Here is a 72,089-nt window from a genome sequence, read left to right on the forward strand (position 1 = left end):
AGGTATGGTCTCAATAGCGATTACTCTGCAACTGCAAAGCTATTTATGATGAAAAAAAACAAACAAAACGAAACATGAAGGAATAGCACTTAATTGATAAAACTTAGAGAAATTGCTTAAATTCTGTTCACTTGTTTTGATTGAGTTTTGAGTGTAAATAATGGTTTACATTTTGATTTGGTTAAACTTTGATTCGGTTTGATTTTGGTTAAAATAGTACTGTCAGGATTTAAAGATGCACAGTAAAGAATTAGCGCTGAAAAGGCATGGACACTGTTATTTTTGCACCTGGCCTTATTGAATATGCATTTGTAAGAGTTAGCCTTTCAGACACACAATTTATTCACAATGTGATTTAATAAGGTTTGAGCTCGTCAAAATTATTAATCGTTAATTAAATTAATTGTCAAATTACTGGTATTTGTGCCATTATTTAACACTCAAAAGCAGGTGGTAATTTGCGCTGGTCATTATGGAAATTATCCGGCTGAACCTGTGTTACCTGTGCTATAACGCTTATTTGCCCTTTTTAGTAAATCTGGTCCCTAGTGTGCTGCGTGGATTATTGCTTATTTTGCAGATGTATTTTCTACTATTTAGCCTTTTTTGCCCTCCTTGTAGGCCAGATTTAAACCTCACTCTTGTCAAAAGCATGTTATTTTCAAAGGTTCACTTTTTTGTTTGTTTTACCAGATTATGGACTTTATACTGACATCTTTTGGTTTGGATGCATTATGTTTGCTCATCTGTGAAGTTCTTTTTTGTCTTTGTTGTCATTCATTATGATAAAAAAATAACCTTTCTCATCATATTAGTTGCAATAATAAATATCACATTTGGGCACTGTAGTAGTAGATACTTTTAATTTTCTAAACCATAGATTCTAATGCTAACATCTTTTTTCGGCTGAAGTGCTAAAGTTTTAACCATTTTCTTTTTTCTATTTTCTTTTTGAGCTTCACAGTTTTGAGTTTCATTGACTTTTATAGTTAAAAAAACAACAATAACTTGACATTCTTTGAAATATTTTCGTTTGTGCTCTGTAGAAGAAAGTAAGTCATGCAAGTTTGAAATGCCCTGAGGGTGAGTTAATGATGACCTAGTATCATTAATAATACTTTAATAATGACTTTGACAATAACAAGAGATGCTTTTGACTGAATAAACTGAAGGAATACAGGGAATAACATATAGTAAAACTTAAGTTCATGAAGGCCTACAAGATTTGTTGCCAAGAATGCTGGTAAAAGTAGACTCTATCCACAGCAGCTGTATCAATGGTTTTAGCACCTCTGTTTTGAGTATTGTTAGAATATGTCATTTTAGCTTGTGTTAATCTTACATGTACATGTGGTGCATGGGGAAAAAGTTACCTACTTGGTCGCAAATCATTTCCAATGAGGATGGCAGTGGAATGGCAAAAGAGAAGGAGGAGGAGAAGTGTTGGAGAGCCGTGAGTTAGAGAACGCTGCTGCTGCTGCTGCTGCTGTAGGCAATAACAAGGGTCGTGTTCCTGTAGCCCAACTGGTAGAGCATGGTGCTAAACAATGCCAAGGTCATGGGTTCAGAATAGCATATGTCTTGAATATATTAAGCTGCTTTGAATAAAATCAAATACTAGCTGCATGAATATGTTACTTATGTATTTCCACATTATGAAATACATGGTGCTAGAAGTTCCTTTTTTTATGTGTACTGTTAAAATGTTCGTAGTGAGTAAATTTTTTTTGTTTAGTTGTCCTTTGATGCAAAGCTGATTTTTCAGCATAATGTCTCTCATTCTAATATGCTGATTTGCTACTTAAGAAACATGCATTATTATGATTAATATTGATTAAAGTTGCGCAATCTTTTTCTGGAAACCATGATACAGGATTCTTTGAATAGAAACTTCTATAGGACAGCATTTATATGATAAATAAATATTTTGTAACATTTTAAATATCTTTGTTGTCACTTTTGATCAATTTCATGCATCCTTGCTGAATGGAAGTATACATTTTTTTTTTTTTAAAACCACCAAAAATCTATGATATTCTGTATTGAATTCAATAATTCTGTTTCATACTACACTCATATTAATGATATGTATGTAGTGTAAAAATAAAATAAAAAGAAAATATTATAATAAAAGATGAATTGGCAAAATAGTTAAATATATATATATATATATATATATATATATATATATATATATGTGTGTGTGTGTGTGTGTGTGTGTGTATATATATATATATATATATATATGAAAAATACAATAGCAATAGCAATAGCAATAATATCATAGAACAAGCAATTTCAATCATTTATTTTCAATCACGTTAGATTCTTGGTTTTGCTAAACTTACTGTAAAGATAAAATGAGCGCTGTAAAGATAACGTGTTCTCATCTGGTGTAAAGGAACTGGGCCAAGTGATCAGAAGCCAAATGCCTGGAGTATTCTTCCTCCTGTACGGGTTTACACCCTTCCTAATTTAGCATCACTGATCCACACCTCATCCCTCTATAGCTGCAAAGAGAGTTTTACTTCAGCTGCAGATAGCTAGAGATAGAAAGACAGAAATGTATGCATGCTTGCACTGATGCATTCATTCATGCACAGATGCATTCATGTGTGCATTCACTCCTTTTTTTATTTATAAAAGACAAATCGAATATGAAGTCTGCAATTATGAAAGAGAGATTGTGTTTGGATCGTAAACTGGCATACCACCTCTATATACTGCATACAACTATTATTAAAAATTATTATGTGAAATCATTTAAACAGAACGTTTTAAACAGTAGTACTGTTTAAACATGGCTATAGTGCACATGAATAACAATAAATAAATAAGTCTTTAATAATGAAATATTTACCACATATTCAACATACATAATTACTTTTAATTGGCTGTCTATGAAAACAAAATTCTTATCTCAAATGGTGTAGTTACAGCATCTACCAAAAGTGGTTGGTATTACTTCCAGTTCACACAAACTCCCTACATTGTGGAATATCTGTTGTTCGCAGCATACCCACTTGTGTCGTAAATGTAGTGAGTCATCCAGGTATTCAATGCTTACAGAAAATTGCTACTATATATTTTATAAATAGTAAAGACCATGGCATTCTGAACATAGCTGTATAGTTTCTGGCTTGATAATAATAATAATTGAATGCTTCTATAGTTTCACAAAACATTGTTATGTCCCAGAATGACCAATTACACAATAACCAAGCCAAAGCTCATTCTAATTTATTCACCAGATGCTCACATTATAACTGTAGTCTAACAATCTGATTTAAGCTTGTTTAAGTTGTGCAACACTGTCAAACTGCATTGTGAACCTGCTGCAATCACTGACGATACACAAACACACTACTTATTGATAGACTACTGCATAAAACAGTGCTGTCAGGGATTTAAGTACAAGCTCATACAGAGTACAAACCAATATCCTGTGTGTGTACTGAGCTCACAGAGACTCACCTTTGACCTGAAAAGCATAGTCGCCTGATGCTTTTAGCATATCCACTTAACAAATCCTGGGATACCACTCAGTTTAAAAGGTTCTTGTTGTTTTCAAAGCCTTCCCTTAGTGCATATCTGACAGGTCAGATGTTATCTTCCCATTTTCTCCGATAATACTTTTTCCTCAAACAAAAACTTTTCCTATATATTATTTGCATTATATTGACAGACATCAAAGCTGTGGAGATTCTATTTCATATAAATGCTGTTTGAACTTTTGCTTCTCTTTTGAGCTTTATATTCATCAACAAAACCCCAAGGAGAAAAAAAAAGAGATCAGTTTTCACAAAAATATTAAACAGTTTTCAACATTGACAATAATAATAAAAGTTTCCTGAGCAGCATATCAGAATATTTCCAAAGGATCATGTGACGCTGCAGACTGGAGTAATGATGATGAAAAAAAAAAAAAACAGCTTTGCATCACATGAACATATAAATACATATACTATAAAATATATTCAAAAATAAATCAGTTATTTGAAAACAGTGGTGGTCAGTAACAGAGTAGAGTAAATTTTAAGTATCTGTACTTTACTGGAGTAGTTTTATTTTGAGTAACTTTTACTTCACTACATTGCAAAGCATAATATCATAATTTTAGGAGCGGTTTCTGATTCATGAACAAACTGAGTCTTATGAACTGTTCTAGAGTCGACAACTCACTGATTCAAATGAACCGTGTAGTGTGAGTCTCCAGTGAACTGAATTCACAAGTAAGAACCGGGAGTTCTTGTAAACGTGTGCGCATGTTTGATGCTGTTAAAAGTAAGTTATTAATGTCAAGTAAGTTATTAATGTCAAAATTTACGATTAATTATTGTAACTGAAAATCATATTTAGGTCAAAACTGTCATTTGTTGCATACAATGCAGGTCAAAACTGTCATTTGATGCAGACAATGCAGACACATAAGTCAGTGTCTCTATGTTTTAGGGAAAAAACAACAACAACAACAACAAAAAAACTTCAATTAACTCATGCACTCATTCTGGGCCATAGTGCAAATTAAATAAATAACTATATATATATATATATATATATATATATATATATATATATATATATATATATATATATATATATATATATACGGTACAGACCAAAAGTTTGGACACACATTCTCATTCAAAGAGTTTTCTTTATTTTCATGACTATGAAAATTGTAGATTCACACTGAAGGCATCAAAACTATTAATTAACACATGTGGAATTATATATGGAATTATATACATAACAAAAAAGTGTGAAACAACTGAAAATATGTCATATTCTAGGTTCTTCAAAGAAGCCACCTTTTGCTTTGATTACTGCTTTGCACACTCTTGGCATTCTCTTGATGAGCTTCAAGAGGTAGTCACCTGAAATGGTCTTCCAACAGTCTTGAAGGAGTTCCCCGAGAGATGCATAGCACTTCTTGGCCCTTTTGCCTTTTGTCTGCGGTCCAGCTCACCCCTAAACCATCTCGATTGGGTTCAGGTCCGGTGACTGTGGAGGCCAGGTCATCTGGCGCAGCACCCCATCACTTTCCTTCTTGGTCAAATAAGGGGAAAGTTTTTTTCATGGAATTAGAAAAGAGAGTGCTAGAGGGTCAATTAAAGGTGGAAGAGATGCGTTTTAGCCAATTCTTCAAGATGGCTAAGGACTCGGATTGAATTGGGCAGGTCATTTCACCAGGAGTGAACATTTAATGTAAAAATCCATGAAAGTGACTTTGTGCCTCTTTTTTTGTGAACTTTATCTGAGCAGCTATTGGTAGCCAGTGTAAATCGATAAACAAAGGTGTGACGTGCATTCTTTTCAGCTCATTAAAACCAATCTTGAACAATGAATCCGCATTCTGGATTCATTGTAAAGGTTTGATAAAACTGGCTGGCAGACCTGCCAAGAGAGCATTGCAATAGTCCAGCCTCGACAGAACAATAACTTGTACAAGGTGGTTGTGAATCATGCTCCGAAAGAAAGGGACTGATCTTCTTGATTTTGAAAAAAAGCAAATTAGCTGGACTGGGTAGTTTAAGCGATGTGGTGTGAGAAAGTCAGCTTATCACCAATCGTAACTCAGAGGTTTCTGGCTGTTTTTGAAGGAGTTATGGTTGATGTGATTAATTGAATGGTGAAATTGTGTTGAATTGATGGGTTTGATGGAACCACAAGCAGTTCTGTCTTGGCAAGGTTAAGTTGAAGTTGATGGACCTTCATCCATCAAGAAATATCCGTTAGATGAGATGAGATTTGAGCAGCTATTGTCAGATCATCAGGATGGAATGAGAGGGAGAGTTGCGTGTCATCAGCATAGCAGTGATATGAAAAGCCATGTTTCTGAATGAAATAACCTACTGATACCATGTAGATAGAAAATAAAAGAGGTCCAAGAACTGAGCCCTGAGGCACCACAGTAGAAACATGATGCGATTTGGACACCTCACCTCTCAAAAGTTACCTCGAAGGACTTATCTGAGAGGTAAGACTCAAACCACTGGAGTGTGGTTCCTGACATGTCCTTTGCCAAAAGGGTTGACAGGAGGATCTGGAGCTTAACCATGTCAAAAGTAGTAGGCAGATCCAACAAGAAAAGTATTGAAGATTTGAATCCACTCTTGCCAGTTGTAGGGCTTCAACAATTGAGAGCAAGACAGTCTTGGTTGAATGTCCACGTCTGAAATCAGCTGGTTGCTATCCAGGAGGTTGTTCTGTGTGAGAAAGGTGGAGACTTGGTTGAACACAGCTCGTTCAAGTGTTTTTGCAATGAAAGGAAAAATTGTACAAAGAAAACAAAAACAAATTGTAACAACAGAACTCCATAATCATCGGGAAGAAGGAGGCGGGAATTTTAATATTCAAAATAAATAAATACAATAAATACAAACAGGTCCTCCAGGGGGGACCGCTCATGGGGACCTGCGGGAACCTGTCCAGCTCGAGGGCACCGCGGATTCACCACAGCGGTGAGGGATCTTCAGCAGCGCGTTCCTCCCTCTCCTGGGCTTCGACACCACTGTAACAATATTAACTCCATAATCACCGGGAAGAAGGAGGCGGGAACCGGCGCACAATCAAAACATCATTTTAATATTCAAAATAAACACAAAACAGCGCACCAGCCCCTCGTGGACGACTGGTGCGCACAAAATAAAAAGCAAAACATAAAATAATGGCCCAGGCCTGGTCCTCTCTCGTCCTTCACGGTCTTCGCTCCAGTTTTATATCCTTCCATCTCCTACGTGGGACTCGAGACCGGCGGTGGGTCGCAGGTGTAGCTCATCTCCAATCACTACACCTGGCCTCACTCCTTGTTCCCTCGTCTCTCAGCCCCGCCCCACTCGTCACACAAATAAACAACATGAAAAATAAACATTATTAGATCATTGTACATTTTGATCTCTAGTAGGCCATTCCAGACACTTTTTCATTCCACATTCCATTGTATTTTTTTGTCCCTGTAATACATTCTGAAATATATTAATACATTTTCCATTTCAAAAATAGAATTAATTGATATTTACTGTTTACACATGTATTTAAAAAAAAATTATTGCCATAGGGGGTACATTTGCCTACTGATGTATGCAAAACTTTCCATATACAGTTTTTCACCTCTCCACATTATTCCCCAACATGCATTTTTACTAGAACAATGCTTTTCATTTACATTAGATTTGTTACATTACATAATGCAATTTACATATATTTTGTGTTTCTAGTCAAATTAATGTATTTTCTGAGCTGATAATACAGTATAATGTGAAACCTATGTATATGGTTTAAAAAGCACATGGTGCCATAGTTCATTAACAGTATAGCAATAGCCATCTTTTTGCAGTAACTCACCTGTAATAGTTTAATGAATGGGTAGATGACATGAAGCGGTCAGAGGCTGCATTGAAAAAACAAGACCGCAAATATCCTATGTAAATCTCCTGATTTGTAAATACCGCCAAATGATTAGCACACATTATAATACCACATTATATTATTTGTTTACAGTAACAGTATTTTAAGGTGCTGCAAGCCAGGATCATTGGAATCAAATGCATAAACTTCCGGACACTGCATGCACAGTAGGGAAGTATGCTATTTCAGAAGTTTTTAGCACTAATGGATCATTCATAATAAAATGGGAATATTCCTTTCCTCTGCCATTGGTTCAAAAATGTATAATCCTGCCCCAGAATCCATCCCATGTTTCCAGAATCATATTCACTTTACTTACAGTTGTCTCTCCATGTTCAGCAAGTGTGAGAAAAATACAACACCTCAGCTTTAAGATGAAATCTCTTTTTTGCTAAGAGCATAAATCTGAAAATATTTTCAAAGGCAAGGGTAATGTCCTTCACTTTCAGAGCTACTGCCATCCACCGCCACATGCTGTGCAGCCCTCAGCGGACTGCGAGAAATGTTTTGAACAATATGGTGTCAAAAAGAATTCTGTTTCCCTCTACTATCGGAACGAACATGAAATATGTGGGAAAAATAAATAACGTCTGCACAATGCCAACCCAGGGCAGCATGAGAAAGTGATTGTGCTTCAAAGCCACAGGAATATACAGTATTTACAACAGTGATATTGCAACACCTCCATTACAGGCCCTGTTACATGAATCATTACTGCCGGTGACTTTTGATATTCGATAACATCCATCATGGAAGATTCAGAGAATAAAAATGCATTGCATGAACATTCATAGTCAGGGGGCCGTTGCTTTACCCCTGAATTTGCTTCCCGCTCCTTTAATCAAACCTGACTTTTTTACACCGCCAAAGGGATCCAGGGGAATCAAAATGTCATTATTCTGCAGGGATATGCTCGATGAACCTCGCTGACCTAAGTTGGAGGCTACGCGGTGCTGTGAAAGTAGACGCTATACAAACAAGCTTTTAAAATAGAAAAGTTACCAGACAGCAGACAACTTTGAGTTTGTGAATGCAATCAATAGGTATTTTCAGTCATGTCTGTCTTCGAGACAAAACAACTGAATTTAAGTCATTGTCTCATCACATCTTATTTATCAGAATACCTGTTTGAATTAATTCGCTACCCTGTGTCATTATTATAAAAACACCAGACATTTCTTATAATCGCTCAAATGTGAACTCAGTACAAAAGGCTGTACCAGAAATAGGGCTTATAACTCGATTAAGGAGTTTCGAAACTGAAGAATCCGAGGTCAGATCGCTACCTTCAGACGTCTGCCAAGATTCTGCTTCTGGGTTGTTAAGGCTACTTGTCTCCGCTAAGGGCTTGTAAGCACAGGCTGTCTGCTGCAGAAATGCTTGTCTGGAAAAGTGAATGAATGACACTATCCTCTGCTTTGTATTTCAAAGTCTGTCTGTGCTGTTTAGAAACATCTGATGACAAAAATGAGGTCTGCTGAAATGCATGTCTGGAATGGAAAAGATGTGAGAGGAAGGGAACATGTCAGGTTTTATGATATCATTCTTAATGATAAAGTTTGAGGGTGCCAAATCTGTGCTGGCGAGTCTTTTTTCAGGGTAATTAAATGTCATAAACATTTTGCACGCTTTATTGCACCCTCCAAGGCCCAGCAGATCTAAACAGAGCTGTAATGTTACAAAGTTCTTCTGAGGTCTGTGACAATGAAGAATTAGTACTTTTTTTGCTTTCAAAGGGGTCATGAAATGGAGTATCAAAGTGATCTTGTTACACATAGCCTACAGTATAAGATGTTGCTCTACAAAACAACCTTCTAAGTGTCAGAACTCAAAACTTATTCCCAGTTTAAATTATGATTTTTCCATTTCTACCCTTCTGAAATGCCCAGATTTGAAATCGATGACCCAATTTCCACTTGATACACCCCTTAACATGTCATTATTTACGTAATAAACGAGACAAATCAACATTTATTTAGTAGCATTTTAGAGCATTAAAGTACAAGTAAGAATTGAAACTAGCTAATGCGTTAGTTTTGCTGCCGGGGGCTAACTAGTAGCTACGGTAACACTCAGCATAGTAAGCTAACACAATACCTTGTCTGGGAAGTAAAAACTGCAGTTAAATTTTCATGCCCTCTTGGAATCTATTATAGCATTTTTTTGTCCTTATTGACACTTTTTATTGACAGGGCAGTGGGGAAAGTGCAGGAAATACAAAGGGGAGAACAGAATCAGGAAAATGACAAGCCATACTTGCGTGAACTTGCGTCACCCACACAAGCAGCACAGCTCATGCTGGACCTCTACTGCTAACTAAGAGCATTCTTACTTTATTCCATCCACACCATTATCTATACCCTTACGAAAAAGAAATACAATTTAGTACACCATTGATAAGAGTTTAAATGTTTATTTTCAAGAATATATTTAAATATGCGAATATACTGAATATACTGTTTTTAGACACTTAATTGCAAGTTATTTTCAATTACATAAAAATTAATCATACTTCTACTGAAGAAACAAAGTCACTTTTATCTTGGATGCCCTGGGGGTAAGCAGATAAACTCTAATCAAATTTTCATATTTAGGTGAACTATCCCTTTAAGTGTGTTAGTCAATTCATCAAAATAAGCGTTATTATTTAAGGCACAACACAAGATTATCAAATTATTATTAAAAATGATTTAAAGTGTACTTTAAAGTATGAATGTATGTATATATATCTATATCTATCTATCTATCTATCTATCTATATATATATATATATATATATATATATATATATATATTTTTTTTTACATTATTACAAATTGATTCTTTTAAGTGTGTTAAGAAACAGACATGAAAGTCTCTCTTTCACACACACAATAAAATACATTTTTGTCACTATATACCCTTATGTTGTTCCAAACCTGTATGAATTTCTTTCTTGCTGGTTGCCATTGACTTCCATAATATGGAAAAATACAATGGCATCTGGCATCTATTTGGTTACCAACAATCTTAAAAATATCTTCTTTTATGTTCAGCAGAAACAACATGAGGGTGAAAAAAATGATGACAAAACATCCCTTGTTTTTTACTTCATTAATATTTTATTAACTGCAAATACAGTTTTAAAAAATACTTTGCTACAGTTTGCTAGTGTACTCCCCTATAAAAATGACAAAACAAACAGAAACACATTGACTTAAAGTAATGCATGATACCTCCATACTCAGAGCTCTATAGAAATTGTCCAGTAAAAGGATCTCAAATAAGTACAATCCTCATTTGATTACCAACAGCATTACTTTATACTTATTCCTTTAGCGGATACTTTTATCCAGCACAACTTACAAATGAGGAACATAACAAGCAACACTATTTATATTACACACCATCTACTATAAACTACATTCCACAATTGTTTTTTGCCTTGTTACTCGATTACTAGCCTATTGGCTACTTAAAAAAAAAATGTCAAGCTCTTCAATATATCCCCACTAAACTAAATTTCAATAAGATAAATAATAGATTTTACACCAGTAGGCACTAAAATACAATATTACTGTACACAATGCTCCAAACAAAATTAACAAATAAATAGGAAGCCTGGGGTACAAACAATCTCTAAATCTTTTGGACCTACTTCTGTTTATACCGGATGAATACCTGAATGATGGTAATAGGCCATATTGTAGCAATGGCCAAGGTAGATGCCTTCATTGGAAAATATCTCTGACCCAGTTATTTTAACTGAAGTCACTACTGTTGGCATTTCAATGGTGTGGCCGCATTACTAACAGCCGCCAGCCAGGACGCAGCACAATGATAGTGAGAATAGGTATTTACGCAACATTATCCCTCATTCTAGCTACCTGCTTCTCTAGGAATCTAAAACACAGGCTAATATTGCTGTCCGAAAGAGCCGAAGAAGAAGCCACCAAAGAGCTGCAGGTCAGCACAGGTTTGATTTTGTGTGTACAGCAGTCCGGCATTTATTTTATATCATACAACTCCCAGAGTAGATTAAAAGTCGACTCAGCAAGATGAATGTCTCAACATTTATTTATGGTACTAGATAAAGTAAGACTAACAATATTTGTAGGTTAAAATTCCACTCAAGGGGATCCGGACTGCAGTTCAATATTAATGTATGCAGAAGCAGACTGGGCCGTTAAAGTCCTGTGGGTTGAATGGAATCCAAAAGTGAAAAAAAACACGCAATTGAAAGCAATACTTATGCAGTCACAGGCACCCAATTGCGCGAAATAAAGGGTTTTTGTGTTTACTCTGGAAAGAGCCTATTCTGCAGCTATCTACAAAAATATAGAGATTGTTAATGATTATTTGTCATGATTATGACTTCATTTCATCGTCATTATGACTTCACTGAGCCTTTTTAAAGTGGTCTAGGAGGGGGACAGTGAATTATTAATTATAATTGAAAATTCTGTCCTGCAGTGGGTATTAAACTAAATATTTTAGAAAATTAGCACTTAATGGCATGTCTGACAGTTACGCCTCAAATTGTGAACATTCACGTCAAGATTTAACACATTAGAGTGTTTTATTAAATTATTATTATAATAATTTTAAAAGAATGAACAAAATGTAAGTTTTTCCATAGCTTTGTCATGGTGTGATTTGGGAGAGAAGCACATAAACGAGGCAGATGATGAAGCAAAGTCTTTAATAATCTACATGGGGTAGTCCACCTGATGAAGGCAGAAACACATGTACACGTTGATAATTCAGATGTATTCCATAGACGAGACTGCAAACAGCCTGAACCTTATAAGGGGAACGTGAGGATAATTGACACAAAACACCTGAACATGATGACACAATCAAGGGGAGACAGAAACTAGGTCAAAGAATATGAGGGATGGAAATGAAAACAAAAACAAAAGTCTATAAGGTGTGACAAACTTTATGTCACAATTCAGGACATGTTCATTATCTTGTGTCAACTAATTAATTATTTTATGTCAACTTCCTGGCTCTAATGTTCATATTAAGTGTGGCCATAAGTATAAGCAAAAAAATAACAAAAGGCACAATAAGTGGCCATAATTATAACCATAAAAAATCTCTCATGCTTACCAAGCATGCATTAATTTGATTTTATATATATATATATATATATATATATATATATATATATATATATATATATATATATATATATATTATGGCAAGCCGTTCAGGAAATAATTATATTTATAATATGAAGTCGGAATATGTAGAATGAAAGTCTGAATATATAGAATGAAAGTCTGACTATATGGAATGAAAGTCTGAATATATAGAATGAAAGTCTGACTATATGGAATGAAAGTCTGAATATATAGAATGAAAGTCTGAATATATGAAATGAAAGTCTGACTATATGGAATGAAAGTCTGAATATATAGAATGAAAGTCTGAATATATGGAATGAAAGTCTGAATATATGAAATGAAAGTCTGAATATATGGAATGAAAGTCTGAATATATGAAATGAAAGTCTGAATATATAGAATGAAAGTCTGACTATATGGAATGAAAGTCTGACTATATAGAATGAAAGTCTGAATATATTAAATGAAAGTCTGACTATATGGAATGCAAGTCTGAATATATAGAATGAAAGTCTGACTATATGGAATGCAAGTCTGAATATATGGAATGAAAGTCTGAATATATGGAATGAAAGTCTGAATATATGAAATGAAAGTCTGAATATATAGAATGAAAGTCTGACTATATGGAATGAAAGTATGACTATATAGGATGAAAGTCTGAATATATGAAATGAAAGTCTGAATATATGGAATGAAAATATTGTGGCGGGGTGAAGAAGGACATGACTCAAGGATGAAGGTAAGTTCCCCGAAAGGTGGATTTTATTAAAGGAGGGGTGGTGAAAATAGTGTTTCTGTGAGGCGGCTTGTTGCTCATTGTTCGGCTTCCTTGTTACTCGTGCACTGCTGCAGTGTGGGTCCGTGCTCTCCCATGTGTGGTGGGGCTGGCGGTCATACGCTGCTTTCTGTAGGCACAGTGAAGGAAAGGGTTAGCCGAGTCTTGTGGAGACATCTCTCGCCTCTGTGTTCGCTTGCTGGGTTTAAGTAACCAGACCTTGATGGGGCACAGGTGTGGCCGCTCAGCCCGTGATGAGCAGGTGCAGGTGTGCCTGCTCGGTTTCCAGGGCGACGCTGACGAGAGCTAGGGACACGTGTCACAATCCCCCCCAAAATCGTCCTGTTCCTATGGAGAAGCGGGGAGATTGGGGGAGGGCGGGGAGTGGGTAGCAGTCGAATTCGGATACCCCTAACCTCAGCATCTCCTGTACCTCTTCCTTGATGGTATGTCGTCGAGCCTCCGGGACATGGTAGGGTCGCTGCCGGACGATGGTGCCCGGTGGTGTGTGGTTGTCATGCTCCAAGATGTGGGTCCACCCAGGCTGGGGGGAGAACACATCTGGAAACTGTCTGACCAGATGTTGCAGCTCCGACTTTTGGGCGGCTGAGAGTTGGGGATCCATATCAACAACCATGGGAGTCGAGCTGGTGTTGGCCGAGAGCGGTACCGACCCAGCGCTTCAGAAGATTGACGTGGTAGAGCTGATCCTCCTTCCTTCTGCCTGGTTGCCGCACACGATACGTAAGGGGGCCGACCTTTTTGGTGATGGTGTACGGCCCCTGCCAGGTGGATAGGAACTTGCAGGTGGCTGTGGGTACCAGGCACTTCTCGGGTGTCTCCGTGCACACAGGTGATGGGCAGCTTTGTTTTGGCTTTGGCTGGCGGGGCAATGCCAGAGTCCAGAAGGGCCAGGAACAGGCGGCCGTTTACTTTCACCTCTGCCCACAGCACATTCTCTGTGCAGCCTGCCAGCCAAGGTTGTCCCAGAGAGCGGGGTGCTTCAGTGGGCATGGGTTCATCTTGAGGGCCGGGAACCACCGGCCTGCTCACCGGTCGCTGGGTGCCCTCCGGCATGCGTTGCTCCTGGACCACCTTTCGGGGAAATGGCGGCACTCTCTGCCCTACCTCCCGGTGTTGGGTGGCCTCCGCCAGCTCTATGGCCTCCACCAGTTTGTCCATGTTGGTCAGGTTTTGCATACCGGCTGCCTGACGAAGCGGGCGGGGAAGGCCAGCAGGAGGTGATCGACCACAATGCGGTCTGCTACCTGGTGTATGGTGGGATCCCCAGCCAGCAACCAGTGTTGGGCCAAACGGGAGAGGCTAGCGGCTTGAGCCGACGATTCATGCCCATTCCTCCTTGGGCCACACCTCCTGCGTGACCAGGGTCTCAGAGATCTGGAGATACATCATTACGTCATCATGCACTGTCATCCTGGGTAATACTGTGTGGCCAGCTCACGTTTGGTTTCCCCTTGCCGGGAGGCCACATGCTCCATTATTTGCTGCTGGCGGATGCTTACCTCGGTGAGGTTCTTCAACAGCTCTTCCATCGTCGGGGGAGGAGCGCCACCTGGGGAACCAGAGAAGATGCGTGAGGCAAGGAGCGTGGAGAAAAAAACAAAAACAAAAAACAAACCAGTCCAACAGTAGAAATACCATGTGGGGAGGGGTCATCGGTGTCCTCTTCACTGTCCTGCCCGCATTCTCCAACAGTGTGGCAGGGTGAAGAAGGACACGACTCGAGGATGAAGGTAAGTTCCCCGCTTGATGGGGCGCAGGTGTGGCTGCTCAGCCCGTGACAAGCAGGTGCAGGTGTGCCTGCTCGGTTTCCAGGGCGATGCTGACAAGAGCTCGGGACACGTGTCACAATATATATATATATATATATATATATATATATACAGTGGGGATCGAAAGTTTGGGCACCCCTTGCAGAATCTGTGAAAATATGATTAATTTTCAAAAAATAAGAGAGATCATACTAAATGCATGTTATTTTTTATTTAGTACTGTCCTGAGTAAGATATTGTACATAAAAGATATTAACATTTAGTCCACAAGACAAAAGAATTGCTGAAATTATTAAAATAACCCCACTCAAAAGTTTGGGAACCCTTGGTTCTTAATACTGTGTTCTGTCACCTGATGATCCTCGACTGTCTTTCTGTTTTGTGATGGTTGTGCATGAGTCCCTTGTTTGTTCTGAACAGTTAAACTGAGCAGCGTTCTTCAGAAAAATCTTTAAGGTCCTGCCGATTCTTCAGTTTTCCAGCATCTTTGCATATTTGAACCCTTTCCAGCAGTGACTTTATGATTTTGAGATGCATCTTTTCAGACTGAGGACATTTGAGGGACTCAAACACAACTATTAAAAAAGATTCAAACATTCACTGATGCTCCAGAAGGAAACAAGATGCATTTAGAGCTGGGGGTGAAAACTTTTGAACACGATGAAGATGGCCACATTTTTCTTATTTTGTTGAAATATAATTGTTTTCCATTTAGTTCTGCCCTTCATAAGCAACAGAAGATACTTGTATGTTTCCCGGGTACAAAAATTAAGTACAATTTACATTGATCTTCAAATTCCAAAAGTTTTCACCCCCCAGCTCTTAATGCATCTTGTTTGCTTCTGGAGCATCAGTGAATGTTTGAATCTTTTTAAATAGTTGTGTTTGAGTCCCTCAAATGTCCTCAGTCTGAAAAGATGTATCTCAAAATCATAAAGTCACTGCTGGAAAGGGTTCAAAGATGCAAAGATGCTGGAAAACTGAAGAATCTGCAGCACCTTAAAGATTTTTCTGAAGAACGCTGCTCAGTTTAACTGTTCAGAACAAACAAGGGACTCATGCACAACCATCACAAAACAGAAAGACAGTCGAGGATCATCAGGTGACCACACACAGTACTAAGAACCAAGGGTTCCCAAACTTTTGAGTGGGGATGTTTTAATAATTTCAGCAATTTTTTTGTCTTGTGGACTAAATGTTAATATCTTTTATGTACAATATCTTACTCAGGACAGTACTAAATAAAAAATAACATGCATTTAGTATGATCTCTCTTATTTTTTGAAAATTACTCATATTTTCACAGATTCTGCAAGGGGTGCCCAAACTTTCGATCCCCACTATATATATATATATACAATGAGATCATGACACTGAAGACTGGAGTGAAGGGAGTTTAAAATGTAGCTTTTATTTATTTATTTATACTAAATGTATTTCACAATATTAATGTTTTATTTGATTTTTATCAAATACGTGCAGTCGGTAAACACAAGACAGTTATTTCATAACATTATTATTCCTGACTTTTGATTACTAGTGTACACCTACATTTTTATAATTTTCTAAGCAGCCAGACCTAAAACAGGTTATTACTGAGAAACCAAAAGAGACACAAATATGACAGGATTTTCATTTTTGATTTTGCTATTCCTTTAAGATCAGTAAAAACAATTAGAAAAATGCTCTTGTTTCACTTAATTAGCACCTGCGAAAAAAAGTTAAGCTTCAACAGTTTCTTTAGACTCAATTACTGCATGATTGATTCCAACATTAGAATTACTGCGTTACCTGAGGAGGTCTTACACATCTGCAGTTTTATACAGCAGCCCACATATACTGTAATAGCACTCAGATACTCATAAATAATCTTGATTAGACAGTGATGGGGGGTGTAAGGGCCCCCTATCGAATCCATTACACGTGGATCGATGGGTAAGACAAAAACCCTATTTAGGACTAAAGCTAATCAAGCAAATGCACAAAATTAAAATATGATGACTACAATTTAGAAAAGAGAGAAAGACTAAAAATTTATCACATGTGCATGAAAATCTGTATGTGCTGGGAAGAATTATGTTTAATGAAAGAAGTTAAAATAGCATAGTGGGAAATGACTCAAAGGATGTAATAGTGGTGATTTTGTGGAGGCGTTTCCCAGTGTCAATTGGGTCACTTCACAATTACAAGTTCTAGATATGGCCAGAAATTCAACTCGACAAGTTAATAAATAAATAAATAAATAAGAATAACTATAAGAATAATCTTCTTGGTTTGCATCATCAGTGCACTCTGTCATTAATATCCGCACATACAGTGTTGTTCTTGTTTAAAGATAATCTTGACAGAAATTACGTATGTTGCTCATTATCTTAAAAACCTTAAAAAAGTGTTTTGCTTATTACTTGAAATTATAAACTTTGCCAACATATGTTTTTTTATATTATATAACGTTTATATAATAAAAAATTCGAAAAATAATAATAATAGAATAATAATAATAATAAAAATGCTTGCAAAACTACATTTGCCAAGTATGGTAACTCATACTCAGAATTGGTGCTGTGCATTTAACCCATCCAAGTGGGAGGCCCTTACACCCCCCATCACTGTCTAATCAAGATTATTTATGAGTATCTGAGTGCTTTTACAGTAGATTATGTTGTTATGCCAGTACTCAAGGGCACTTCAGCCATGGGTATTTAGGGTGGAAGAGAGTGCTGTTCATTCACTCCCCCCCACCTACAACTCCTGCCAGCACCGTGACTCGAACCTGTGACCTTCGGGTTACAGGTCCAACCCTCTAACGATTAGGCCACAGCTGCCCATATATATAAATAGAGACAGAGAGACAGAGATGTACTGGTTAAATTATGGTTTGAATTATTCTTTTCCAGTTATAACCTGTATTTTGAATTTTGCTCATGCGCACACACACATGTTTTTTGGGGGACTTGCCATAGGCTTAATGTTTTTAAATGTGTACAAACTGTACAGTATAGTCTATCCCTCTACACTAACCCTTACCTTTAAACCTACCCCTCACTCAAAATTTTCAGCATTATTAAATTGTAATAAAACATTATTTAGTATGTTTTCAAAGCTATTTTAATTATGAAGACTAAGTAAAGTATTCTTAAAACATGTTTATGTTGTTATGCCAGTGCTCTCCTGTTTAATGCTGTGTGAAGTAAATTTGAAAGGCAAATGGAAACATTACCAAGCCAACCTTTGTTACTGATCTCTGCAGCGCCTTGGGATGAAACACAGAACGGAGAGCATTTGTCTTCTGTTAAAGGGCTGTTACTGAGTAACTGTGAGGTTTCCAACTGTTGCCTTGGCAGGGTGGTACTGCAGCCCCTCTTAAAGATGCATCATATTGATGGATGGCAGGTTATTTGCAACAACAAAGGACAGACTGCGAAGGAGAGATAAACTAGTTTACTCTATGCGCCCACAGATCATTCTAGAAGATCTGCCAAGAATACATGCACTCCATCATTAGCTCAGGACGGATGAGAAGCCAGATGGTAAAGCCGTGCTGCCATATGTTCTTCCAGGGCACCCACCTGTCTGGACATACAGTGACACCGGGCTTTAGATTACACTCAGATTAGCCATTGAGAACATTTTCAGTTTCAGACAGAGGTCTATTGTGCATCAGTAATTGCGCTTTGTTCTTTTATAAAGTGAACTGAATTCATAATCCACCCTTTTGAATATGTAATCCAAGCTGTTATGTACCAAACTGTTTGTACAACAATAAATGTGATTACATCTGAATTTTAAATGGCAGGCATTTTGTTGCAAAGACAAAAAGACAACAAAGAGCACAACAAAGGATGATCTCTGATGGAACTTTTCACATTATCACATAGATAATATGTCGTCCTCTTGCATTAATAATACATTTGTTTTTTCAGCACATAACATGATATAAAATGAAAGCTATTAGCTCAACAAAAGAGAAGGGGCTATTTTGCGATGCCTATCTAGCAGTCAGGTTGCCGAAAATTGGTCTCATGCTCCAAAAATTGATTGAGTCACACAGAGGATGTGCATCAATAGATGTCTGTAATGATACTGTCACAAATATATGTTCAATATGCAGTAATCCTGCGGCGATTGATCGCACTGTTGCTTCAGTAATAGTAGACTTGAAATGACTGCGAATTATCAAGTTTTCAGTCTTTTCGGCTTCAAACTGACTGCACATTATGAAGTATTCAATATTTTGCTCATGAAATTGCCTTTATTTTGCTGAATACTGCAATTATTTTCGATGCAACTATTATGTGTATGATATTAGAGTGATTTCCTCTGTGCAGACAATGTAAAATTGTCCTTCCTCAGAGTCTACATTTCATGATACAACTTTCTCAGCCTATCACCATTTCTCAGATATACTTAACTTTGAGAAGTTTAGGGCAGGCATAGGCTTTTTAATTTGTTTTTGATCCAGGCTGCAATTTTTGATCAAAAATACAGTTAAATCAGTCATATTACAACTATAAATATTATTAAAAAATTACAATATATTACTTAAATACAGTATTATTACAGTTAAAATGAGTTTAATAATTTGATCCTGTGATGCAAAGTGTCAATTGATCCTATCATAGTTGAAAAATAGTTCTGCTTCTTTTTATTATTATTTTACATGATGGTATGCATTATTAAAAAAGTATTAATTTATCTGTCAATCAGTAAATTTTATTGAACCTGTGTATGTGTATGTGTTTCTTACTTTTGGTCCTGTAAATGTACTTTTACTCACCATACTATTCCAAACCTTAATGACTTTCTCTTTTTTTGTGGAACTAATATATATATATATATATATATATAAAAAACACACAATAAAAGTGAACAATCAGTGTCCACCACAGCATGCATATCTATTTAAACCGCATTTTCACATTGTCACAAAATGTCCTTCAAACTTTAAACTCCATCCGTTTCAAAAGTAAACTTTTGGGCATCCATCCAAACACTGTTTGTTTCTCTGAAATGTTCAACATCACGGCATCTTCTGTATTCATTTCTAAAGTGAGATTTGTTTGTCATGTTTATTTCTTTCTGCTATCAAATGCACTTGATTTACTCTTTTAAGCTTGTGTACTACCCCTGGGTCCTTCTCGCATGGATTCAAGCTTAGCACCAAAGCCTAAACCACTTCTTCTGGATCTCCAAAGATGACTAAATTGTCCATTTAAAAAGGACATCGGCCCACTCCACAATACACTCATCCCCTCTGACTCATTCCTCTGCTGAAATAGAGTGACTTGTTTTCAAATTGACTGTCACTCTGAGGTTCAGTCAATGAAGGTAATTGTTTCATTTGCTGTAGTTTCTAAGCTACTAAATCTGCGAAGTCTTCGCCCTTTTCGTGACTGCTCTGCTTCTGAGTTTGACAGGTGGAGCTTTGCAGTGCCTTCTGTCTCACTTGAATCTTTGAAACACACTTTAAACTTTGAAATCGTCATGCAATTTTCACAAAACATAGGCACTGTTCTCAAATCAGCTGTGATGCCTTACATGCCTGTAGGTATCATCCTGACTGAAATGGAAACTCATAAGCGGGTGGTTTGAAACGCTCTACATCCGCTCAGTCTGTTTAAAAGTTGGTGTAAACAAAGCACTTTAAAAATAAGCTGTCATTTAGAGAAACATAATGGTTACTGGTTATATACATTAAAATACAAGTAATACATCGCCCAAAAATGAGGCCATACGCAAGGTACTCCACAAACCGTCATTTTGAACCAGAAGAAATTACTGTATTTTTTGATAGGTTGGGGATTGACGTGCAAGCAACACTGTACTATACCAGGCAAATACACGTCTGCATACTGGTAATACCAGGCCAGCACTATTCACAAGCACATGCTGAGCTATATTAATGGTCACAGTGGAGGGGGTTGGATTTCTTAAAAACGCTGTAACATCAATATCTCACTACCAGGGATATTTCTTTGCTCTATCCACTTATCCATCTTTCCATCCACACATCCATGAAAATTTAATACTATTCCCATGATACGCATAAATCTAAATGATCTAACAGACATAAGGCCCGTGTATTAGCAGTCCATTTTGCGGTAGCGGATGAGTAGGCGCCATTTGCCTCCGCAGCTGTCTCCCTCTTGAGCCTTCCCTATAAAGCATTTTGCAAACATTTTTGATCACTCATCCATCTTGCAGGTGCAATGAGGACTAGTGATTTCACCGTTGATTACCTCTGGGGTTAGGTTTGATTGCTTAATGCTGAGTAAATAGCATGTGCCGTCTGACAAGATTATAACTAACGGCTTTTCAGGACAATGTAAATAGAAGAATAATTACTACAGGGAGACCATAGGAGCCACAGTTACTGGAGCCAAAATAAACCCCTTAACTGCAAAAACAAAAATGGAGAAATGTCCTGGTCTAGAGATGCTCAAGGTCACACTAACTCTAGCGGAGCAAAGGTGTCTATGTGCGCCAATGTAGCTTTTGACATTTACAAAGTCGGCTGAGAATATAAAAGCAAATTTATCAACAAAGGTCCTAATCATTACACACACACACACACACACACACACATATATATATATATATATATATATATATATATATATATATATATATATATATATATATATATTTAACAAAGAAATAAAGTTGGAAAAAGAAGTATGCTTAGCAAATCATCAATCATCATTTAGATTTCACATATACCCCATTTATATACCACATGACAACTTGACAATGCTTGACGTAAGATTACCGTATGAATGGAGGGCCCAGTAATGTGCACAATAATTATAGGCTGAATAGGAAAATGGACTACTTTAGTTTCTAAATGTCTTTTGAATTTTCTCAGCAGCCAATAATTTGCTGCACAAAACACACTGTGGTCGGCACAGAGTTAAGGTAACAAACAAAGTTAACAAACTCAAAGACACTTTGGTTTTGTATTACATAAGCATGTTAGTTAAATCAAAACATTGATTAAGCTAACTTGTACAGTTTGTTTGCATGGACATCATACTAGCTTAAATCATCTGCCATTAACTGTAGCAATGGCAAAATTGCATTATTAGTCATTAAAGCTAATTTATCCAAGTTAATTTAGTCTCCTTAGTCTGATGTATTTCATGTTTGGAATGACAAATCTGCTGCTCATTCAGTTTAAGTCACCTTTATTTATACAGTGCTTTAAAAAAATGTAAAGACAGATTTTTAGTTCAGCTTTATATATTCAGTTATTGAGTTCACGGATCTTTTTCTATGAAGTACTGTACAATGAACTTTCAGTAACATTTGAGTGAACTCATTTCAGTTAATAAATCTGACTGTTTTGCTTTACAGACTAAAAACTATATGTCTGATTACAGTATATGGTTTATTGCATTAAGAATTGTTTTGACAGAACAGATCTGTAACCCTTCTTGGGTCGTGACCCACCAGTTGAGAACCCGCTGATCCATCTCATCTTGTACTGTACATCCCACAGTGTTAAAAACAAAACAAAAACAAAAAAAACAATTCTGATTCAGCAGAAGTAATTTATTTAGTGATTTTTCCTCCAACAAAATGCCACATCTCATAATGACTCACCACTGCACATCGACAAACCCTCACAACATCTCATTTTCCCCCAGTGGGTATCCAAGACCCGTGCTAAAAGCTGCTCCCCTCTCAAGGTTTCAGCTGTAGTAAGGCAACCGAAAGCCTGCTGGGCACAGGGCCTACCTCAATGCATATCGCATCAGATTCCACGTGAACACAATACCAACAAGTTGTCAAAGGGATATATTTACACTTTCGCTCAAAGATAATGCATATTCTGGTGTGTTCTTGGAGGCAAGATATTGTATCTTCAGAGGGGAAAAAAGCAGAGAGGGAGTAACTGAATTTGCCAGAAAATAAAAGAAAGGGAATACACTGTCATCACTTTAAGTACTATTTCAGGCCACAAGGACAGAAGTGCATGAAAAGTTGATGGGTCTGTCACTACTCATGTATATATATAAAGAGAGAGAGAGTGCTGCAGGGATGACATGTCTTTCTAGCCCAAAATACAGAAAATAAATTAGCTTTTTAGCACTTTCGGGGTCCACCATTCTGAAGCCAGTGAGTTTAATATATACATATATATATATATATATATATATATATATATATATATATTTTTTTTTTTTTATATGGCTAAATTAAATTCTTATTATCGGATGCTACATGCTGTTTTACAAGTTGTTTGAAATGAAATATGTGTTGGCAGTGTGTGTACACAGCCACATTATTAACCCCTTTTCTTGCAAGCATCACCGACTGCCCCAGTTTATTATTGTTTCACTTTCACAGCACGTTAAACATCAATCTCTTACTTGATCTGGACAAACTGTGCATCATTTGAAAGTTTAAAGAAAGATTGTGTCAAAGCAACTGAACACCATTAATTTGGAAAACAGTGTGTCAATAATGCAAAATGACAGTTACAGGCTCAGTGAAATTCAGTGATTTCATCATTCAGCTCAGTTCAGTTTAAATAGTATCTGTGCAATCATTTGCAATCAAGTCAATGATATCGCTGTAAATGAAGTGTTCCCAACTAAGCAAGCCAGAGGCGACAGCAGAAAGGAACCGAAATTCCATCTGTGACAGAATGGAGAAAAAACCTCGGGAGAAAACAGACAAAACCTGCAGTTCAATTCCAGGCTGCAGCAAAGTCAGATTGTGCAGAAGAATCATCTGTTTCCTGTGGTCTTGTCCTGGTGGTTGTCTGAGACAAGGTCTTTACAGGGGATCTGTATCTGGGGCTCATCTAGCTGTCATGGTTTTCGCTGTCTTTCAGGGCTGTAGAAATCCTTTCTAGGTGCTGATCCACTATCTGGGCTTGATACTTACTGGATCTAGGAGATTGCAGTGACCCTCTGATCTGGATACAGTCTGTATCTGGTGGCTATGGTGACCTTGGAATAAGAGAGAAACAGACTAATATTAGCGTAGATGCCATTCTTCCAACTATGTAGCAAGAACATCGGGTGTCATGGGAAGTGTTCCCGGTTCTGGTTTACCTAATTAATGCAGCCTAAAAATCCTTTAACGGTTTTGGATATTAGAAGCATATTAGTGTGCTATTTGTAAGCCAGGTTAAAGAGATTGGTCTTTAATCTAGATTTAAACTGCAAGAGTGTGTCGAACAATGCTAGGAATTATACTCTTACAGGGTATAATTTTGGACATGATTCCTATAACAAGAATATGATACATTTGACAAATAACTAAAATGTTTCAAGCAAGCAGATTCAAACACACACATAGTAAACATGAATATGAATCCTTAAGCTATTCAATAGTAATTAAAAAGACATATAAAATAAGTGATTAGAAACATGAAAGTCAAATGTGTGGGTTACATATAAATTAACATGGAGTTAAGCAATGGGCTGATATTCATTTCTAAGTCTTTTTGAGTTCATTTTGGTGCATCTATAAAAGACAGTTTCTGTGCCATTCTCTGACATAAGGACGTTCTGTGGAGACCAGAGGTTAAAAGGTCCTATTAAAGGAATTTCAGTCTGGCTCTTGTCTTCTAGGTGTGGGAAGTCAAGCCAAGGATCTTGTGATCATGATTACTATCATGGGTTTACCTGATTACTATTATGGGTTGTGATGGTCAGGCTGTGCATCTCTTTGACCATCAATCTGGACTGCTTGCCCCAAATTTGACAATTTATTTTCTGAATTGAAATTGTCAATAATTGTTCTAATGCTGTTAATGTTGAAAGCTGTTCTGTGATTGGTGATCTTGCTTCAGACTGAGGTGCTAGGAGTTGATAGAATTGATTAATTCAGCCCCTCATGTTTCATCCTGATTGAATCTTTAATTTGTCTGGTTTGAGACTAATATGCTACATACTTGAAGCCAGCCCTCTGAGAAATACTAAAAACATTGTTATAAATTGAAGCAACACCTCCCCTTTTACCTTTTGGACACGGCTCATGAGAATTAATTAACTGACTTTTGTGACATAAGGTGGCTAGCAGACAGTCAGTTTAGCCAGTCCGTCTGCTTCCTGAACTGGGTCCCAGTTAGTCAAGTACAAACTCTATGACTATGTGACATATTTCTAGAGAGAAGAGGGGCACCACCCCAGAAGGGATGAAGACGATATATTTTCAGCAGGTCATGTCTGCCCAAAAATTTTATTTTGCGGGCACCACTTTGAGTGATGACAATCTGCTATGTATCACATCACCACGGTAAGCAGGGAGAGGACCAGAGCATATTACAGTGCAATTACAATTTAAATTTAGCATTAGACAGCACTTTAAAATTTGCCAATATGTCAGGCGCTCTGGATCCCGGTAAACATTGGACTATGGTGGCTGGTGTCTCTATTTTCACGTTCCGTAAAATAGAATCGGCAAAAACCAGAGCGCTTTCATCATGTTTCTCAGAGGGTGCATGTCTGTCTTTTTTTTTTTTTTTTGCTTTATTTGGTAGTATTTCGAATTAATGGTTTTTAAATAGTAGCCTATCATAAAAAAATATATATATGTAAAAAAAAAAAAATTCACTCGTTCACTCATTCTGGCGCCCCTATGGATGAGTGGCACCTTTAGAATTTGCCTAAGGTTATTTTTTTATAATTTTTTTTTTTATATAAATCTTTAAAAAATTGCCTTTCCAAATAATATATTAATTAGCATGTTTCAGGGGCAATGCGGTTAAAGTAAACAGTCCCTCAGAGAGTGGCTCGGAAGAGAGGGGCCGGGTCACCAGAGCTCATTAACATTTAAAGGAAAATGCCACATAACGTCTTGCTCTGAAAAGAGCTGTTTTTGACAGGATAAAAACTGTTTTTTACACTACCATAGAGAAGTTTTAACCAATTTATGTTTCAGACATTTCATTAAGACCCTAAAGAATCATGTCAGCTTGTGGAAAATGGGCATTCAATGACCCCTTTAAGCTAAGTATATTTTTACATTTTATTCTACAACATAAATACATCAGTAAAACCCCATTTCAAAAAAATAATTCACCAAAAATGCAAATTTGCCAAAAGATTTGCCTTTGCGAGTTCTCTTAATAATTCAGACTTAAGCAACCATGGCATGTAAAAATGATTGAACATAAAGCAAAGTACAGCATTTTACAATATAAAAAAAAAAAAAAAAATTCTGGGTTCAATTGCAGATTAAATGTTTATGTGCCACTTTTCATGGCATGCAGTTGATTATCACAGACAATAACTCACAATGGTTTCTCATCATGTAAACAAACACAATAACACATTTTAAACTAATGCACTTATGAAACCCGGGCAAGGGGACCAGAGGGTTTAAAAGCAGATATGTGAAATTTGTGATTTTATTAAAGTACTGGAAATGAACTATTTCTGGTGCAGAATGTCCAGTTTTGAGTTAGTGGTGTAATTTCTGTAGGTGGCGCTTAAACAGTGCTTTATTACATCAGAGAACCTTTCTCAGGGGAGACAAATCTCTACTCAAAACCATGTAACATGATGGGATCTTAACAGGGAGACTGGAGGCTGTCTATCTGATTAGAAGTCAATGGAGGAAATACCTTATTACCTTGAGTAAACTGCTTTCGTGTGAAGACAGTTTATCACATAATAAATTGATTGCCTTGCTGCTAATCTACAGCATATTTGCCAAGACATGCTCATTTTGGAGTGAGCTATTAAATGTCAGCTATGGAAAAAAATTAAAATAAATACATAAATAAATTCTGTTTTGTAAGATAAGTCAGTTGGTAATGATGTGAGTTTATAAATGGCCTTATGGCACAAACATAACACTAAGAACATCAAGGAAGAACTGAAATGTCAACGTGTACCTTGAATGCAATGTCAATTTGGATAAAATGGTCTGCCACAAAAAATAAAACATAAAATAAATAAATAAAATGAAATAATAATAATACAATATTTAAAAACCTTTCTTATTATTTTTTGTAAAGGAAAGCAACATAACACCAATCAACAACCTACATGATCTGAGGTCAAATTATTAATCCAATAATAATTAATAAATCAATTGTTTTTTTGAATTGGTTGCATGAATCACCTTTTAAACACAAGTAACTACATAATGCAAAAAAAAAACAAAAAAAAAAAAACATGCTTTTGTGCAATTACCAGCCATAGTTATATGTTCCTCTACACTACATAAAACAAATTAAATAATATGGGAATTTTTATAAAATCTGACAATGACAATATAAAGCAAATTATCCTAATTTTGTAAATAAAGGTTCATGATGTCATGCGTTTTTTAGTTTTAAAACCGCTGCAATGTATTAACCATAGGGATTCATCGATCCGACACTCCGGATTGGTATCGTCTCTGATACTGGCATTTTCTGTGGATTGGGTCAGACGAGACTGATCCAAATCCGATTATTGTGCTCATAATATTGTGTTACTGTTGAGCCCCACGAAAGGCACAAAAAACATTATAAAGCACCAAAATGTTTTCATGCACATATTTCTGAAGTTGTTCCATAGTTCCATGTGAGGTACAGATTAATATTGAAGTCATTAAATTCAAGCACTAGCAGTGCCAGGATTTTTATTGTAGGTGGGCCTCCAGAAAACTCGATGGGTCAGTTAAAATAGCCCCCCCTGCCCCACGGTTTCCCTTCATATCCGTTTCAGCGCTTTTCTGCGGAACTGAGGACAGCAACTTGTATCACTGTGCAGAAGCGGACAAAGAAATACACTTTAACTGTTGGCAGTCAGCTAATATCATTTATCTCTTTTGAACATTCAGTACCAAAAAGACTGAAACGGAATTATATCTTTGGATTTACCCAACACGGCGGGCAGGGAACTGTCAAAAATTATTTAACTGTTTCTTATGAATTCAGAATGAATCAACATGAAATGTATCCGCCAACATCATTCATTTCATTGGCTCACTTGCTGGTGAAGATTCAGAGTCCACACGTGGGGTAAGAAGCCGCTGAAAATCACTCACTACTCATAGGCCTGGGGGGTCTCACTGGTTTGAAACGACATGAGGGTGAGTTATTAATTACATAATTTTGATTATTGGGTGAACTAACCCTTTAAGTTATTAACTTTTTATTGTGGCTAACTCTCCCTCTGAGTCGAAATAAACCAATATCCTGGAGTAATTAATTTACTCAAACAGCACTGAGAAAACTGAATATGAACACGAGCCGAGCAGCTTGTGTGTTGTACTAACTGTTCTATGCAGACTCGGAGGGCTGTGCAGCCTGCACACTGTGACTCTGTGTTGTTTCAAGCTAATCATTCTGCGCACGGGATGCGCATAAGAGCTCTGTGCGGCTCTGTATTGGCGCCTTTAGTATTATTATACTTTTCTGCACAATCAAAGATTATTAATAGTCTTTCATGTTCTGTCCTATATATCACATGTTGCTGCCTTTATTACTGTGCTATACATTAAAAAAAAGTATTTTATATTTCTAAATGTATATATTTGTGTTTACATGAATGTATTTTACAACCATGAAAAAGAGAAACGTGTGACATTTTACCAGATTTTAGACTTATTCATTTTATTTGTAAATCAAGTATTTCACTAAATTTTATAAAATTATTGTGAGTCTGTGATTTTTCTAGAATCTAGAGTATCTTTTGCTGCTGAATTATCCAGTAACCTAGTTTGTAGTAGTATTTTTTTACATAGATTATGATTATATATTTTTTCACTTGTTATTTTTCATTAAAATGAAGTTGTGTATATGTAGTAACTGCTAGTATCAGATTGAATCGGTATTGGCATATACTCAGGATTTTCAGTATCAGATCAGATCGGTTCTGAAAAAATGGTATAGTTGCATCCATAATTAACCATGGAGGAATAAAAGCACAGACTATGAACAAGTGTAGTCCATTTGGTAATGGAACCTACTGTACAAGATATTACATTAAACAATCTCCACATCCATAGCCCAGGTTCTTACTTCTCAGTATTAAATGCAAATCACTGCCCTTTTCAAATAGCCAAAATGACCAGCAATTTAACAAATTCAGTCTACCACATCCAGATAATTTCTGTATTTCTGTCATATAAACGTGTACCTTTGATAGCCCTTTTCTTTTAGATTTTATGTCTACATTGTAATAAAGGGGGTCATGCTTGCTGTTAAGGTGACATTATCGCCCAGTGTCAAAGGAAGAGGTGAACTATGGGTCCTGCCAGTTGTAACAACCATTATGTGAGATACCCTCTGAGTCTCCAGTGACTTCCCTTTTCACCTGTTTGTAAATATATATATATATATATATATATATATATATATATATATATATATATATATATATATATATATATATATATATATATATATGTGTGTGTGTATATGTATATGTACAGTATATATATATATTTTTTTTGTATTTTATAACAGTTGTTATTCATTTATTAATAATAACATCTAAATAAACAGTACTTCCACCAAGAAATGTATCCAGTCAGAATCTAAAGTTGGAGATGTGTTTGACTTGAACAGCCAGTTTTAAATCTACAACATAGAGCATGTTTTCACAATGCTCAATTCTGTTGCATAACCTCATTTAATTTGCATTTTATAAATGGTTCATCCACTGAGCAAAATAGGAAAGTGGGAGCGTTTGTCTTTTAAGTTTGATTGGACACGGTTTTATGAGTTCATGTGTATGGCCTTTAATTTCTCAGACATTCTTGAAATGTTTCTATGCTGTTCTGCTTGCCTTATATTTCGAGTAATTTTTGATTTTAATCAGTACTAATTCTGCATCTTCACACCAATTCTTCCAGCTCCATAGAGTACATATTATACACCACTGAGCTGCTCTAAGCACCCCCTTTTTACTTGCTCCTCATTTGCGGGCTCTTGAAGGTGTCTGGTCAGTGCTTCCTGAGGTAGGAGTGGTCAGCCCTGGCAGACTAGCCTCAGGCCAAAACAAGGCCTGCTGGGGTGAGCGACTCACTCAGAATAGAATATGCTGCTCACTCAGCTTAATGCTTGCTCACACCAGGACATCTGAGCATTTTCAAACACAAGAGGAGTGTGTATTCCGTATGGAATAGTGAGTCTAAATTTAGGCTGCTGGGAGAATTTGCCATTTTTGTCATGTGGTGAACAGGTAAATTGTATTTGGAGACTGTGGATGTACGCTAAAATGGAGCCAAATTTTTTTTGGGGGAATCAAGATTATTCTAAAACCATCCGAAAAAATTATTTAATTTACATCAACAAAATAGACTTGTATATTGCTCTGTAAGATGTTACAGAGTTGTAATGGTCATAGAAAACTGGCACATTTGATTTCCAGGACAGGAGGAGGAGTAGAAATTATTAAACCGAAATTAAAAAGCAATTAAGACCAGCATTAATTTTCAGGCTCATATTTGCAGGTTACATTTTAGTCTAGCTGGTGAACTGGCATTGTCAAGCATGTCCAGTGGGACTTCTTAATAGAAAAGTCAAGGACATTCCTATAGTCAATATTATTTTATGTAGTAGCTCAGTTATTTAATTGCCTGAAAATTGCTTTCTGTGAAAAATCACTATAAAGGGATTTCTAAGAAATAAAATCCATTAGTCATGGAAATTAATGTGAGACCCTGTCACATAAAATGTCCCATGGAAACCACAGTTAACAAATTGCCATAGTTACTGTTTCCTTTTAATTTCTTTCTTTTTTATGTAGCAGTTAGTGTTGAATAATACCAATACCAGTTTTAATAGTTGTATTGCATGAACAAAACACAGATATAACAGTATACCCACGCCGTCATGCCGAGGGGAGTGCAGACCAGAATCATGGGAAGTGTGGAAGTGGAAGTGTGTTTGCTAGTTTCATTCCGGCGCCGTTCGGATTTTCCCATCCCGTGCCATGTCATTTAATTAGCAAATGCATTTGCGGCCATTTGTGCGCCCATGGGCGTGCTGGTCTAAAAAAGAGGTGTGTTCAGGCGCATTGCTGGCGCATTGATATTTTAAGGAGCTGAAAATAGACTGCACCATAGACCAACTCAAACCTTGTCTAAAGTCAATGGCGCAATATGCTTTTGATATTTAAAGAGCGCGTTGGTAGAAAATGCACCTCTGGGCTGGTCCACAGTGTGCGTTGACTTTGCTTATTACACACAGTGTAATTACGCATCACACAAACATGCCAAAGATTAAAAACAAAAGGATTACAGTGTAAAAGAATATTATTGTGTAGGCTACATAAATATAAAAATGTAATGATGGATAGTCATTGCATGTATAAGAATTAGGCTACCTATTTGCAATTCAGCCTATAACTAATTATGAAACTGGCTAATTAATAGAAAAATCGTGCCAATACACACACATATATATATATTAACTGACTCATCGCATGGAGCTTTGGTGGATTCCTGCTTGTCTCATAGATGATCTGCTCGCGTGATTTAACTTTTAAGCAGATCGTTTGAGAAGCTTAAGAACTTCACATTAAAGCATTCAGCTTTTCCGCCAACATATTCCACCATGTAAATGGCGATCCACCTCGCTCTTAAAGGGGGGGTGAAATGCTCGTTTTCACTCAATATCCTGTTAATCTTGAGTACCTATAGAGTAGTACTGCATCCTTCATAACTCCAAAAAGTCTTTAGTTTTATTATATCCATAAGAGAAAGATAGTCTGTACCGATTTTTCCCGGAAAAATACGAGCGCCTGGAGGCGTGACGTGTGGGCGGAGCTAAAGAATCACTAGCGCCAGTAGGCTTTTGCGTTGAGAGCGTTTGGAAGCTGTGATATTACCGTAAGGAAAAAAACATCCAAAACAAACCATGGCTAACAGATTCAGATTCAGCGTATATTTATGATCCAGAATCAGATCCAGAGGCTGAAATTTAACAAGAGCAGCATCAGCAACGACGTCTCTATGTGGTATGTACTGAAACTGTATATATTTGCTTAGCGGTTTTGGAAAATGACTAAGTTCCATTTTAGGTTGTCTTTTTTTTTTTTTAAAGCTGTACATGTGGAAAGTGCAGTTTGATGACAACATCGCATGTTGTTTACTTGATGTGCTTACGCGCCGATAGCTAAGTTAACAACACAGAGATATTTGAAGCAGTTTTACTCACCGCATGCGGTTCCAACACATGATCGTGACCCTTTTTGGTTGGGACTGCATTATCCTTAAGAAATAAACGATGTGCAAATCCGGCGTCAAACTGGGCCTTGTTTGTAAAACAAGCATCTTCGAAATGCAGGGAACAAACAGAAACACTTGCACAACTCCGTTGATGCTCTGTAAAAATAAACTCCATCCACTGGTCCCTTAATGCTGTTTTTTCTTTGGTAATCTGTGCAGGGTTGTCTTGCCCTGGCAACCAAAAACACACTTCTTTTGTGACAATTCGCTCTCGTTCTGATCAGTGAATGTCTCTGCTGTGCTCTGCTATACGGGAGTGCGCGCTCTTCCGGCAGAAGTGCCCTTAGGACCCATATAAGGAAATTCCGTCTAACGTCACACAGAGCCATACTCGAAAAAAACTTTCCGAAACTTGTGACAAACCGGAAGAGGAATTTTTGGAACAAAAATACTCCTTCCAACGTACAACTTAATTTTTGAAACTTTGTCCAACTCTTTAACAGTGTAAAAAACTCAGTATGCATGAAATAGCATTTCACCCCCCCCCCCCCTTTAAAGGGAATGGGAGATGACACTCTGATTGGTGTGTTGAACATTACGCCCATTACTTATTAAGAGAATAGGGACAACCCATTCCAAAAATGCGGCCCGGTGCACAGACCATTTTTCCGTCATTAAAATAGCAAAAGTGGATTTGGACATGCCATGCGCTTTTCACTGCCTTTAGATCATTAAAATAGGGCCCTAAGTACCAAGTCTACCATTTCCATGGGAGTTGCTCCTGGGACGTTTAGTTGGCTGTCTGTGACAGTACCCCTTACAGCAAAAGGCCTAGGCTGCATACCCAACTTAATTGTTAGTGCCTCGGCCCGGGGTAGAGCTGAAGGCTTGGAATCCAGAAAGATTCCTTTAAAGGGATACAGCTAAGAACCTGGCATTGTATACTAAGTCTTGCCTGTCACACAGGGGCTACCACTTGCTTTTGCATAAGCTTGCTGAAGGAGCTGTCTCAACAGCTCTCTAGTAGCAACATCCTGTTTAGATAGGTATCCGAGGATACATAGGTGGATTGGCACCCAAGATGAACGGGACTTTTACCAACTCAAGAAAGGGCATGAAGCAACCATGCAAAGCCCTCACCATATAGGATTTTAAGAACACAGAACACTAGCGTGCAAACTTACCACAGTGTGGATTTCAAAAAGTGCCAAAGGCCTCACGTGCACACTTACCATAACATGGATTTTAAATACTTTTCTAAGGAGGGGGCTCTTGTTAGAGCTGAAGATCGTTGCTCGAACCCGACGGGACCCGATGGGACCCGACGGGTTTGGCTTAATTTATGTCATCTTACACGGGCTCGGGCCAGGCTCAGGCTCAGGCTTGTGCTCCGGTTTGTGAGGTAAACGAGCGGTTATGTGATGTGTTTCGATTAGCGCGAGAAAGATGCGAAAATGGATGTTGAGTAGGTGAAATGGAGGCTTACATCTGGCGATTACGTTTTGGTTGCACCAGCAACTAAAGCAAAGTCTGAGGTGTGGAAAAGTTTTGACCAGGTTTATAATGAGAATAATGAGTGAATAATGACACACCATCAGTGAGAGCAGGAACGCGCTGAAGCCATCTACAGTGTATTCAATCATTTTCCTCCGCAAAAAAACATGTAGGCTTAGCCTAATCTCTGTAAGTAAAGGTTTTTCAAATGATAACTAAATATTCATTGCGTCTTAAATGCATAATGTGGACAGAGTATTTACGCTAATGTTGGCATTATTCTTTTATTAAATATCAGCTGCTAGTTGCGAAGCAAATCCAGTGGAGCCTTTATCTTAATTTCGTTATTGCCAAATACCCATCTTAATTTAAAATTTATCCTAATTTAATTTGTTAAAAAAAAGTCTAATTGTATTGGTGCATTGGTTTATATATAGGCTAAATGAGCCTATGTCTATTTAGAGTGCTCAGATGTTTAGATGTCACAGAGGACTTATTTTATTTCTTTATTCCAACTTCCAAGTGGTCTAGTCTATGATAGTTATGAATAAGTTATGTTAAAACATGTATAAATTACTCATTCTTGACAAAAGGCAAAAGCGCTGTGTGTGCGCACATTTGAGAAATGTTGAGCTCTAAACAGGTTCAGGGTTTTGAATAGCTGTCAATCAAAATGTACTTGTCAGTCTCGGGACAAAACCTGTCGGGCTCGGGTCCTGTCTGGCCTAACTTTTAAGGCCCGATTACAGCTCTAGCTCTCATGGTACTCTGATAGAGCAGCTCATAGATGGAATGGTGCATCCCAAAACAATATGTTTGTGAGTCAATAACTTGATCTTTGAAAATGCTGGATCGCTCTGGGGAAAGAACAGAGAACTCAATCTACATGAGAGGAGTACTCCGAATTCAGAAAGAGAGTAGCACACTCATAGGTGACCCTTCTTAGTAAAGGGGAGCGCTGCTAAACCACCACGAGAACCACCCAAATAGCCCCTCATGTTTGAGGTAAGCGATGCTTGGAGTGTATAAATAAATATACACTGGCTGAGTGGAGACCAAGGAACAAAGATCTAACCATCTCAAGAAAAGGGAACGAAGCTGAGCTAGTAACCCTTACCATACAGGTTTCTAGAAAGTGTGAATAGCCTTGCATGCACACTTACCACTTACGTGGATTTTGGAAAGTGCACAATGTGTTCAATGTGCACACTCACCACCATGTGGTTTTCAAAAAGTACACAGAGCTTAGCATGTGCACTTAAAGGTTCCTAAGCATCACAGAGGTGCCAAACTGCATAGGAGAGGGCAAACTCACATTTACAAACCTCTGGAGAGGGCAGCATCACCTGAGGCAGCATATACAAGAATACTTACGTAACTGCCACCTCCACTTCCCGCTTGATGTGTCAGCAATAACTAAGCAGCCAGAAAGCCCCTCAGGGTGACCTGGCTGGACATACATGAAATTCCTTGCAGTGCCGTGCTGGGCCTGATGATCAAAAAGGCTCCCACAGAAACCTGTGATCTGGCCACCTGATACCAGAAACATGAAGCCAGAATCAGGGCTATCATACCAGCTGGACATAATGCCGACGAGTGTTTAGTAAACACTGTAGTCGAGCATTGCAAAGAAACTCACAGAAGATTAGTACACACAGAACAACCAGCAATTTGATACATACATAAGTATATACAGAATGGATCATACTGACCCACCCTGGTTCCTGCACTGGAGCCCCACTCAAGGGGCGACTCCCTTTAGTCTGGACCATCAGTAAGTTGGTTACTGTGAACATAGAACCAACCAAAACATTATAGGTCCAGCATAGGAGACTGTTTGCAAGAAGTTCCCACCTAACTTCGGTCAGGTGGAGAGCTGGTGGTTACAGGGGAATTAGGAAGGGGAGGACAAGGGCAGATGTAAAACCCCAAAGAGAATGAGTAGATACAAAGTATTGCACTGATTCGGAGGAGAACGCTGATGCTTCATCTGGATCACATCCCTTAGGTCATGCCAGACATGGGGACTTGTGAGTTGGTGACTTGGACTCGAGTCGACTCGAGTACCTATTTTTATGACTTGAGACTTGACTTGGACTTGGAAGTTAAAGACTCGGGACTTGACTTGAGAGACGATGACTTGAATGACTTGAGTGTTAATCACACCATGTTTTCAGTTTAAATATAAAATATCTAAATAATTTTTAAAAATAAAGATGATTACTCAGCTGGAGCGCAGGCTGAGAATAGCATTGTCATGACTGGATCAGGACACTATCATCAGTCATGCCCTCTCTACCTTACGCACACCACGCCCACTTAGATCAGATATCACATCACATCAACATGTCAGCCTGAGAGTTACCGACGGTCATCGCTTTTGTCTTCAATAATTCGCGCCTAAAAACGCGTGGAAAACGCTGGGTGCGCCGCTTTCTCCTTCTTTCCAAAGCGCTCGGGCAGTTGTGCCCCATTGCTAAGCAACCATGACGAGCTCTCTCCTTGAAGACGTGGAAATTTCAGCAAAAGATAAATGGATTTGCAGCTCTAAAAATCGCTTGCAGTAGCTCTGCTACTAAATTTATTTCAAAATGGCAATCCAGGTTTTATACAGCTATGATCAGCTGTTCCTTCATCTTGGCTGAGCTTTCAACGTTGTCACGGGAAAGGATGAAGCTGATTGGTTAGTTCTTGTCACATGACCCGCGGTGCGCTTGCGGCTCTCTGAAAAGTTGAGATGTTTTTAACTTGATGAGGTGCGGACGCGCCTGGAAAAAAGAGCGCTCAGCACCGCGTCCACGTCGGGACCGCGTTGCTTCCATTATGAGCGCGCATACCACGTGCCTACATTGGAAATAACGAACTTGCGCACGCAAAAGACGTGCTATGTGAACGCCCCCTCACGATCCGCTAGCAGTGCCATCAAAAAAACGTTTTCCAAAAAACGCTAGGGCTGGGCTAAGGGGGCTTAAGCCCCGAATATTTTGTTACTTTGTCTTTCTCATAGAGCAAAACAATTAATCAGAAAAACAATTGTGAATAAGACTACAGCTGCCGCGATTACCTAATCATGAGAAGTGCATATATATATATATATATATATATATATATATATATACATACATACATACATACATACATACATTGGGGCTCAAAAGTTTGGGCACCCTTTTGCAAGTTTGGGCACCCTTTTGCAGAATCTGTGAAAATGTGTTTTTCAAAAAATAAGAGAGATCATACTAAATACATGTTATATTTTATTTAGTGCTGTCCTGAGTAAGATATTGTACATAAAAGATATTAACATTTAGTCCACAAGACAAAACAAATGCTGAAATTATTAAAATAACCCCACTCAAAAGTTTGGGAACCCTTGGTTCTTAAAATACTGTGTGTGGTCACCTGATGATCCTCGACTGTCTTTCTGTTTTGTGATGGTTGTGCATGAGTCCCTTGTTTGTTCTGAACAGTTAAACTGAGCAGCGTTCTTCAGAAAAATCTTTAAGGTCCTGCAGATTCTTCAGTTTTCCAGCATCTTTGCATATTTTAACCCTTTCATCAGGTAACAGAACACAGTATTTTAAGAACAAAGGGTTCCCAAACTTTTGAGTGTGGATGTTGCAGTTGTGTGGATGTAGTTATGTCCATCGACTTTATTTGTATTTGTTATTTTTGTTATATACGCCGGCTTTTTTTTTACCAGGATTTTGTTTCCTGGTACTTCCTCACCGCCTCGTCACCTCGCTTTCTGATTGGCTACACGCCACAGTCCACAGGCTGCGTGATTGTTTGTCCTCGGGGGACACCACACACGAGAAGAAATCGGGCCAAATAAATCCAACATGTTGGATATCCCCGATTTGAGATCGGAGCGGTCCCGACATTCTTCCGAGCAGAGGAGAGCAGTCTTAACACACCACACACAGCAGGAATATTTGATCAGATTATTTTATGATAATCGGAGCATCCTAAGATTATCGGAAGGGCTGAATCGGGGCTAAAATAAGCCCAATTATCCTGCCGTGTGAACCAGCCTTTACTCGCATTTTCACAGATTCTGCAAAGGGTGCCCAAACTTTCGATAAATGTAATCAAGTTTAATGTTGTATGTAAACTGTGTTTGAGAGAGAGAGAGGTGTTCAGAGAGGAGTCTGTTGGATGTTTAGCTGTTATTTGTTTTATGGACTCAATGTTGAAAATGTAAAACATTTCAAACACTGTTGGCAGAAGTGGAAAATAAATAATTTTATGAAGTTACAATTTTGTTTGATTTCATGATGTATTTTACTGAACATGAGTATTTACAATGCAAATCCAAATTATTTTAATTTACTGACAGTTACTTATATCTTGTCTTTTAACTTTATTAAGATCAGATTCTGCAGGTAAAATTACAATAATAAGGAGACTTGACTTGGACTTGACTTGACATAGCTTGTGACTTGACTTGACTTGCCCAAGAAAAAAATACTTGAGACTTGAAGGTTAAGACTTGAGACTTACTTGAGACTTGCACATGTGTGACTTGGTCCCATCTCTGGGTCATGCCTGCCTCCCCGTGACCCAGGTTTCCTCTAACCCCTACCTGCAGGCGGGGGAGGAGCATGAGTCACGACACTAGCCTTCTGTGCCCGTTTCTGATCCTCGGATTGAGACGGACCAGGACCCCTATTTTGTACGGGTTCAGACCTGGACCTTCGTGGAACAAGGGTCTGAAAGCAGCGTAGTGCACCTTCATCTCCTTGAACTCCTTTTTGACTGTCTCAGTGGAAATACTGAAATGTTTGGAAGGCAAAACCTGAGCATCCAGAAGAAAGCCTTTTCTTTCTTCCCGATGTCTGCCAGGTTCATCCACAGATGTCTCTCTGTTACTCCCATGGTGGAGGAGGCCTGCTTGGTAGCATGGCGAGAGATCTATGGTGTGGCGCAGCTCAGCTCCCTGATCAGGAGAAAGGCCTCTATCCAGTCTCTTAGCAGATCAGTTTGAAACCACTCAGACAGATTCACCTGTAATTTTCACAAGCTCATTCTCCACCGTGCCTCAGCAGCGGCAGGTCCTGAACCACGGGATGCAGATGGCTGCCTTTTTTCCCCTTTTTTTTCCTCAGAAAGAGAGACGAATGAGAGCGGAGCTTTTTCATTGAAAAAACGCTCACAATGCATGCAGATTTCTTCCTCCAAGACATTGCGTGCTTGCTTTTCACCCAAACAAATGACGCAAAGATTGTGTGTCATCGGGTTTCAAATACCGCCAACACAGATGCACACATAGTCTAAACGCTTGCTAGTAGTCGCCATGATAGACAGAGAAAGATTGCTCTTACCAGTTCTTTCAGATACATGCTTCAAACAAAACAGTCAGTGAAGACGAAGAAGAGAATGACGTGTTCTCCCGGTGCCTATTTATCCATAGTCGCGCCGGTAGTGATGTCAGAGGCTGTCGTCGGCCAACTCGTTGGTGTTTTTTGCTTCAGACACGGGTCATGACGAGGTGTTCCCCATAGCGACCCCAAGAAGATGCAGTTCTAAGTTCCCTTGAAAGGGAACTGTGGTGTCTCAGTGGAAACAATGATACAATCTCCGTGAGTAGCATTATTAATTGTCATTAGTTGGGTGGCCTAAAATAATGTCGCATACTGGCATTTTAATTTGTGATGCAGATTTTGCAGAAGTTTGAAAATATTGAACATAAACCCCACACATTTTGGGATCAATCTGAAAAGGAGAATGAGCCCTAATAACCATCTTCATACTCAATTAGTTATGCAATAAATTGATGAAATGTTTGTGTTGAACAGAACTGCTGAAAGCTCTCATTTCTCCCATGTGAAGAAAGAATAAAGCCTACAAATGCAATCAGCGAATACATAATTTAAACATAATTCTCTGAGACGCCCATTATGTGTTTTTGAATTTCAAAGTCAGTAATGTCTTCCCAGTAAATTAAATGATATAATATACAATTTTATATCCAAAGAGACAGAGAGAAAAAAATAGAGATGTGCCAATTAGAAGAACAGAATTCAATTCATTTGGATAATTAATAGACACAACAATTTCAAAGCTAATTAGCATGAATTATACACACTGAGTTAATCAAACAAATGAATTGTTGATTGGAAAGTGTCTGAATAGTGTTCTATCTCTACAGTTTAGTGCTGAATAAATGTCAGATAGGTAGCTAGAGGTCTATGGAAACGACAAACAGACTTCTCTTTCTGCTTTTATTTCATAATTGCTTATTGATTACTATCGTTTTGAGCACAGACTAAATTATCTTTCTGTTTATTGGTAATTGCTAAGGCATTTGCATTTGAACAACTCTCAAATATTAAATGTCTGTTTGTAACCCCACAGACATGAATGAAACCTAAAATGATTGAGGAGAGATATGCCTTTGCTTTTCTAAGTGATCAGACAGACATACTGCCTTACGGGTGATAAAACAGGTTAAGAACCAAAGTCATAGAGACCAGCATATTATAGAAGCAGACTCTTTTGTCTTGGGCCAATAAGCAACCACCATAGCACCCTAGTATTGTGGCGCCATGCATAGCAAGCATACTAGTAAATATTTAGTAATGCATTCTTGATGTTATGCCAGAGCTGCTATTGTTTTACCGGTTGCAACACACACTCAAAGTGGGTGGTTTACACACGTACACACATGATAGGCGGCTCACGGTTTTGTGTTCTGTGCTTGTGCTTCCTGTAGCCCTGTGGCGCTGTCGCTTCACTACTCAGAGCTGCAGTTTTGGGCAAGAAGGAGAATTATTTATTTAGCACACACCTCTCCTGTCATAGTTCATCTGCAGATAGCAACATAAGCACAGCCCAGAGGCCTGCACATCTCTGCACAATGAGAACAACACTGAAACCCTCCCTAAAAAAGCATGATCATTTTATGGAGAGTTAGTGAAATGAATTTCACTGGAAAATGTCAACTGGATTTTTTAGTTTGTTTCTTACGACTTAATATATAATTTTGATGGATTTAAGAATTAGACTTTCTAGAGATTTGAGAATTCACAACTGTTAGAGAAGATTCTCTTCATGGTCATGTTCAGATTGAATTCCGAGGGCCCTATTTTAACGATCTAAACGCAAAGTTTTTTTTTATTTATAATTATGTAATTTTTATAATGATGTAGCTACACAATAATATTCTTTTACACTGTAATCCTTTTGTTTTTAATATTTAGCATGTTTGTGTAATGCAGAATCCCTGTGTGTAATAAGCAGTGTCAATGCGCACTGTGTACTCACCCAGAGGTGAATTTTCTACCAACACGCTCTTTAAATAACAAAAACATATTGCGCCATTGTATTTAGACTTTAGACGAGGTTTGAGCTGATCTATGGTGCAGTCTGTTTTCAGCTCCTTAAAATAGCAATGTGCCAGCAATGCGCCTGAACACACCTCTTCTTTAGACCAGCACGCCCATGGGCGCAAATGCATTTGCTAATTAAACGACGTGACGGTGGATGGGAAAATGCGAACAGTGCCGGACTGAAACTAGCAAACACACTTGTACTGCACCTTGCGTCGCATTGCGCCGGTTGTATGATTGGACCCAGAATGTTAAAATTATTTTTGTTTGAAGCTTTGTAAAGAAAATAACAGTGAGTGGCATATCAAAGTCATATGTAGCAGTGCAAGGACGATTCAGACTTTATGTTGGCCGAAAACTAAAAAAAAAAAAAAAAAAAAGAGAGAAAGACCAAAAAAAAAAAAAAAAAAAAAATGAACAGAAATATCATCATTAAATCAAAATGTAACTCATTTACTGCCATAAATATTGCTTATATTTAGTTAATCCACAACTGACATTTAAATGCAGTTTCTCCATCACACTGGACATGGCAGATCAAGTACATTGCATTGTGGGATGCTCTGCTCGTATACTGCACTTAATGGTAAAATAATCTATAAATCTGCATGCTGCACAGAGTAAATTCTATATACTGCAGCAATAGTGGAATGCTATTTTGAAAATAACTTATGAGTACTCACATGTTCAAGTTTTCCAGATAACAAGCTTCCCCAGGTTAAAAGAAGTCAATTAACATTTGAATGTTATTCACTCAGATTAATCAGCGTGCAGCAGCATAGAGAAACAGAGTATTGTGTCTGTTTTTATGCAAAATAAATTAAAAATCAGTTCAAGCATAAAAAATAACAAGAACTGCTATGGATCATTGCATTATGTCTGTTCATTAGAATAAAATTAGATTTAATTATTACCACTGATGTTTGCTCAGGTAAAACTTTTCAGTGTGTTGCACTCTATTCTTTTAGATCTTAATCTGTATAAAAACCTGTATTTTTACATATTTAAAATCAGTTACAATGACCATAAATTTATGATTATTGTATTTTCCCTGTTTACGCTGTCAAAAAAGTTTGAGGTGAACAATATATATATTTCCTTTTTTTTAAGAAATTAATTCTGTTATTCAGCAAGGACACGACAACAACAACAAAACTTACTAAACTTGTTTTGGACATTTATATATGTGTATTTAATAAATTTTGGACATGAAAACAAGTTTCTTCAATAAGATTTCATACATTTTGGTATGTCTATTAATAAACTGCTTGATTTCTCGGATTTCTGTCAAATTGCGAGAGAAAATATTAGTATTAACATCTAACTTTCCTACTGGCAGGTACCCCCATATGTGTGTGAGATCTCAGCAACCCAATTAGAGAACACATCTGTTCCATTAGAGAATCTAGACGTCATCCATCAAGTGTGTCATATTCATCTCACTTCCACTTTCCGTATACACATGCTGCATATTACGCTCAACAAGATTGCCAATTTGCTTCAACCGCATTTAAGTTCAGTCGCATATATAACCCCAGAGTTTATTCCTACCTGAGACACACAAGTTATATGAACTTATTAATTAATTAATTTATTTCTGTTTTTATGATACCTATACAGTGCCTTTCCCCCATCCACTTTTATTGTAAAGCAGCAGCTTAGTTATTCTGCTAAACTTTTTTTTGTGAATAAACTGTTTTACAACTTACTTTTACATGATTTTACCAAATTCTGTTGCTCAGGCAAGTCAAAAGATTAGACTTTCTAGTGTTTATGATATTCTGCTCCCCAGATAGGACTCTAACTTCTCTGTTTGTCTAATTTTAAGGGATAATTATTTTTTGCATGGTCTTCTATCAACCACTGAACCAGAAAGCACCACTTCCTTAAGATAAACTGTGATATACAATAAATGACATTTCTGTCTTAGTGAATGTGAATAGCTGAAAATACCAAAAAATGTTCCAGAGAAAAATAGAATATCTTCAGATGAAAGGCTCTCAGCGCTTGACTTGAACGTATTAATCTTTTGATAGTTTGAATTAATAGACTTAGTTTTGTCCTCCATTATTAGACTACAATAGAACAAGCCCTCTCTAATTCCACATTACTAATGGTAATACATTAGCATGCATCATGCGGATTCATTTCACACATTTACGGAAATCTAAATCCCTTGCAAGACAAATCGTGAAGACTCCGATAAAGCGTTCAGGCCTGGCCTTTATAGTTCTGAGAAAGCATCTGATGTGATCAGTATTGGTCTGGAGTCAACTGTCTGAAGACTACTTTCACACAGACAACCTTGAGATCAGCTGAGAGGGATTATTCGCTTTCAACTTTGAGTGCCATAATGGAAAAGGCCGGTCTTACCGTATCTCATTCTCTTCCCAGAGGTTCATCTGCCGTGCTGTTTTCCATTTCTTTACAGAAATACTTTTTTCTGAATAAAATGGTAAACCACACAAGATTGAGTTTCACAGCATCCTCCTCAAAGTGTGCTTTATCATGGAACCAAAATATCTTACTTGGGGATTTTTTTATTTTTATTTCTTTTTTGATGTCAAAAAAAGTCATGAACAACCTCCGTACAGTCTTAAAAACAAAGATACTGTAAGAGAGATTTAAAAAAAAAATTTTTTTTTACAGCAATGCTATAAAGAACCATATTTGGTTAAAGAACCTTTCAGTAAACAGTTATTTAAAGAACCATTTCTTAGTGTTAAGAACATTTTAAAGATCTTAAGAACCTTTTTTCATGATAAAGAACCTTTAGAAAGATGTAAAGGTTCCATGGACTTTCTCAATGGAACTATCAACGGCAATAAAGAACCTTTATTTTTAAGAGTGTATGTACAAGAATCAGATCCATGCATATCTGAGGGATACTGAAGTTTTTCTAAGATATTTTCAGATGACAAACATTTTCATCGACCTCTGTAATGTCCACATTCCTCAGGGCAGCATGGAACCTTAACACAAATACTTCATTTACAATGATGAATGTGCACAAAGTAGCACTATCTGTGATTTATTGTCATTTAGATGTTCCACACGCTTGCCACAGTGCAGTGTGCCAAATAATTATTGTAGTTGCTATGTTTAAAAAGGTAGTAGCAGCCAACCCCAGTGGTGGAAAATACTCACATGGGTGTACTTGGCATACAATGGCTTTCTTAGGCATGCTGAAAAGAACTGATCACCAGCATATGTTGTGTTTTGGATTCTGGTCCCCAGCATGAGATACTGGTGTGATGGTGTGTCCCCACCAGACTGCACCTAAAACATAAATAAATAAATAAATATACATACATACATACATACATACATATATATATATATATATATATATATATATATATATATATATATATATATATATATATATATGTGTGTGTGTGTGTGTGTGTGGTTGAATCTGGCATTAATAAATTATATTTTGGGATGTGTATATAAAATATTGTACTATGCATGTGTGTACTTATTTATTTATTTATTTAATATGGTAATTATGTTTTCTTTTGTATTGTCAAATAAACACATTATTGGGCACAGATGGAATCTGCAGATGAGCAAAAAAAAAAAAAAAAAAAAAAAAGTTTGAAGGAGAAAATCAGTGTAGTTTACATTAACAAAAAGGGAGCTGCATTCTTATTGCCAGCTGGAAGCTCTATCAAATTAGTCAAAATATTTAATAAATGAATAGACAAGGTGCAGATGACTTGTAAAACTTGTGTCTAACTGACATGCAAAGCTTTCAGTAGGGTTTTGTGCCTGCAGATTTTTGTGGGCTTGGTGATGGTGGTTAGTACTGAACAATTATTCAACTTTGATTTAAATTATAAGATTTAAAATTTTTCACAATTGGCTTTTGCATAAACAATAATTGATGAATATATATACACTAGAATTATTTTAGCATTATTTATGTGCTATTATAGTGTTTATGCAAATTTTGAATAATCTTTTATTATTATATCTTCAGTTTTCATTTTAAGTTTTAGATTTATTTTATTTTATTTTTAGTGATTTTTGTCACTTTATTTTATTTTTATTTCCGTTTTAGGGTTGGTTCGAGCTTTGACTTATTTCATCTTACAGAGTGACACAAACATATTTTTTTATAGTTTTGATTTTAGTAAACAATAACAACAGTTACTTAAGTCTGCAGAAATGCTTGTAGACTTTTGCAATGAGTGAATAATTCAACAAAAACAATTAGCCCAGGCCCATTGCAGGAAGCTTTCGTGAAACTCGGAGTCTTCACATTGGGCTTGTACTGTCTCTAAGCACCTCAAAATCTATAGGCTTTAAAAGTATTAGTGACTCTACTTCAACTACACGGTCGCTCAACTAAACTCCAGCTGGAGATAGGAAGGGGTAAACACAGCGATGGCTCAACCCTCTGTGTATTCTGTCAGGCTTGGGCAACCGTGCAACATGTTTAAGTATTACACCCTAGTTCCAAACGATTAGTAGCCCTTTCTCAACTACAGTACAAATTTAGAACATAATGATTCACTTGAGCAGCTGCCAGAGGTTTTTTTTTTTTTTTTTTATCACCTCTATGACCATTTTCCCCCATGTCCCTTTCTTCTCTCTCACTTTCACACAGGCACAAACACTCATACACTGGAGGCTTTTTAGGTCTTAATCTTTAAAGCTTGTCCAGAGGAACGGAACGACTCGGTCCATTGGTGGAAAGACACGGCCTGCTTTATTGACTGCTTATCAACCCCTTTGGTGCGATTTATCGACACTGAGCTTCTGTATCTTGATGACACTGCTGTTGATGTCAAAGACATTTCCAGTAAGTCCATAAGCAGTACTTTCCCTGCTGGGTGATGATCAGAGCGCAGTAGTCAGTGAATATCTGACAAATAGAGATGGGAATCGAAAGAAGGAAAGAAGCTGGTTCCGATTTTTGATAACACTTGAAGTCTGCAAGCTCTAAGTGCACATAATGCAGTACAGCTCTTGGCTTATGATGAGTTGGACACAATAAAAATAATGATGGTGGTCAGTGTGATTCAGTAAATGAGTTAAGAATCAATTCAGTGAGTCATTATATTGATTCAATTGGACTGCACGATTGTTTTTTTTTTTTTACGTATTCATTAAAAAGAATCCTGTCAAAGCCTGTTTCTGACAATTAATAAAATAATTAACTGTGTCTTTTTATTTCACAAATTATACTTTTTTGAGAAATTCTAAGAAAAAAAGGATTTTACAGAGAAGATTTTAAGGAAGACACAATTGCTAGTTCTAATCTAACAATTCTGACTTGTAAACTCTGACTGTAAAAACTCGCAATTGTGTATTAAGTCAGAATTGCAAGAGATAAACTTTGAGGAAAAAGTCAGAATTGTGAGTTATATATTGCAACTTTAACATAGCTAGTAATTATTACTTTATAAGACATAAAATTGCATTTGTAAGAAAACACACAGCATCAGAAACACTCTTCCATAAGAATCAGCTGAGAATTTCTGAAAGAAAGTCAGATTTATTTGTTTAGGGCTTTTCACAATACACATTGTTTGAGCTGGCTGATAATATTAGAAGTCTTTGTTCATGAATTGTTACACTGATTGAGTTGTGATTGCTTGCAAGCAGGGATGCAATGGAAATAAGTACTGACTATTTTGACAGTTTTTTTATAGTTCACATTTCATTCAGTTCAAACTACAAGCTCACACCTACAGTATATATAAAACAGAAATACACTTGTTTTCTCAGTAATAAAGTAAACCAACCATACTCAATTCTTTTTCATTAGAATCTAAGCCAATTGCAAAATTGAAATGTCTAATCGACGTTCATCTTGATGTAAATGGCAGAGACACAAGATCATCACTTAAGCAAGATTACTCAAGTCTTAATAAGGAAGCACACCTTATCAAGAGTTAAAAAATTTAGCATCAAATATTGATCCAGAGTAGGGGATGTTTGCTTTAGCACGGCAAGGTGTCCTCTCCTTCTCCCAGCATTGTTTTAACAAGGATCCAGGCGAACGCAGCAGTCAGGCTTCAGGGACTAGAGAGACAGATAATATGCGGCGTGAATTCAAGATGAATTCGAATACGAAAGAGAGCAGAAACCTGCAATGCGGTAGAAATCAGATCTCTCCTCCCTCGGTTTATCCTTCGCTCTTGTCCGTCTCCTGTATGTGTAATAGGGAGTCAGTAATTTACGGCATTAGTATGATGAGTATACACATATTCACTTCTTTTACGTGGATGCTTATACTCAGAGGGATTCCTGTCAGGTGGGATTACAGATGGGGCGTCACACAATGCCAAATACAAAGGTAATTAGGCCCTGCTTGCTGATATGTAGAGATTGCGGGCAATGAATATAGACATCAGATCAGATCAAAAAGGAAATGGAACATTCTGATGAAATGGGTTCAAAGGTTTGCATTGTTGCCAAAGGTTGTATCTCCACCATGGGGCAATTATATAAAGAGCCAGCGGAGACTGAATTTCAATTAAATACATGGCATGACTGAGATAAGCTACTTGCAGAACTCCTTTCTAATGGACAGGTGCAAGATAAAGGTTGATTTAGAAAAGAAGCACATGAATCATAATTTAGCTTTGTGCTTGTTCCTACAAGCATATAAGGATGGCATTCATCCACCCATTGAAGGTTGTTTTTTCTGTATTTTCCACCGATGCTGAATCTAGTGTTATGAGTGCAACGATAATCCGCTTAATTCATGAATATGGAACACCGTAGTCATGACATTTTTGAAGTTGTTTAGGCTTTATGTCCTATCATGGCAAAGCTAATTTACATGTTATTTCATGAGGAAATAGATTTAAATCGGGATTTGATGTGCTCTAATAATATTGTGTTGACAGGTTCTGTGCTTGATGAGGGCAACTACGTTTTTTATCCCCTTAAGCCACGCTGCCTCTAACTGTTTTACTCTAATTTGTTCAAAGGGGAAAAAAATGTTGTCTATCATTGGATTTAAAAGAATCAAAACTCAGAAGAGAGAGCCAAACCTTTATTGTGAGTCATGCATTTTATTAGGAATTCCTATTAGCAATACATTGTCATGCTTATCATTTGGATATAGTGTTATATGCAATGTGAAGTTGAATTTGATCGCAGTATCACAATTAAGTGAATACTGGGGTGAATTTAGAATTATTTCACTACGTTTAGATGAGTTTGAGTTAGTTTTTGCCTTATCTTTGGAAGCTGTCTTTTAGCATGAACATTTACGCATTTCTCTAATGAAAAGCTGCGTCCCAAATGGTGCACTATGCACACTATGCACTTATATGCTATGTAATCAGCTGTGTAGTGTATGAATTACCGTATAAGGTTATTTTGTCATTCAGCATTGGAGTCTAATGGCCCTTCCCGTGCCACTACTCTCAATATGTATACTACAAAATGGCATAGAAAAGTGTACGCAAATTGGGACACACCTAAAATGTTTTAAACAAATGGTTAAACACCATCTTTTAGCATTCTCATTCATCTCACTGGCACTTCGTCAGCCAACACACACAAAAATGAAGCATGTTAATCTGCTATCTCTGGCAGGAATACAATGTCATAACTACAGACATGGAAAAAGTACAAAACAGATACGATTGATGTTAAAACATCTACTTTTAGAAATGAAACATTTACATTTAAAATATGTATGTTGCTTGCAACAAAATTAGTCAGAATATATATAGTGTTGGTGGGCTAGGACAAATTCTGTACATTTTAAAACTAAATACACCAATCTGGTATACTTTGAAAGCAAAATGAATAGTTCGGACTCCTTTTCAGTTTCCAAATGACCAAAATTTGTACTTGGAATTTAAAGTTGAGTCAAACCTATATAATTACTTATGTCTTAATCTCTTAACTTGCTAAAGTTAAACCCTGGAGCATTTATTTTGGCAGTGAAACTGCAAAAACACTGCTCATTACAAATCCAGTGAATCAAACGCACTTAATTAAAGCACAGACTTAAGCAGTTAGACAAATGCACTAACCTATATTGTGAATTAGATTTTAGTTCATTTGACAGATACTTTATTAAATCTGTGGCGCAAAACACAATGCTAGAGATTTTTGTTATGATTTAATTTTCCATTCCTTTTGTAAAATTGTAAAACTGAATTGCTTATTGACAACAAGGTGGGGGGTGGGGGGGGGGACAACAGTTCACAAATTAATAAGTATTGGTATTGTTTGTTTTGTGGTATTAATTGATTTGTTGTAATGTTTTATGAACAAATCCACCATTCAATCAAACCATTCAGGACCAGGCTTTTTCGATAGCACTAGGCCAGCTATAATTATGTCAGAAAATAAATGCACTTGTCATGCGATGGTTTCATTCCTTATCTGTGTCGCCACCTGTTTATTCACGCCACTTGATTCAGGAGGATTTCTTGCCTGTGTGCCAAAAAGGGAGGTAGACTGCTTACAGAAGATGATCTAAAGCCCTCCATATTGTGTCACATATCAATATGAGTGTCATAGACGATGTTCAACTCATACATCAATTCTTTGTTTATGGCTTTGATTTCCAAGAATCCCTCTGCCGGCAGACATTCAAAAACGATACATTGTTATTTTTCCCCCTGGCCAGATAAACAATGCACATTGCTTTTGCCATCATTCTGAATGCAGGCTATCACATTAAACACGTAAACTTAAAACACTCGCCTGCTCACCAGCTACAGTCAGCACCCGTTAGCAGCACTTCCAGCTAAGAGTCATTCAGGGTAACAACAAAGCACATCAGTGTGTCATGGCCAGTGCTCAGACTCAAAGCTGTGGCCGTCTCCACCTGCAAAATGCTAATTTGACCCGGGTGAGTGTCCACACAGTGGGTGTGCAGATGAGCTTACTCAGTGACTGTCTGGCAAACAAAACCCACATTTGAAACACGAGATTTATTTAAAGGTTGTTTTTTTTTTTGTGATAATTTTATTCATGTAGATCTCTCTGTGGTCAGTGTAGACATCAGATTGTTCAGCACTTTTTGAGGCTTTATTAGTGACATAATACTGTATGTTAACACAGGATATAGGAAAAACATTTTTTCAAACCTCAAAGAAACACTTTTTAAATACATAACCAGTTGGAGTCACATGCATTATGTAATCAGATTATTTAATAGATAAATACTTGTTGAATTTATACTGCAATAAAAATAAATAAATAAATAAATAAATAAGTTATTTTTTTTATTACCTTTTTCAACCAATGTTTATATATATATATATATATATATATATATATATATATATTTATTGTGACATGCGTCCCGAGCGCTCGTCAGCGTCGCCCTGGCAACACAGTGGAATCACCGGCACTAGCTCGTCACGGGCTGAGCGGCCGCACCTGCAGCTCGTCAAGCGGCGCCTACTTAGGCAGAGGAGGAAAGCAGTGTGGTGAGGAATGTCTCCCGACGCAGACACTAACCCTTGCCTCCTCTGTTTTAGAGAGCAGCGTGTGACCGTCAGCCCCAACCAGGAGAGCACAGCACGGGAACCACCACTCAGGACACAGAGAGCACGAGGGAGTTGGAGCACCACGGAGAGCACCGCCTTCACTCAGAGCACCATTTACTTAATAAATCCACCCTTCGGGGACTTTTTCTGTCCATCGGTTGTCGTGTAGTTCCTCACCCCGCCACACTGGTGGAGAATGCGGGCAAAGGTGTGAGGTGGACACCGACAACCGACCCCCGAGGAGATCGTTAAAGTCACCCATTTGTTTTTTTTTTCTTTTTTCCCCCTTTCATTTGTATCTGCTCTGTTTCCACAGGCGGCCGCTCCTCCCCCGGCATGGAAGAGCTGCTTAAACACCTCACCGAGGTGAGCATCCGCCAGCAGCAGATAATGGAGCACATGGCCTCACGTCAGGGAGACGCCGAACGTGAGCTCGCCGCCCTCCGTGCCGCCGCCCACCGCACGCCGCTGCCTGACCCCCGTGTCCAAGCCGTCCAGCTGATGCCACGAATGACAGCGCACGACGATGTGGAGATGTACATTCAAATGTTTGAGGCCACCGCGATCCGGGAGGCGTGGCCAGAGGGCGAGTGGGCCCGACTCCTCGCGCCGCTGCTGACCGGGGAAGCGCAGCGGGCGTATTTCACCATGACGGCCGAGAGAAGCCGGAACTATGGAGAAGTGAAAAAGGAGATCCTGAGCCGAGTAGGCCTCTCCCCAATTTGTGCGGCGCAGCAGTTCCATGACTGGGAATATCGAGCTCGACAGCCCGCTCGCGCCCAGGCGGCAGAACTAACCCGGTTGGCCCAACATTGGCTGTTGACAGGGGGTCCCTCCGCACACAAGGTAGCAGAGCATGTGGTGATCGACCGACTCCTCCGCGCCCTCCCCCGCGCATTGAGGCAGGCGGCTGGCATGAGGAATCCCACCGATCTCGACGAGCTCGTGGAGGCCATTGAGCTGGCGGAGGCCGCCCAACACCGGGAGGTAGGGGAGCGAGCGCCGCCTTTTCCCCGAAGGGTGGTCCAGGAGCGACGCTCGCCGGAGGGCACCCAGCGACCCGTGAGCAGGCCTGCGGTTCCCGGCCCCCAGGACGAGCCGATGCCCACCGAGCCGCCGCGTTCCCCAGGACGGACATGGCTAGCAGGCTGTTCAGTTCACGGTCCACCGCCGAAGGCACCGCGAGCCAAGGTGCGCATCAATGGCCGGCCGTTCATCGCCCTCCTCGACTCGGGCAGCGGGGTAAGCCTGATACAACCGACTGTCCTTCCGCCCCGAACAGGTTCCAGAGCCCGGCTGGCGATAACGTGCATGCACGGGGATACCAGACACGTGCCGGCCCGGCGCGTGACCATCACCGCGACACCTGGTTCCTGGCCCGTCGAAGTGGGAATCCTAAAGAACCTGCCGGTACCCGTTCTCCTCGGCCGGGATTGGCCGGGGTTCGATCAACTCCTCACCTCCAGCACCCAGCCTGCTAGCCTGGCCGGGAACCGCCGATGCCGGAGTCCAGCAAGGCGCCCTCGACCAGGCCCCGCGCTGCTGACGTCGGACAGACGCGCTGCTTTACTGTGTCGGCCAGCGGAGGGGGGAGGAAAAGACGTTGCTGGTGGTACCGCGGAGCAAAGTCCAGGCGGTCTTGGAGCTCGCCCATGCCCACCCGATGGCTGGCCACCTCGGTGCTCAAAACACTGTGCAACGGATCCGGGATCGCTTCCACTGGCCAGGACTGGAGGCGGATGTCAAGCGGTACTGCCAAGCGTGCCCGACGTGCCAACGGACATCGCCACATACTCCTCCCCCTAGCACGCTGATCCCGCTGCCGATCATTGAGGTGCCCTTCGAGCGCATCGGGATGGACCTGGTGGGGCCGCTGCCGAAGTCCACCCGGGGGCATGAACACATCCTAGTTATCGTGGATTATGCCACTCGCTACCCAGAGGCCATTCCCCTCCGCAAGGCCACCGCCAAGAACATTGCACAGGAGCTCTTCCTACTGAGTAGTCGGGTGGGCCTACCAGCGGAGATCCTGACCGACCAGGGCACCCCTTTCATGTCCCGGATCATGGCTGACCTCTGCAAACTCCTCAAAGTCCGACAGATCCGGACCAGCGTGTACCATCCACAAATCGATGGGCTCGTGGAACGCTTTAACAAGACCCTTAAGCAGATGCTGCGGCGTGTCGTGGCCGAGGACCAACGCGACTGGGACCAAATGATCCCGTATGTGCTGTTCGGGGTCCGGGAGGTGCCCCAGGCGTCCACCGGCTTCACGCCCTTCGAGCTCCTCTTCGGCCGCCAACCCCGAGGGCTGCTAGATGTCGCCCGGGAAGCCTGGGAGCAGCAACCTGCGGTATGTCGGACCACCCTCGAGCACATCAAGGCCATGAGAGAGCGGATCGACAGGGTCATGCCATTTGTCCGGGAGCATCTGTCCAAGGCCCAGCAAGACCAGCAGCGCCTCTTCAATCGGGCCGCCCAACCCCGGGAGTTCCAGCCGGGAGACCACGTCATGGTTCTGGTCCCCACCTCCGCCTGTAAATTTCTGGCACGCTGGCAGGGCCCATATACGGTCACCGAACGGGTGGGACCCGTCACCTACAAAGTGCGCCAACCCGGTCGCCGAAAAGAGGAGCAGCTCTATCATATAAATCTGTTGAAATATATATATATATATATATATATATATTTATATATAAAATACACAATATTTTGACAACAAAATTGGCTTGCAGTACTTATTTAATTTGTAAAAAAAAAAAAAAAATCTTTTTTTTCAGTATTGGATATTAAACTCTGAATTTCCTTATCAAGATGAAGTCATTCAGCTCGCATTGAAAAGCTTTTAATTCTACACTAATAGTGGATTGATCCCAGTCACGTATCTGACTGCAGTAACCAGCGAGGTGAGCAGACACCCAGAGGTGCTGAAATACCTGTTGTCTGTTTCAGGTTGTCAAATGTCTTTTTGTACTTCCTTTAATACTTTTTGGTTGTTAAATTAGATTTTGTTCTACATATACTCTGTGTTAGAAAGATGTGAAGGTGCTTCTCTCATAAAAAAGAAAGAATAGGTGGGATATTGTTATGTAGAAAAAGGCTCTGCCATACATTCAGGGATATTTTAAACCCTAGAGCTACAGAATCAGCCCACATACCTTGCCATGAAAGTCAAAGTCATGTGTGGGAATATCCCTTGAAAATTAATTTCACTGCCGAGGCATTTATTACCTTTTAATTTCATCTTTTTTATTGCAAAAGAACAAGCCTGAAGGCTTTAACACTTCAGCTGCAATATATACTTTTCCACCTGACAATTTATTTCATAAAGTAGGAGCAACTTGCAATTAAAAATTATATTGATGTATTTCACTCATGTGAAAAATTGACCTTTGTCTGTTTATAAATATAATGCTATTCTTCCCACATAAGCTTGAGATATCCATTAATATGCATTAAAATGTATTTCACAAAAAAAACAAAAAAAAAACAAAAAAACAAATCAACATCTTTTAATGTTATGCACAGTATTTAAATGTTATGCGCTATTGTTTGTACTGTTACAAAATGTTAGTATAGATTTCTTACAGTAAAAATAATATAATCATAGTTTATTTTGCACAAGACAAGGTGTTTCCTGATTAATTTATTTACTGCAAATTTGGTTCCCAAATGTATAATTTATAATTTATAAATACATTTTGTACTGTTTCTATTCATATACATTGAGCAGTTCCCTTAAAACTGTCAAGAACCGACATTTTTTTTAATATTATTGCACTTCATAAATGTTAATGTGCTTATAGATATGATTATAAATGAGTCATATTTTTGCACAATACATATAACACTTTCACTTCAAAAGAGCAAAGACAATCCTAGTTTCCATGTTACACCTTTCTAAACTACAAAATTCATATTATGCAAGATTTGACATCTGTTGAGGCTGGTGTCGACACGGCGCTCTGGGTTCTTCTCTGTCCTGTGATTAGCCAATCCAATCAGATGAACTACGAGGACCATTGGCACAGCTCTTTCTTGAAGCTCCCTTAATAATCAGTGGGTCTTATCAGCACTGTTATCCCGTGCAATTAGCATGCAGATCTGCCCTCCACTGTTATTAGGAGGTTGAAGTTAAATTAATTAATTTGAAAGTGCAGGATGAAAATTAAATTCAGTGGTAGGATTACACTCCATGACCTTATCCAGCACTAAACACACATGCATCCTCCTCAGCTAAACCAACGAGCGGTGTCATAAGGGGGACAAGCGCAGAGCCGAGGATTTTTGCTAAATGACTTGATTTTCATTTTATCTCTTGTAGGACTGAGAATGAGAGGAAGATCCTGTAGCAGCGTGGTGCATAAGCAAACCCTTTGAAGTGTACAAATGGGTTAAAATGTGGGACCCCAGCAGCACACTGCAACAAAAAGTATCAGGAGTAAGTATTCTGATACGCACAATGAAGGCCATAGAACCAGTTCATCTTAACACTGGAAACATGTCCAAACTGGATCAATCTAGTCGAGTGTGTTGGTGCTTGAGACCTTTTTAATAAAGGGGTCATAGAATGCAAAATTAACTTTTGTTGTTGTTTGATCATAAATGTGTGTTGGAAGTGTGTGTAAACCAGAGGTGTGTACTAATGAATTACATTTACTTGAGTACATATTTTTGGTAACTGATAGTTTTGGAGTATATTTAAAGTTGGGTAGCCTACTTTTACTCGTACTTAAGTAAAATTTAGGGAAAAAATCTGTACTTTTACTTCGTTAATGTGGGCGACGCTCTTCTCGTTACTTTATCTTAATGCAATACAAGTTATAAATGCTTCAGTTTATTCCAAACGCGCCATCTACTTTTCTCTTGGCAATGAGCGATGCCCATTCGCGAATTATTATTTTTTTTGAGTCAATTTTGTTCAAAGGCTTAATCAAACCAGTTGGCAAACCAGTAAATTAGTTCGCGAATCAGTTTGAACAATTTGTTCAGTTCCCTTCCGCACACGCTGAGTCGTCTGAAGCGGTTACCACTCAAGAGTTGTAACAGATTGTTTAAGAACAAGAGCATTGAAGACGTGGCTTTGGATCTACACTGAGTTGAAAGCAAATTTGAAAAGGCTATTTTTTGCTAGCGATGAAGATCTTTATTAGATTAATACCGCATGTGCTGTCTATGGTTCAAAAGGTATAGATGGTCGCCATGTTCCTGGATCAACATCTTTTGATGATCCTGGATCAACATTATTGTCCAAAATTTAGACTTAACCCAATCCCTATCCCTAAACCTAACCCTACCCATAATTTATTCCTAAAATCAGTGGAAAATGATAGCTGATTAACAAGGGTGTAGAAGCACCTAACCCTGATTGTAAGCCTATAACAGGTATTTCCTGAAAAGTTAAATCTCTATTCTGATTGGTTGATTGGAATGTTGTTCCAGGATCATCAAGGATGTTGATCCAGGAACATGTTGTACTTGGTGAAATCACACTCACCGGTATGGTCAGGCTACTTTCAATTACAGTACAAGATACCACAATGACATTATCAGTTTATTGTAACTTATAAATACAATGTTACATTTTTACATTAAATAAGCTGTCACTGAGTATGAAATGAATACCCTCTAAAACTACATTAGCTCTGTTCCAGGAGAAATGGCTTCGCCTAGACACAATTAATATTTATATTTCCACAGTATTTACGCTTGCAGAAATATACATTTATTTACATTTTGCAAAACAGACAGAAGAAGGTCTGTCAATGTGCATTTGGTTTGAGGGGAAGTCGTGGCCTTGAGGGGAAGTCGTGGCCTAATGGTTAGAGGGTTGGACTCCCAATCGAAGGGTTGTGGGTTCTAGTCTCGGGCCGGACGGAATTGTGGGTGGGGGGAGTGCATGTACAGTTCTCTCTCCACCTTCAATACCATGACTTAGGTGCCCTTGAGCAAGGCATCGAACCCCCAACTGCTCCCCGGGCGCCGCAGCATAAATGGCTGCCCACTGCTCCGGGTGTGTGCTCACAGTGTGTGTGTGTGTTCACTGCTCTGTGTGTGTGCATTTCGGATGGGTTAAATGCAGAGCACAAATTCTGAGTATGGGTCACCATACTTGGCTGAATGTCACTTCACTTTCACTTTCACTTTTATGTTCAGATGTTCAGTAACTTAGCCGTCATGTGAGTAGATTTCATTCTTCTCCATTTCAGAGGTTATTTATACATATATAATACATAATACATAATTAATATACTTTAAAATATAATTTTATTCAGTGATGCAGTTTTGCTACTTAATGGTCCCACCTAGTGATCAACTGTAAAAAACAAAAACAAATTTTACCTCTTCTCAACAGGGAAAACCAACAGCAATCAAGAATCTCTCTCTCACACACACACACACACACACTATAATTTGCTGTCATACTCAATATAACTCCATAGAAAAGCCTGAAACTATTTATTTATTTATTTATTTTTTTTTTTTGCACAGGCCTATCTAAAGGGTTAAAGCTCACACCTAGTGATCAACTGTAAAAAATAACTAATTTTACCTCTTCCCAACAGGGAAAACCACCAACAATCAAGAATGCATAATTATATGGTGTGATGGCTTTGCAATCAAAAAAAAAAAAAATGTCGTTATAACGGAAGTCAATGAAAAAACAAACAAACAAACAAACAAACAACAACAAAAAAAAAAAAAAAAAAAACAGCCACGTACAATAAATGAGGGAGAAAAAAAATAAAATCTAATGCTGCACAAAAACTAACAATGCATTGCAAAAATGTCCCAAAATGTGTCAAAAATGTGTCAAAATTAGATTTGTCACCAAAAAATCATTCCATTTGCTGAAACACGGAGAAAGTTGTGGCCAAATTAAGACTCCACTTTACCCCCTAGTGGACAAAAATATCTCCAATTACACATAAGGGTTAACTTAAACTTTCAGATTTGATCGTACAGATAAGAGCAATACATCAAGCAAATATTTTATTTGTATACAGACATAATAACAACAAAAATTTGTGCATTTCTAAAATAAAGAAAACAATTCTATATATGTCTTTACTGTCACTTTTTATCAATTTAATGCATCTTTTTCTGGAGAGGTGTCATTTTCTTTCACAAAAAAAAAAACCCATCTCACTCCAAATGGTCATGTACATATCCATTTAAATATGCTCCAAATAACAGCTTTCGCAGAAGGCTAATTCAGACATTGTTATTGTGGCAGACAGGTGATGCAGCGAATAGATCTGTGCAAATTTCAGAATCGTGACCATTTCAGTGCATGAGCTGAATTTAAATTGGCCACACCTCACAGGAAGATGAATATTTGAAGTATTCTTCAATCTGGGCCATAAAATGAAAGTTAATTAAATGGCATCAAGGGAAACTGATTCATGTTGAAGAATAAACTGGAGCAGCATAGATAATAACCATCATAATTTCTTGTTTTGGATGCTAGTGTACCGGTGTCTCCTCCAGGCTTCTTATTCCTTAGCAAGTAAGACTAGGTCAAGAAGTTTCCATACTAGTCATACTCAATTTCTCAATTTCTCACTGTTATTCTTGTTGTTATTCTTTCTTTATATACTTTTTTTCTTTATGCTTCAGAAGATTTAGGAAACTATGCATGACTTGTATGTGCTACTTGTACAGTGCATTTATCTTGTTTCTTTTGCCCTTTTAGAGTTTGACAGATGCGGTCACTTGTCGTATGGAAAGATTACAATTTCTCCCTGCGTTTCATGGACGAAAGGTTATACAGGTTCGGAACAACATGAGGGTGCATAAATAATTATTGAGTGAACATTTCCTTGAAGATTTGTTGGCTTTTCCTTGAAATTTTGTTGGACCACTATCTTGATTAGCACCAAATTCATGGAAACTTGGAGTTTGGAGTTTGGAAGACAGATGGACTCGACTTGATTATGCAAAATAAGATCCTGTCATGTGTTTGTTTATTGAAATTAGAATTTTGAAGAGATTATCTGGTAAATAAAACTCTACCTGGTTAAGCAAATACATTTTTGAGCATAAAAAAACGATTGTCAGATTATCTGTTCCATGACTGTACGGTGAAATCCGTCATGGTTTAATGTCAACATTACACAGCCCTGCGCTCATTAAAAATCTTTCACGTTTGGAATATATTCAACTATTTTCCCTGGCAGCTCAGCTCAGAGCACAACGTCTAGACACCGCTGTACAATTTGAGAAGAAATCCAGGATTTGCTTTGCACAAGTTAATAAAAAATATAGGGTGTCTTGACATTGTTATTTTGGAGCTCTGAGAATATTTATTCAGTTAGGGAGAAGGAAGATGGTGATATGTTTTTTTTTAAGGTAGCTCATTTCTATGGTTCACTGCACATAAACCAAGCGCCTCTTTTATTCAGACACTCTGAAGTTGGTGGTGATCCACACATCTAAAAGCAAAATTTCATGACATTTCACTATCTCGGGAGAATTCTTTGGTATAGGAAAACAACCCAAGATTCCTTGCATTCATTTCTACTTGACGTTCTTTGCATTGCTCGATCAAAGGCCTTGCTCTGATTCTCTCAACGCATCCCCCAATCAAGTATTCTATAGAATAATAATTATTTTTTGATGGTGGCTCCATTTCCTGTTTTCATGAGTGCCTCGCTTTCAAAGCAGTTGTTATCTGCCATAGCCTGTTCTCCTTGAACTACAATGTCAGCCTAAAAAAGGATTCCTTTTTTTTTTTTTTTTTTTTGGATTTATTAGACCTCACATCCAATTTCCAACTAGTCAGTCCACCAAAGTTGCATTAGTTTTTTTATTAAATACTTTACTGTCAAAATCTGAATGACGATGGGTGGCGGTGAGGTGTCCTTGATATCTGTTGATTGGGGTTGAAATGTATTAAATCATTTGAAATGTGAAGTTGTGAGTAAACAAACACTGCTGATTGAGTACTGTGGAAGCTTGAAAGGTCATTGTCGACTTTTTATATTCATTCGGATTTTGGGAGTGGGGATACAGATGGCACGTCTAATAAACAACACAGCGAGAGGAATATTGTCAGTGTCATCGTCTTCATAAATATTTATCAAAACCCGTGAAAACATGAAAGCTTAATTACCAAATCAAAACAGAAAATGGACCTCTATCAGTATGTGCCTAATTGAAATGGGAGCAGTTCATATGGAGTGAGCAGACTAAACATATGAAACTCACTGAACAGAGAGAGACATTGAGTAAAACCCAATGGGGAGGCACATGCTAAATTATTCAAATTTTTTAAATTGCTTAAACTCCACAACGAGACATCATCTACGAGAGAGAGCAAAACACAGCTCAGTAACGTTCAGAATTGAATTAAGCATTTTCCAGTTTCATTTTTCTTTTTGTTAATTAAACAAATATGTTATCATATTACACACTGTATGCAGCAAAGCAATTTTTTAGCATCATTATTCAGGCCTTCAGTGTCACGTGATCCTACAGAAATCATTCTAATATGTTGATTTGCTGCTCCAGAACATTTCTGATTATCACCGATAAAAACAATTGTGCTCAGTCATATTTTTGTGATAAACATGATACTTTTTCAAGACTTTTTGCTTTGAAAGTTCAGAAAAACAGCAGTTATTTTAAATAAAAAATATATTGTAACATTATTTATTCAGAGTGTCTATTCACACATTCGCCGCCTTGTTGGTAGTGGCTATTTACACAAACTCCGCCCACCAATGAAGACCGATCGCAATCTGACTTGAAACAATGCATGCCGGTTAGAAATTTTGACTTGAGACTGCACTGTTAATGTAATGCATTAATATTATTATTATTATTATTATTATTATTAGTTTTTAAATTTTTTTAAAGATATTTGCCATTATTTTTCTTCAATAGGGGGAAAGGCATTCATTTTCAATAAACATTTGAAAAAAAAAAAAATAGAAAATAAGGTATCGGGTAGGGTTAGGGTAAATGCAGGGAGGGCTTTCCATTTAATAATTTTAATTAAAATTACAATTTACACTGAATGTGTTATTAGTGCGTACTGTTTTATAATGTACTACAATACTGAAGTGCAGATAAGTGCCACTATTTGCATTAAAGGTGCAATAGGTGATTGTCTGCAGAAACATTTTTTTGTTATACTGGTTGAAAGTCTCTTCACATCCCGATAGCAGTCATAAAGTTAAGTGGTTTAAATGTATTTATCTGTATTTATATATTTTGTGGAAGGCATAGGACAAAGCGTTTTAAATAGTTTTCCTACCTGCCTGTCAACGTATGTATCTGCATACCTCTGTTCACGCTGTTCTCGCAGACAGGTTATGTCATTAGCACATTCAAGCACGCTGTGCAGAAAGAGCTAGAATGGCAGACAAACATCAACAATCTGGTCTTCCTTCTTGGTATTGTAGTACTTTTAAAGTTTTCTCACTGGTTAATGACACATGATGTAGCCCAGCGGTTCCCAATTCTAGTCCTCGCGTTTATATTTTGCATGTCTCGCTTAGTCAACACACATGATTCAGATTACCAGCTCGAGCTACGTGAATGAACTGTGTTCCAATTGATATGATTCCTACACCATGTTTATTTCTCCCTACTCCCTGAGCAGGGGTTTACTTCACTTCAAGCATAGGCTGGAATTGTGAACCACTGATGTACCCTATTGTAGTAATGCTGTCTCTGTTATTCTGGTCTGTGAGCATAAATGCGTTCAGGGGCGTGGCTTTGGACTGAACACAGTGTGGTGGGTATTTTGTCATTCTGTATAGCAAAATTTAAATATGGGGCCATTTTTATTAATTATTAATTATTTATTTCTTTTTTTGTTTTTGTTTTTTTGATTGTTTGTCGGGGAAAGTGGGGTGAGTTGTGCCAGTTTTTACTCAAAGTGACTTTAAAGTAAGGCCATGACAGTAATCTCTTTCACTTTAGAATGTACATATATTTCAGGATGTGGTGCATCCCTGAGAACAATAACTTTGGATCTGAAATAAATTGTTTCAGAAATATAGCTTTTGGGAAAAAAGTGGTCTTGTTGCACAACTTGCCCCTGGTGCGGGGTAAGTTGTGCCTTTTGGGAGAATACGTTGGGGTAAATAGTGCCAGTGATTTCTGAAGCAAAACGGAACATTTTAATGTTATGAACTGTAATGCTATATGAAAGCAAGACAAAAAAGGTTTATTCATATATTGTCATCCTATTAAACTGTTGGAATAAGACATATTTTGTTGTCAATGCCACTTGTCAATGCTTCAGGGGAATATAAACTGGGGTGTGGGTAGTTTCTTAAACACATCACCTTCAGGGATAACCCCTTCACTATTTTCTTTAAATGTGTGTGTGTGTGTGTGTGTGTGTGTGTGTGAGAGAGAGAGACAGAGACAGAGAGAGAGAAATAGAGAGAGAGAGAATATGTCTTTTTCTTGGCGAGCATGATTTCACCAAGTAAAACATGTTCCTCGATCAACATCCTTGTTGATCCAGGAACAACATTCCAATCAACCAATCAGAAGTGAGATATAAGTTTTCAAGGTCATTCAAATCAACCAATCAGAAGTAAGATATAACTTTTTTGTCGGTCTTCCGTTTATAAGTGCGTGGCATAATGGGTTTTTGTCTAAAATTAAGAATGCCACATAGTTTAAGTGCTAAAATGCAATAGTGCAATGTACAATTACAAATTAATAATGTGTTGAAAATAATCATAAGTGGAGGTGAGTAGTGCCACTGGCACAACTTAACCCAGGCCCTTTGGCACAAATCACCCCATACCCGAAAATTAGAAAAACAAGCATGATCCAGCAGTTAAGAGCTAACATCATGCTAACTGTATAGACTCATTGTGTAGCCTGGTAAAGCACTAAAACATGTGTGAAATGTTTTCAAACTTTTCTAGAATTGTTCAGACGCTACAATCAAAAAACCTTGATAATAGAAATTTTACTTTTAAAGGGAAAAAAAAAAAACAGTTTTTTGAGGTAAAATGTGATAACCTCTCATGCCATGTGTCTCTCTTCTTTGGAGGATGAGTAAAATTGATGGCTTTTTAAAATTATGTGGTCACATGACCAATTTCTTCAATGGTTTTCCAGAAACAAAGGGTGGAACTACTTCCCCCCTGGCACAAATCACCCCACTCTCCCCTAATATGTAGTTATTTTAAATTATTATTATTATTATTATTATTTGAATATTTTTCTTGTGTCTCTTTCAATCTGGACACTGGTGTGTACGCAGAGTGAAAGCAGCACACTTTCATTGCTCACTGGCAGCATCTCTAGTGTGCAGCTGAACCGCTGCTGAAGGTTGTAATGCCCCTGTCAATGTCAGCTTGTCACACACCTGCCATACACTGCTGTGATGTGACAGATTCACCCTCCCACACACCATATAACCATATAAGATATTGAACCATATAACATACTGTGTAGTGTAGTACTTTATATGATAAATCTTTAGCTTGTAGGGGATAGCACACCCAAAGATGAAAATTTTGTCATGATTTACTCATACCAGAGTTGTTCCAAACCTGTCTTTCTTTCTTCTGCTGAACAAAAAATTACTTTCATAATATGGGAAAACTCCAGTGTTTAGCCTCTTCCTCAACCAGAGATGGCTTCAGAAGACTTTGAATACAACATAAAAAAAAACAAAAAAAACAAAATTGAGTTTACTTTTTTGTGTGATCTATTACTCTGATATTTGAAAGCAAAAACAGTTTTGAAAGATGTGTGTCTCTGTTTCTCACTAGTCTCAAACTTAATGAAAGCTGAGCTGTGGTACCAATTATCTCACACATACTGTAACTATGTTGTGTCGTGACATAATGATGGGCTCATGATAAAGAATTCAGTTTTCTGATTTTACATTTTTGAATACACTGGCAGATGCTTGAAAATCGTCTCTAGGTTACGTATGTAACCCTAGTTCCTCGAGGGAACGAGACGCTGCGTCAACTGCGCTTTGGGGAACGCGCCCAGCGTGCGCGACTCTGAATATTGTGTGAAATCAGACCAATGGACGAGCGTGACGTCATCGACGGAATGACGTAAGCGACCAGGAAGCTATAAAAGCACGTGCCACGCAGCTGGCGTCAGCTTCGAGTACCAGCAAGCGCCGGCAGGGGTGCCGGGGGTATGGCTCCGAGACGCAGCGTCTCGTTCCCTCGAGGAACTAGGGTTACATACGTAACCTAGAGACGTTCCTCTTCAGGAACTCGAGCTGCGTCAACTGCGCTTTGGGGAACGAGTACCAACGCCGCCAGACTACCAAACCCCTGCCTAGTGTGTATCCGAAGAGCACAGCTTAGGTCAGGAGGACTGAAGCGCCTGGAGTGACTGGCATGTCTAGGCCATAGAATTTGACAAACGTGGAGGGCGTGGACCATCCCGCAGCGTTGCAGATGTCCAGCATGGATACACCTGCTAAGAAGGCCTTGGAGGCCGCCATACCCCGAGTAGAGTGAGCCTTGGCTCCCAGCCGCGGGGGACGACCAGAGGACTCATAGGAAGCGTTGATAGCCTCGACTATCCAACGACTAATAGTCTGCTTAGAAGCAGGAAAACCCCTCTTGGGGGGACCGTAGCATACAAGCAATTGATCGGTCTTTCTCCACAGGGCAGCTCTGTGGACGTATGCGTCCAGCGCTCGAACTGGACACATACAATTTAGCTTCGCCTGGTCGGGCTCCCGAAAGGGAGGAGGACAGAAGGCCTGCAGCACTACCGGTTGTGGCGTGACAGAGGGAACCTTAGGAACATATCCCGCTCGAGGGTATATGAACGCTTTAGCCATGCCTGGTGCAAACTCAAGATAAGTAGGGGCCACAGAGAGGGCCTGAAGGTCTCCTACTCTCCGCAGAGAGGTAATAGCCAAAAGAAAGGAGGTTTTAAGTGTGAGATGTCTGTCTGAGATATCTTGAATAGGTTCAAATGGGGGTTTGCACAGCGCCTCTAACACCACAACCAGGTCCCACGGGGGAATACGGGACCGTACTGGAGGTCTCAGCCTCAGCGCACCGCGGAGGAAACGTGTAACTAGGGGGTGTCTTCCCAAAGACTGGCCATCGAGAAGGGCGTGGTAGGCCGCAATAGCCGCCACGTAGACCTTCAACGTGGAGTGGGTCAACCCTGCAGAGAGCCTAGCCTGTAGAAACTCCAGAACTGTACCAATCGGGCAGTTTGCTGGGTCTAACCGGCGGTCTCTGCACCATGAGGTGAAGAGTTTCCACCTCAGGGCGTACAGTTTCCTCGTTGAGGGAGCTCTGGATTGGAGAAGGGTCTCAACAACCTCGGTTGAGAGACCGGCTGCTAATAGTTGTGCCCCCTCAGGGGCCACACCCACAGCTTCCACAACTCCGGGCGAGGGTGAATTATCGTACCCTGCGCCTGCGAGAGTAGGTCTGTCCTGATCGGTATCTCCCACGGAGAGCCGTCGAGGAGCGAGACTAGATCTGAGAACCATACTCGGCCCGGCCAGAACGGGGCTACTAACAACAGACGGACCCCGTCCCGGCGCACTCTCGCCAGAACTCCCGGGAGCAGAGCAATAGGGGGAAATGCGTACAGACGAAGCCTCGGCCAGGTCTGTACCATAGCGTCCAGTCCCAGAGGAGCTGGATGAACTAGAGAGAACCAAAGGGGACATTGTGACGTCTCCTGAGATGCAAAAAGGTCTACTTGAGCCCTGCCAAATACTCTCCATATCTGCTTCACTACTTCTGGGTGAAGTCTCCATTCCCCGGGCCTCGGCCCCTGCCTCGACAGTATGTCTGCTCCCATATTTTGTTTCCCAGGAATATATACTGCTCTTAGTGAGAGGAGTTTGCTCTGGGACCACACCAGGATCTGGTGCGCCAGCTTGTACAAAGGGCGCGAACGCAGACCTCCCCGGTGGTTGATATAAGAGACCACCGATGTGTTGTCGGTGCGCACCAACACATGGTGACCCCTCAGGTCTGGGAGGAAGTGCTTCAGTGCACGGAAAACTGCTAGCATTTCTAGACAATTGATATGCCATGTTTGATGGCGATCGCTCCACAGACCACGGGCAGGGTGGCCACTCATGACTGCACCCCAGCCAGTGAGGGATGCATCTGTCGCTAGCGTTACACGGCGACCAAGAGCTCCCAGCACCGGGCCCTGTTTCAAGAACCAAGGTTTCTTCCACATGTCTAAGGCACGTAGGCAGCGCCGCGTGACCTTGATAGTGCGAAGTAGATTGCCCCTCGGGGAAAATCCCTTGGTCTTGAGCCACCACTGTAGGGGCCTCATGTACAGCAGGCCAAGAGGTATCACGTTGGACGCAGCTGCCATCAGACCCAACAATCTCTGAAATTGTTTGACAGTGAGTGACTGGCCTTCTCTGACTCTCTCGACTGATATGCGGATCGACTCGATACGAGCAGGGGACAATCGTGCCTGCATCGCGGTCGAATCCCATACTACGCCTAGATAGGTGGTTCTCTGAACCGGAGAAAGCACACTCTTCTTGGCGTTCAGTCTCAAACCCAGCTCCCCCATATGTGCGAGGACGACATCTCGATGCCGAGCCGCAACCTGCTCTGACTGAGCTAAGATCAACCAATCGTCGATATAGTTGAGAATGCGGATGCCCTGCATGCGCAGGGGGACCAGAGCCGCATCTACACATTTTGTGAACGTGCGGGGTGAGAGTGCGAGGCCAAAGGGAAGTACTCGATATTGGTAAGCTTCGCCCCTGAAAGCGAACCTCAGAAACTTCCTGTGTTGTGGAAGGATGGATATGTGGAAGTATGCGTCTTTGAGATCTATTGTGACAAACCAGTCCTCGGACCTGATCTGCGCTACAACATGCTTGATTGTGAGCATTCTGAATTTTAGTCTCATAACTGAACGATTTAAGACCCTCAAGTCTATAATCGGACGCAGCCCCCCATCCTTCTTTGGAACTATGAAATACCGGCTGTAAAATCCGGACTCCCTGTCTTGAGGAGGGACCACCTCGATGGCCTCTTTCTCTAATAGGGTTTTCACTTCCTGTTCCATAACCAGACCCTGCCTGAGGCCGACTATTGTCTGAACGACCCCGTTGAATACTGGCGGCGCGGAGCCGAACTGAATGCGGTAGCCTTTTTCTACTGTGTGCAGGACCCATCGAGATACATTTGGCAGTAGTTTCCACGCTGCTAAATAATCTACTAAGGGAATCAGTCTCTCGAGACTGATCTCTGGTGTAAGAGGCCCCCGCAGGGGCGGCGAGCGTCTCAGCCCCGCTACGCGCACGGGCGGAAGATACTGAGAGCGATGCTCGCTGGGACCTGCTGCGCCCTGGAACACTGGCAGGGTTGGCAGACCGGCCCCCAGAGGGCGCTGAAGTGAGACGGGCACCGTGTACTGCGGTGTGTACCGTTCTACCCCAGCAGAGGCTGCCCTCTGAAACCCTGGGCTCTTGGCGTCAGGGTTTCTTGGCCGCGGACTTCTTAGCTTCGATAACTGCCCTAAGATCTGATTTGGGCTGGGAAGTCCTCGGCCGAGAGCGTCGTCGTGACTCTCGTTCCCGACGCGGAGGAGCACGAGAGGCGACGCTCTGTTTTTGAGCCTCGCGGTACGAGGAGCTAGGGTGCGGCTGGGGCATCTCCCGCCCAGATGCCCCAAGGGAGCGACGAGGGAGGAACTTATGGAACGCCGCCGCTTGTTTGCGGGCCTCCTGAAACCTGTCGACGACAGAATTGACTGCGTCGCCGAACAAGCCAGTTGACTGAATCGGGGCGTCCATGAGGCAGACCCTGTCTCGCTCTTTCATTTCTGACAGGGTCAACCATAAGTGCCTCTCCGCGGCCACCATCGCTGCCATGGACCGCCCGATCGCTCGAGCGGTCTCCTTGGTGGCGCGGAGGGAGAGATCAGCGGTCCTTCTTAGCTCTGTTATATCATTGGACTTGATCTCCTCTCCCTCGTCTAGCTCTTTCAGCAGGTCGGCTTGGTACGCCTGTAACACCGCCATGGTGTGCAGACACGCACCAGCCTGACCTGCAGCCGCATACCCTTTGCCCACCAGAGCCGAAGTTGCTCGAAGAGGCTTTGAGGGCAATGCCGGGGCCTTCAGAGACGATGCCGCACCGGGGGACAGATAGCTCGCAAGCGTCTGTTCCACCCGGGGCATCGCTCTGTAACCGTGCTCTGCCATCCCCACTACGTTCCCATAGTAGTCTGACGAGGGGATGTAGAGCCGGGCCGAGAATGGGCGTTTCCACGACCTGGCGATCTCATCATGCAGGTCGGGAAAGAATGGCAGGCCCCGGCTGGGAGGTGGCTGACTCGCGCGCAGGAAGCGTTCATCGAGCTTGCTTCTCTGCGGTTCAGCTGTTTTCTCGGCCGGCCAATCGATGTTTAACTTGGCCACCGCTCGAGTAACCACCTCCAAGAGCTCCTCATACTGTGGCGAGTGGGGTGGCGAATCCCTGTCGAGCGACTCCACATCGACCTCCTCGGAGGAAGAGAGGCGGAGCGTCGACCCCTCTCCCTGAGTGGAAGGAACCGCTGAGCGTGCTTCCGACTCTAGGGATTGGGTGGCGGATCTGGCAGAAGTGGAAGGAGATAGGGACTGGCCCGTCTCCATTCCCTCCACCAGATCCACTTGCGAACCCCACGAGTGCAGCCGCCGCTCTGCCTCAGCAGAAGCGGGACCAGCACCGCGGGGAACGCTGGCGAAGGCCCCCTCCTCGAAGAGGGCCCTCCGGGAGCGAAGCAGCCGCACCGACATGCGTTCACAGTGCGGGCAGTCTGCCCCCTCGAGAGCCGACTCAGCGTGCTTCGCACCCAGGCAAACCACGCACAGGCTGTGTGTATCCCCACCCGTTATATATCTTGGGCAGGGAGGAGCACACAGCCTATAACGCGATTTGGAATCGCCAGAGTGTTTGACTTTCGCCTTGCTTTTTGGCATATCTGGAGCTCTTTAAACTGGACAGACAACAGTAAATAAGACTCACAGACAAACAGTTTGACAATCACACACAGAGCGCTTGCTGAAAGACGCGAAGCTGACGCCAGCTGCGTGGCACGTGCTTTTATAGCTTCCTGGTCGCTTACGTCATTCCGTCGATGACGTCACACTCGTCCATTGGTCTGATTTCACACAATATTCAGAGTCGCGCACGCTGGGCGCGTTCCCCAAAGCGCAGTTGACGCAGCTCGAGTTCCTGAAGAGGAACTGTCAGCATCTATGTCATTGCAAAATATAAAAAGCTGGAGGACTAGTTTGTTGATGATGTTCATGTAAAGGTTACATCACCAGTTTTCTAATGATTCCTCATAGAAATACACTGTAAAAATTGGTCACCTGCAAACACTTTTTTTTTTAACCTGATTTACCCCATAAAGGTACTTTTATTATGTTCACCAAAGCTGAATTTATAAAGGTGATATTGTGAAATATAATTAATATAATATAATATATAAATAAATGCAGGCTTGGTTAGCATAAGATACTTTTTTTTCCAGAAACATAAAAAGGAATCAAATGTTTAAATATTAGTGACTTTTTTTTTTTTTTTTTTGCCAAAACTTACAAACTTACAAATACATTATACATTTTTGAATAGTAGTGTATACTTTGGTTCAGTGATGTAAAAATATAATTTTAGCTCAAATGAAAGCAGTTCATGTACAGGTAGATGTTTTTATTTTGTACAGCGTCCACCTTTATCTGCTCTGACTCACAGTATGCTGTTGTTGTTTCTCATTTGGTAAACAACCGAGCCCTTTATTTTTCAAGGGACATCGAATGTCACACATGTCCATGAGCCCCAGTCTGTTCTTTACAGTCTATTCAACTCCTGTTATTTACGTTTTACAAGTCGCTGTGCCATACAATTATACCTCACCGGCAAGCCTGTGCTTACTTAACACCTCCCCTGAGCGACAGCCCTATGGGAGAGACGAGAGCGTTAGTTCGTGTCATCTACATTCTCACTACAAGGAAGATCTCTTTCACAGAAGCAGCCATTACCGTGGTGGGCAGGCCGGTCGAGGAGAACTCCAGGTGCCCTCCATTAGTGCAGAGTGAAGGCCGAGGCAGAGCAAACAGTTGGACTGTTTGAAATGATGAAAGGAAGGTAGGCCACAGACTCGGGATGGAATAATACCAGTGTTGTTCTAAAGATGTTTTGGGGTCAGAAGAAGACGAAGAGGAAACAGTTCTAAAACAGACACTGTTTGAATGGATAGGATGCCTGCAGAGGAGGAAAACGTCCTTGATGTGTGCTGGAAGTGTTCAAACTTTTAAACGCTGATGTAAAAACAGTGAGGCTGGAGATAAACATAATTAATTTTAGTATCAGCCTTAAATTAGAGCTGGGAATAAGCCTGAGATAAAGAATAACGAATAATAGTAGCACATGAATGTAAGAGCTGCCTGGTAAAAACTACTGAACAGTTAGACAAGGTGACATACTGTATATAAAACTGATACGTGTCATTTCGAAATCACTAAACAATCTGTGTTTTTGGAATCATATTTGTTAAATCTGGCTGATATAGTATGATATATTTTAAAAAAGTGAGATCTTTATAACATTATAGCACACTCATTAGGCTACTTAAAATGTTTCTAAATATCAGCTGTCACTCTATAGCTGTCTAAGTAAGATTAGATTTAAATGCTTAGTTTTTTGATCTAAGCTTTGTAGTTTCAAAACATATACTGCAATACAATTCAATGATGATTAAGAGAATAAGAAATGAAAATACATGTGTACATTATATATATATATATATATATATATATATATATATATATATATATATATATATATATAATTTATTTATTTATTTTCTGCAATTAAACATAGGTGCAGTGAATAGTATTTATTTTTATTTTTTCTTAAGATGTGCCTTTAGCCCCATTGTAACCTACTTTATATTGGGGATGAAACAAAGAGCACAATTTCCCGTTTCATCCCTACTCATGTAGCCAAGAAGTATTTGTCTATTAAGTATTGCCAAGCATTGCCTAGATTCACTAGAATAAAAGCAAGCGAGAAACAAGAACACCATATGCTCTTTAAATTTATACTATGCTCACAAATTGGCAGAAAAGCCTTTATGTTCAGTAATTTGAGAGGTGGATTATGAGACAGAGATTGTTTTTAATTATTTTTCATGCAGTGTTTCACATCTGGTGGTGAGAAAAATGTGGCCAAACCACAAATTCATGGGAAATTAACCTAGAAGGACATGTATTTGAAATGAGTGAAAGCTGTGTAGTGAGAAGTGTGGGTCAGTGAAGCTGGCAGTTCGTGTGGTTGTGGCCGCTGGCATTGTGCCCAGTCGTGGCATGCAGGTGTGCTGGAGAGAGAACAGTGGAAAACACAGAGCAGGAGGCGGGATGGTCGTGGGATTGTGGGCGGCTTAGTTCATTTGGCCTCTACACACGCAGCGGAATGAAAAATTGGCATTAAATATTCTCCACTGGTTACTTTTTCACTGTCAATCCAGATAAAAAAAATAAAATAAATAATAATTTTCACATTCACCTGTGAAACTATATAGTTTTTGTTAATAATAATAATAATAATAATAATAATAATAATAATAATTGTATATTTTAAATTCTTTATACCAAATATTTAAATGTTCTTAATATTTATTTTAGTTTTACATTATTATTTGTATAATGATTTACTTTTATATAACTTTAATTATTTATATGTATCTGAGTCTGTATAAATATGCAATATTATCTAATTTATTTAAATTTCATACATTTGACCTAAATGAAAGACGCTTTTTCCACATTTAGCCATATTTTAAACCTGTTCACACCTTTTCACTGAACACAAAATGTAATTGTTTCCACAGTTAACACATTAATGCTGATTTTAAGTAATTGTAATGAATGCACTTAGAAACTATGATTTAAATAAAATCAACCAATATCAAATAATAATATTTGAAAATGTAAATCACATTTTTTTTAAATAATAATTAGCATGCTATGCAGAATACTGTGCTATAGTGAATATCTTTTTTAAAACTATTGCATAAAATAAGCATGTCATTTAATAATCTGCAAGATCTCTCTTTTATATTTAAATTAAAGTATAATTAACATTGTTAGCAAAGCTTAGGTTATCTGTGTAAACTTCGAGCTCAGTTATGCAATAAAACTCTGAGAAGCACCTGGGCGATCAATTCCACGATCCTGCACTCAGAAAGCTCAGTGATATCTGTGGATGTCGTCTTACTGATGATAGGGGGATGGGATGGGGTTGTGCCACTACTTTAAAGCTACTTACAAAGCTGTTAACATCCATAGCCCAACGGTTTCACCCTAATTCACATTCGCAAAGCATTTTTGAGATTCACAGCATCAGAGAGGCTCTCTCAGTGAATGCAATTCAAGAGGAGACACAGGACAAAGTGGCACTTAACCTCTATAGGGCTTTCTAATGCTGTCATTTCCTTATTTGAATACTATGGCATGAACATTAATAACTTGGTCAAATGTCTGTCTGCCGTTCCTCTTTTCTTTTTTCAGATCCCCTTCGGTCTGTCATGAATAAGACATCATACAACATTCCTAC

The 72,089-nt window shown here is 39.2% G+C and overlaps 1 protein-coding gene across 1 annotated transcript; it reads right to left on the reverse strand.

The window, feature by feature from the left end:
• Positions 1–1,458: 1,458 nt before the first annotated feature.
• LOC113093856 (uncharacterized) lies at positions 1,459–15,128 on the reverse strand. The gene is made up of 4 exons (XM_026259431.1): positions 14,959–15,128; positions 13,733–14,872; positions 5,946–6,131; positions 1,459–1,540 (listed from the first exon to the last, which is right to left on the reverse strand). Exons 2-4 carry the CDS (start codon positions 14,497–14,499, stop codon positions 1,459–1,461), a joined length of 1,035 nt encoding a protein of 344 aa, XP_026115216.1. The 5' UTR covers positions 14,500–14,872; positions 14,959–15,128.
• Between the last annotated feature and the right edge of the window lie 56,961 nt (positions 15,129–72,089).

This window comes from Carassius auratus, unplaced genomic scaffold (genome assembly GCF_003368295.1).
Source record: "Carassius auratus strain Wakin unplaced genomic scaffold, ASM336829v1 scaf_tig00215189, whole genome shotgun sequence".
Taxonomy (NCBI): Eukaryota; Metazoa; Chordata; class Actinopteri; order Cypriniformes; family Cyprinidae; genus Carassius; species Carassius auratus.

What these genes read in the sequence shown, in the direction of transcription:
- LOC113093856 (XM_026259431.1), bottom strand. Translation starts at nt 14,499, where the DNA reads ATGCAAAACCTGACCAACATGGACAAACTGGTGGAGGCCATAGAGCTG. An exon ending in GACATACCATCAAGGAAGAG is followed by an intron (nt 6,132 to 13,732) that starts GTACAGGAGATG and finishes CAATTGTTGAAG; the next exon opens with CCCTACAACTGGCAAGAGTG. An exon ending in TTCGAGGTAACTTTTGAGAG is followed by an intron (nt 1,541 to 5,945) that starts GTGAGGTGTCCA and finishes GGCATTGTTTAG; the next exon opens with CACCATGCTCTACCAGTTGG.